The sequence below is a fragment of the Mya arenaria genome, chromosome 8 (assembly GCF_026914265.1).
Source record: "Mya arenaria isolate MELC-2E11 chromosome 8, ASM2691426v1".
In the NCBI taxonomy this organism is placed as follows: Eukaryota; Metazoa; Mollusca; class Bivalvia; order Myida; family Myidae; genus Mya; species Mya arenaria.
In genome coordinates, this window is record NC_069129.1 from 56,468,720 (window position 1) to 56,540,808 (window position 72,089).

At 34.3% G+C, this 72,089-nt stretch overlaps 2 protein-coding genes and 2 long non-coding RNA genes across 5 annotated transcripts in view; all 4 read right to left on the bottom strand.

Annotated features, from left to right (window-relative positions):
* Window positions 1-12,118: 12,118 nt before the first annotated feature.
* On the bottom strand, window positions 12,119-36,593 carry LOC128244611 (uncharacterized). The gene is made up of 7 exons (XR_008262958.1): window positions 36,488-36,593; window positions 29,662-29,789; window positions 20,077-20,193; window positions 18,853-18,971; window positions 14,910-15,049; window positions 14,570-14,669; window positions 12,119-13,482 (listed from the first exon to the last, which is right to left on the bottom strand). It is a non-coding gene; the product is annotated as an uncharacterized LOC128244611 (long non-coding RNA).
* An 883-nt stretch (window positions 36,594-37,476) lies between these two features.
* Window positions 37,477-40,557, bottom strand: LOC128244372 (zinc finger MYM-type protein 1-like). The gene is made up of 2 exons (XM_052962385.1): window positions 40,280-40,557; window positions 37,477-39,535 (listed from the first exon to the last, which is right to left on the bottom strand). Exons 1-2 carry the CDS (start codon window positions 40,555-40,557, stop codon window positions 37,477-37,479), a joined length of 2,337 nt encoding a protein of 778 aa, XP_052818345.1.
* Window positions 40,558-53,785: 13,228 nt separating this feature from the next.
* On the bottom strand, window positions 53,786-56,089 carry LOC128242826 (uncharacterized). The gene is made up of 3 exons (XR_008262722.1): window positions 55,970-56,089; window positions 55,547-55,635; window positions 53,786-53,864 (listed from the first exon to the last, which is right to left on the bottom strand). It is a non-coding gene; the product is annotated as an uncharacterized LOC128242826 (long non-coding RNA).
* A 5,993-nt stretch (window positions 56,090-62,082) lies between these two features.
* The window catches only part of LOC128242520 (uncharacterized), a 10,497-nt gene continuing 490 nt past the window's right edge, over window positions 62,083-72,089 (bottom strand). Inside the window, exons 2-3 of one of the 2 annotated variants that reach the window (XM_052959696.1) lie at window positions 67,697-67,905; window positions 62,083-65,037 (exon numbers count right to left, since the gene is read on the bottom strand). In XM_052959696.1, the coding sequence (XP_052815656.1) occupies window positions 64,122-65,037; window positions 67,697-67,902 (1,122 nt within the window). In that variant the 5' untranslated portion in view covers window positions 67,903-67,905 and the 3' untranslated portion in view covers window positions 62,083-64,121. The remainder of the gene's footprint in view (window positions 65,038-67,696; window positions 67,906-72,089) is intronic. The other variant, XM_052959695.1, reaches the window with a different exon arrangement.

Here is a 72,089-nt window from a genome sequence, read left to right on the forward strand (position 1 = left end):
GGTTCAAATTGGGTGACACGACCAATCTCAGTGACCAGATTTCTACTAGACACAGGGGAATGACACGTCACAAATGTCTACAGTGTCGCTCAACATTCAAGTTCAAATCTGGACTCAGCAGACACGTTAAGGCGAAACACACCTAATCAGGACACATTGAAAGATCACAATGGTCTAGTAAGAAGTGCATTCCAGTATGTTGCCGAGTTAAAATAACGTTTGATGAGTTTTATTTTATTAAGATAATTAGCAAAACGTACTGTTACCAAATGGTGCTCTTTCAAAATGTTCGTTTGTCTTACAGTACTGAAATAATTGCTGTGTAAAATTAGTATGAAAACGGATTGAGCATAAAACATTTTCACATGGTTTAGATATGCATTGTTCATTTTCCCACTGATGTCCTATAAACGCTTAACTGCATGTATCTTATATAATTCAGCAAGCTTTGAAACACAATTATTTTGTAATCACATTTCAGCCTTTAGTCTAGAACATTCTAATGTTCCATGCTCAGCTCTTATCTATATGTTCAAGTCTTAGTCCTAGCCTGTAAGTTTGAAATATAGAGTGCTCTCATTCCTCCTTGCTGTTTCCCATCTAATTCCGAGCCTCCATCTTTACAATGAGTTCCTGTCTGTATTGTTCGAACGACCGCAGTTTTACTGATGTAGATCAGATGATATATGTTCAGACTGAACCAAATAAAAGATTCAGCGTTTCCTGAAAGGTATGAACAATATGTTTTAAATGTGGAAATATATATAAACTAATTGTGATGTGCCTAGTTTATTGTTTTATATCACATCAAATTGGGAACATTCATGAAATTTATAATCACCACAAACGGGCCGCTAACTACAGAGATGTTTTATTCGCCGTCAGTCCAGATTATAATTTATAAGTAAAACTATCTGATTTTTGAAGAAATGTATGTATGATTCTGAGTTGATCTGCATATTTAAAAGTAATCGAACTTATAATGGCAGACTTTCTATTAAATTATCCCATAGACTACCTTTCAACTCCTCATTAAATATGATTGCTAAATATTTAGTGATTTAGGTGTGCGTTATAATGCAAAATTTATTGATACAACTTAAATAAAAACTAAACACTATACATTCTGACTTCACGAATAGAAAATGCTTATATAACTATTAGTTTGTTAACCGCACTCTACTTACAAACATAAACTAAAATGACCGTGTACTTTATCATCCTAAAATGTCCGTGTACTTTATCAATTTGGGTTTAGTTCATTTTTACCTTTGAAATAACTAGAAGTTAAACAATACACGCTTAAAACTATAAAATACATAAAATTTGCTTAAAATAAGATTTGTGTAGGAATTATTTACGGCTAACATGAAGTAAAGCGATAGATTTGTCAAAAGCCGTGTACTTTGCCTTAGATTTCAACTCTGAGAAATCAGTTGGTCAAGATTTTCAGGAAAACTTTCGGATATTAGAGAAAGTTCTTTATTGCCGTGGATAGAGCTCTTAAATGCGGGGTTTATGGTCTTTATTTCACAAAAATTCTCCAAACATTAAGAAAGTTATCTTTAAAAACCTTACCTGAATCGAGACTTGTTGACATTTGTTGCCGTGCACTTTACCAAATAAGTCACGTGGGTTCTCCACATTGAGTCTAGCAGTCTGGCAGTACAGCAGTGTTAATACACTACTATGCGGAAACATTTACTCAGAATCATGAAAGTAAAACAATAATGGAAATAGTTTTTTAATGTATATTACATGTGAACTAATCTATACTGTTTTGGAAAGAATGCCAGTTTTATATAAATAAATAGAAACAATATTTATTTTTTATTACTTCCCTTGTTATTAAATGACATTGCATATCGTACAAATTCGTATTGCAGTTCAAGATCAATTTAATGAATTTGAAAACGTTCTAGGCTTATTTTCTTTCACAAGTTTTTTCTAATTATTATACACTTGGGTGAACATTATATGAAATATATCGGCTTTTGGCAGTGCTTTTTACTGATTATTAATACTACATCTAAGCTCTAAGTTGTGAATTGTAATAATTAAAGCAGATAGTGACAAAAAAAATTAACACGTAAACGTTAAAAATACAGAAAATAAAGTAACATAATAATAGATAAAGTTAGTCTGAAAAAGGACTTCATAGTTGGTGAGTATATCTCATTTTCAAATTGTTGAAATGACGACAACAGATATGAAAACTTCATGTTGATATATTACAGAAAACATACTGTGAATGGAAGTCAACCACGGACTGCAGTGCTTGTTATTGATGGTTATTACATACAGTTTGTTATGTAGCTGTATTTGAATCTCTAAAAAGATTCTTACGTTTTAATATTTAAATGCAACAACCATTCTTGTTTATACTCTGTTGTTTTTTTGTAATACTTGAAAATAACTTTTGAGTACTTTTCAGGTATATAACATGTCACAGCGAACCTTGCACAAAAAGACGCACATATCTTACCTTCTAGAATCTCAACACACGATGTACCAATTTGCATTTGTTCCACGCTTCCCTACTTGTTAAATTAAAAGAAAGGCTATAATAACCGTTTTCCTTAAACTCCCTATAAGTTATTTAAGATATTGAAAATTTGTATATAATTCATTGACTTTAAAAACGGCTTGTTAATACAAAATTCAACTGAAGATGATATACGAGTCCAGCAGTACGGGGCGAAAAGGGCCCCAGGAGCCAAAATGCGGGGTGAGTATGGTCAACTTTGAACGTGTGTCACAGCCTTTAACCATTTTTCCCATAGCAGTATGATATACTGGGTGAAAGCCAGTGATTAGTAGAGCATCGGGATATAAGCACATTAGGAATCAGATGATATACGATTCCAGCAGTACGGGGCGAAAAGGGCCCCAGGAGCCAAAATGCGGGGTGAGTATGGTCAACTTTGAACGTGTGTCATCGGCTGTTTCAGATAGAATGACAGTGTCATCAGCATACAAAAGTATAAATAATTTTAGATAGGCGACCAAATTATTATCTAATGGGTGACTATTAAAACTAACGCCACGCAAAATAGTGCTATTTTGGAAATTGGAGTTTAAACTTGTTTATATATAAAACTCGTCCAGCATGCAGCTCCACAATGATAGTCTCAGTATCATTTCCCGACTCGTCCAGCATTCAGCTCCACATTTTCTCGGAATCATTTGCCCACTCGTCAAGTATTCAGCTATCGCTTTTCGTTTCAAAATGTATTTGTTGTCTTCAGGATTCCGGAAAAAAAGAATTATAAAACCAAGTTTGTTAAATTGAAGTAACGTTTTAAATATTTGCTTAAGCAAATTTATACCATGCTAAAAGCGAGTACTGTAAATTGCGATTTAACTACGTTTTTTGTGATAAAAGTGTTTCATTTCAAGCCTAGCCTTTCTCAATTGTTTTAAGTAATTAAACAACTTACACATTAATATGAAAATAACAGTTCACTCAATCACTTATTTGCGCGCTTCTGGGCTCTTCTATGATAGCTAAGGCCGGAACGTGAAATGTATCCTCTAGCACAGCTACATTTATACATCCTCTCTTCTCGGTGGGATGACACATGAATCGCCAGATCTCGTCGAATGCGGTTTAAAGCACCACAAATGCCACAATTGATCTTGGCTTCTGTGTGTACCATTCTCAGATGGTTTAACAAATTCCCGTTGGTGGCGAACGCTTTATCACAGTCGGTGCACTTGCACTGATTCCCCTCAATATGGGCACATCCCCTAAAATATGATTTAATAACTATTTGAAGAGTATTCTTAACCTGTATTTGCAAATTGAAACATTTAAAATATTTCTTTACATTGAATTTACTATTTCATATGCTGACATTATCATAAAAGTAACGACTCCGAAATACGGCAGTCTGAAACGGATAGTTTACCTGTGGCTTTTCAAGTGGCTTTGGCTAAAGAATATAAGCCCGTAGCATCAGTATGGTGCTGAGCCTCTATGTTTTCTTTAAAGTGACACTCTTGTTCAAAATCAATACATACACATGTAAAACAAACATATATTTTGATTGATACACCTTCAACTACTTACTCAATAATGCATTTATGGAACGTATAAATAACTATTAAAAATGTTATAATTGTGTATTTAATAGTTGAAAACGCAAAACTATTAAATGATTGGTGAATGCAAAATGATTTACTGCGATTTACTATGGTCTCAAAGGTAGCAATACCATGCTTTCTGCACATTTCTTTTAAATTAAACTCGGTATCCTTCAGAAGAACCATTGTTTTCGACATTTGTTCATCCGTTTTGGTATATTTAAACAAGTGTATTAATTGTGTTAAATCTTTTTTGGGAGTAAAATTTAACGCGCCTTTGGTATTGTATGATTTGCCACAATGTCGGCGTAGCATATTATGCAACAAAATAAAACATATTTAGTGCTTGGTTCAAATTATATTTCGTAAGTGCTTGGTTCGAAAAACCGTTGTAGCATTATTTAAGCAACATGCGTACGTTGATACTTAGAGCATATCAACAGGTGTACATGCAATGTTTATAAATCGCTCTGTTAACGAAATTGCGTATATTAAGCACGAAATTAAGAAAAATGGACAGTTCATGCTTGGTTCAAAGATTTCCGAAGCACATTTCGCCTCGATTGAATACTTGTGACACGCATTCCAAGTACTTAAGTACAAGGGTCGCTTAGAAAACCCCCCTGTTGAAATCTAAATTTTACCGAATTGGCTTAAACATTGAAACCTCATTTTTTCTCATACTGATATATTTCTATACAACTGGAAACAACATACAATCATAAACTATAGAAGTAACAAGTAAGTATATATTCTTAGTAATTTGTAACATTCATAGTAAGATAAAAGTAAAATGATGTAGCGGCTAGCAGCCACCAGCTTAGCAGCGAGCTGCTGATGCTGCTGGTTGCTAGCTGCTATAAGACTGTGCTGCTAACTTCACTCACATATTAATAACAAAGCACATATCTTGCTTTTTTTTCCTATGTTAAACTTTCTGTACACTTATAATATATTGCAAATGTACCTTAATATGTTGATTTTAAAAGAAGAAAAATAAGGATATAGCTTAATAACTTAAAGGTAGTTATAATCGCTCATGTAAGTTACGAGAACAAACACTTGTGAACGGTTGTCAGATTTCTGTTTCTTGTCAAAATAATCTCGTGATTGCAAGTTATTATTTGCAATTAATATGGGTTTATATGGAATTTTACCATTTTCAGTTTAAAAGCCTAAAAGCTGGGTTTGAATTCTCTGCATGGTCTGCATCTTGAGCTCATTAGCAAACTATTGTATTGTTATGTTTGTCTGTTAACACAATGTTATATTATTTATAATTATTAAAATATAACTTAACTTCGAATTAATCTGTTATTGATAAAGGAGTAACGTTAAAAAAAATTAATCAACGTTAAGTTTAAGGTGTTCAAGATTTTATTATTGTTTTTATCATGTTGATAAATGTACTACATGTAACATCAGTCTCTTCTGAACAAAGGCCATAAAGCTTATATCATCTTCATTCGTCCGTCGTATGCGCATGTATGCGCCCGTCCGTCCGTCCGTCCGTTTACTTTTCATTAAAACGAACCTAAGGGCAGAAACATTGGCTAGTGGTCCTCTACCAATTTTATTCAATGAGTGACCATGTAGCCAAAACAGACCCCGCCCTAGTTGTTCAGTGACAACGGAATACATAGAAGCATTTTGTGATGAAGTTGAATATCGCTCAGCTATTTGCTGTGATTCTGAATTTTACCAACTATGTATCGACGGAATGGTGGAAACTAACTATGCTAACCCAAAGAATAAGCTTGATGTTGTAATACTTTGCAGGTTTTTAAAAACATAGTTGAACGGTCTGTTATGGATAAAGACTCTGATTATTCGGTTCTTTATGCAATGCTGTAGCCTTCTTAAAACATAAAGACTAGAGCAGCATTTAACAGTTTATATATCAGAGAACATGTATATGCGAATGTGAATTGTTACATAAAAAGACAACACTAAACATTGTAAATTATTTTCACGATTCTTTTAGACGAACATATTGTTATAGCTCATGTGGCAAGTAGACTTATCTACGGTGAGTGATGTTGGATGCTCATATACTGTTATAAGCGAATTACCTGTTCTGTTTTTGAAAACTTTTGATCAAACCTTGAATGACAACATCAGCAAACAGGAATCAAGAAAAGATATGATATTTCGCCTATTTTCTGATTGGTTGATTAAGTCGGGGCCACGATAGAGGTAAGTCGTGACAACGAGATATTAAGTTGTGGGAAAGAGTAAGTAACTCGTCGGAACGAGTCATTGCACACATGTCACCTCTATTTCACCATAGTTTTTTTTGCATTTATTTTAGGCAAACAACAACGAAAATGTTTTATTTGACAAAAATAAAAGTTGAATGAAAACATTTTCCTCTAAATTTCCTTATACTAAGTCAAAAGAGTATTGTTTGTATGTAAAAAATGATTTTATCTACTATTGACAAGGTTGATATAGCCGGTAATTTATATTGAATATAAACTGCAATATTTACATAAATCCATTTCAAATGATACCAAAAAATTATAGATCGGAAACCTCAAGTTAAATATCAATAAAAGGTTATATGAAGTTTAGTGAAAAGTCAAGCTATGGTAAACTTTGGTAATGCGATTGAAAATCACCAAATTTAAAGAACGATAGTGATCGTAAAACATAAAAACTTAACAAAGCAGCTTTAAAGATGAACCGCATGTATCGCACTGTCGTCGTGCTGTACAAAAAGATGGAACGCGATCCTGTGCGAATTTTTAACTTAATGTCTGAAAGTTGGTATGCGTTCCAGCAGCCTAATAGCTGATATGTTCACCAATTCTTCGTTTACCGTTATGAAATTTCTCCATCAAGTGCGTCTTGTTTCACGTATTTTATTTTTAAAGCGCCTATAACGTCAATTTTCGCGGGGAAAACGGCGTCGTATTCGCTGAAAAGGTGCGCCTATATCTAATTCTTGATAAAAACTACTAATTTAATTTTGGATTTTTGTCTAATATATTTATTCGAATTTACATTACAAATCGCCTGATATCAAGAAAATTGTACCATACCGACTTCGTTTTTGGCGCAATATCAATTAATCTCACCCCTACATGTTTTTTTCTTGTTCAATACTTATTGTATTAAAACGTTTTATATGACGTTAATCGAACTATTTTTTATGTTGATAAGATGGCCGGACTAGAAACTTAAGGGAGTTTAGTTTCGTATAAAACTCTTATTATTAACATTTTATAGCAAAAAATAAAATTGTTTATTAAATATGTTAAATTAATAATTCAACATTCTTTTTTTTTGTTAAAGTCCGAATAGTATACATTATTCAATCAGATTTGCACTGATTATAAATTAACACATTAAATAGTTTCTATGATTTCATTTGGTTAAGGGCTGTTATAGCTCACACACGCAAACGTACACGCATGCAAACATAAAAACAGAATTATCATACATAATACGCAATGCTTAATGTTGTTATCGCCGGTGTAACATTCATTTTTGACCCCGTTGAATATTATCTGTTAAACGGATGATGGTTCAATTTTTAACGTTAAAAACTGACCCACTTCCACCAGCCCAAATGTTAATTAATTAACCTTCATTGTATGACAAATGACCCTCGTTGAAAGTTGAGAAAGGGGTTATATTCCATATCAAACTTAATCAATCGCATGGTCATACTTGCTTGAAATTATTAATTGAATATGTTTTTCATTCAACGATTACCGATTGGCTACATCAAACTTAGATCCAAAAACTGACCCCTATAGTAGTATGCAAGGTACGTATCAGATGCGACTCCAAAAATTGACGTTAAAGGGCGTGTTACTTAATGGCATAACCTTTTGACATTTGCCCCTCTCTTAAACCCGAAACTGAAAAAATATATTAAAAAATGCTCTACATTTTACTCCGATATATACATTAACTTGGACGATTTTAGGGGGGGGGGGGGGCATCCATCGCCTGAATTATTAGTGCTTATGACAACGCGGTACATATTTCTGCCGATTATCCTTTTCGGATTGTAAGTTATATGTTCTGCCTATACGCGAGAACACGGCTGAAACCACATGATTCTGACAAAAAACTATCAAAACAATCAGCCAAAGTTGCAGTATGCGTACTTGACTACTTGAAACTAAACCGGTCGATTTCAACTCCTGCAAACTCCTTAATGTGTCCCACAGAGATACGGTCGCAGCTACCGAAACCAGAACTTCATATCGAGGCTTATCAGCAGCTTATGTAGACCAGTTGTTGTAATAGTCAATATAAAACATTATTAAACAGTATAATTAATTCGTGTTGGGATTCTTTTTATGGTATGTATAACTGCCATTGCCGGCATTTCTTGTAGTAAAACAATTCGTTTATTTCAGATGAACTTTTGAGAAGAATTAACGGATTGAAGGTTTGGATCTGGTGCACATGACATGACGCCTTTTTTATGGCTCGGAGAATTTCCATGAATTTTATTTCCAGGCAACACTTTCCAACACGGAGTTACACGATCCAACACGGACGTGTTCTGTTGTCATTGGCAAACCAGTTCATATCCACGGTGAAATATCGCAGATTACGCTATAATACATAGCGTTCTCAAATGTATTTAATGCAAATACATTTACTTGGAAAACGACATCACCCGAACCAGCCACTAAAACCATTTTCCATAACTAAATAAAAAAGCACCTCAGAACGCACCAGGGTTTTCAAAGTTTTCAGAGAGGGCATACCCCAGACCCCCCCCCCCTCCCCCCAGCACAAATATAAATCCATATAAATGAAGGGCTAGCTACGCCCCCGCCCCCGCCTACAATTTTGTTAGTGAAATGTATGCCACAAGCTTTATTCAATATGTTTTTCTAAGCCTAGATCCTTATCTCTGCAGATCTCTGTTGACTCTATGGACATAATTGTGCAGTTTCATTTGTATACGGTCGCGTGGAATTTTGAAATGAAACTACACGTGCATACACGACATAACAGATATTAAAAGGGGGTAATAAAAAACTGTTAACAATGATAGTTGTAAGACTTGATCAGGCTTTCACAATAAAACCAAAAATATTTGCAGTCAAGCATAAAACTTATAATAACTGTTATATATCGACACTGTAGAGAAAAAACAACCTCTTAAGGACATCATTATCCAGTTAACTGAAAGTCTTTATCCAGTATCCGAGGATTGGTCCTTGTAAGGTTAATAAAGTGTATTGTCATTGCGGTCACGAACACACGGCGAAAGATGTTTTTAAAAATGAAAATGAATATTTTGGCATATAATCAATTGCAATATGTACACTGCAATTAAGATAGTGTAATAATGACATTTTTGTAAACAAAATAATTGTATTGGTTGAAATTCATCCGGCATCCGTGGCAAGGACTGATGTCCGTTTTGTATAATTATGTAGAGTGTTCTTATATAAGACAGCTAAACACTATAATCGAGGGAAGTAATACAACAATGTTTAACCGTCTTTTGTAATCTGTTTATGGGACAGAAAAAATAATTTCATGTACAAGATATATACATGAATTGCTTACGTTAATATATATTTGGGACGAAAGAATTAGTTTTCATTTTGAGTTTTATATCAGAGTACACATTTCCACAGCGTAATATTTTCCAATTGCTGTACTGCTATACTGCTAGACTGCTAGCTTCACATCCATTTTAATACGAACGAACATGAATTCGATGGAAGGTAAAAGCTACCTTTTTATAGCTGCACTCTCACAGATTGAACGTTTTGACAACTTTTTTTTATTTTTTGTCTCGGAAAGAGACAATTTTTGAGAAAATCCATGGAAACAAATTAAATAAGACTGCATACAAAAATCAGATCGCAGATTTATTGTATTTAAGTTCAACAATTGATGTTTTATGCATTTTCTTAACCCGTTAGTAACGGTTTAGGCCATAAAATCATCATTTTCGATCGGAAATAAGAAAATCTACGATCTGATTTTTTGTCAGCAATCTTATATCATTGGTTTGCAGATATTTACGCAAAAATTTGCTCTTTCCAAGACAAAAAATAAAAAAGTTGTGAAAACGGTAAATCTGTGAGAGTGCAGCTTTAAGAGTTTAAAAACTCAAATCTAGTTTTTACTTATATTATATTTTTACTCAAACTGTATAGTGTTACATGGAATTTCTTATGTATTTAGTCAAATGAAATGTTTTGCATTTTGAATTATTGCTTCGATGAAAATGATTATGTTCATTGATTGTACTTTTGTTTGTATATGCTATAGGTACGTTTTGTTTGTATATGCTATAGGTACGTTTTGTTTGTATATGCTATAGCATAGGTACGTAAGTTGACCTGAGCGCATTATTGAAATCAATGGTAAATGGATATCAATGGCTATCAAATATCGCGTTGAATATCAAAACGAACAAAAAGTCTATGTAAGACTGCAGGCCGGCATCACATCGCATAAATGATATGATATTGTTGTTAAAACGTGCTTATTTTCGTTAAAAATAGATTTATTTAATTACAAAAGCATAACATTTATTCATGATTAAACTTCGCATACTTATGCACTTGTTCGTATTTGATTAGCGGAGATTCACCATTATGACGTATGCACTGCAGGGAAGCAAATGTACACCTACATGATATATAACAATGTATCGTTTTGTTTAAGTACACACTGTTAAATATTAAGATTTGTATTGTATAGTTTTGACGTCCTCTGAAACTGATTGTAGCCTAAACATACCGTCGGTCTTATGTGGTTAAAATAAAAGTATTTTGTGTTAATTGGGCAAAGCAGTTTTATGAAGTTTGAAAAAACCCATGTTATCCATATTTTTCGCAAATAAAATTGTTAACATTATAGATCAGATATTTATTATAGTCAATGAGCATGCAGTGCCGTAGCTACACTGAGGCACTATCAGCTGCCTCGGGGTTTTCTGGGCATATAACAATTTCATTTAGCTCTAAAAATAACTCTTTTCGACTTTCTTAATTTGCCTCAATGTACACAAACCATCGAGGCGGAATGTCTATATTTGAAAAAAAAGAGAACTGAATATTAGATATAGTAAATAAACTCTACAAACTACGGTACCATTCAGTACCGTTTAATGTTCACTTATTGATTATGTAAAGTGATATGTGAGACGTTTAGAAGTAGGCTTATGGTATTGGTAACAAAGCCTCTTTTAATTGTGACAGTAAATTTCTTCTAAATGCACATTTGTTTTGTCTTAATTTATGTAAACCGTGTAGAATTAACTTCAACTGTATCAAAAGTTATAGCCCTAAAATGTTGAAATGTTGTATTTTTATGTTATACATTTAGCATTTTATTCCACCAAAAATACTCCAGAATGCAGAAAATTGCTTCTTGCAAAAAAACATTTCGGGGGGGGGGGGATGCCCCCGGACCCCCTACACCGTTCTGCCTCGGTGTTATTTTAAGTGAATTAAGGGGATTTTAAAATAACGCATATGTCGCGTGCAACACTCATTTCTGTAGTTTACCATAAGTCATAGTCAAACTAAGGTATGCTTAAGATGTAGGTTAGCCCTGCACCTGGGGATTGGGTTCAGAAAAGTTTACTATATGAAGACGGCATGTCTTTTACAAAACCCATAACCATTGGTCAAGGTCACAATCCCATTTTAATGTCACTGGTCAGAGATCCTTGTACATGTAGTTTGCCTCATCTGCATTGCATCTTACATGCAGGAGCGTAGCTAGCGCTTCATTCATGTGGATTCACAATTGTCCTAGGGGTCCGGCATGATTTTTTGAAGTTTCAAGTATTTTTGCTTGTCCAGATATTTACATCTCAATGCAAAGAGAGATTTGAAAGAACTTGGCATAAATGTTCACAATGAAACACTGCAACTCAAATGCAAATCCCAATTTATATAAGTCAAATGTCAAGGGAACACATTGAGGATGCAATTCATACTTTACTAGGTGTACGTGTAGTTATCTCTGCCAGTGATGTAGCAAGAATACAAACTCTATTTTTCCGAGAAAGAAATTTATTGCACAAGTCTTTGCATTGAAATATAAAAGATAATTAAAAGTATAGTACAGAATATAAAACACATCAGACTCCATTTATGGAGCCTTACATTATCAAAGTACATGTATAGTAAAACATATTTTTGAAGCATTTGTTCCCATTTCTCAAAACCATGATGAAAGATATATCACAACAACATGAATGACTCACAGGCTACCACAAACTGGTCTTAACTTTTATTCTACAATTGTATGATGGCAATAATAATAAGGCCATTTTATTACATATATGTCACTTAAAAAGATGTCTATAATAAGTGATTTTAACAGCATTTGATCCCTTATGATTCAAAATAAAAGATGCAGAGATAAATAGTGTACATGTTTACAAATATATAGAAAATCTAGATGCTTATGATTAAAGTGACACTCTTATTAAAAATCAATACATACACATGTACAACAAACATCAATTTTGACTGATAAGCCTGTAACTACTTAAAGTAAATAATGCATTTATGAATATTATTAATTACTGATAACAAGATTGTAACCAAAACGCAAAACATATTAAATGATTGGTGAATGCTAAAAGATTTACTGTGGTCTACTAATATATTAGTCTCAAAAGGTAAAAATACCGTGTTTTATGCTAATTTCTTTAAAATTAAACTCGGTATCCTTCATAAGAACCATTGTTTTTGACATTTATTCATCCTTTTTGGAATATTTAAATAATATTATTAAATGTGGTAAATCTCATTTGGGAGTTTGAGTGCATCTTTAACAGAAGCCCAAAACACCATTGACATTACTATTCAGAAAAAAAATAAACATTAATTTTGTACATAAGAAATATACAGTCATGTTACAGTTAATTGTATCCACTACCTGAATTATTAACAGTATTTACAAGTTTGAACAGAACCTCTGGCAATGTCAGAGATGGATTTCGGTCTCCAAGCTGGTATATTGGGTTTAAAAGAGGTAGAATTTCTTATTTTTTAAATTTTCACTCAAAAACAATCATGTATTTGATCATATATATTACATCAAGCTTGTGAAAACAAAAGCTTGCTTTAAGTAGAGCCACTGATAAATCAAATCAAACTGCCCCAACAGGTCTAGTGCAGATGACTGCAGAATTGTGTATTCGGCTCACAACAAGATTCTCTTCTTTGTTATATACAATATTATTCCAGTTCACCACTTTAGTAGGAATTTGTAGAAAAGTTTCTAGCTTTAACACTATTTATCCACAAAGTATACACACTTTGTCTGTTGATTTATCACCAAAAAACTAAATCATGATGGTTTCATCTGTAACGTCCATGTGACACAGTCATGGCCGCATCCTAGAGGTCATCTCTGAATCCATCCACCCACAAAGAGGTCCTACAAAATATGATTCAAAACCACATATTAATTGTTTTCAAATATGATATCAATCATGTGTAAATTTGAAAATATAAACAAGAATGCAATGTTCAAATCATCAATTGCTACCTAAGTGGGGGGAAATTGTTTTAAAGAACTACTTGGGCTACAATGACACGGACGCATTAAAGATGCACACTTACTCCAAAATAAGATTTACCAAAATTAATATAATTGTATATTGATGATAATAAAAAGGATGAATAAAAGTATAAAACAATGGTTCTTATGGAAGACAACGAGTTGAGTTTAAAAGAAATGTGCAGAAAAAACAGTATTTCTTACTATGAGACAATAGTACATCACAGTAAATCTTTTAGCACTCACCAATCATTTAATATCTTTGCATGTTCAACTTTTAAATTCACAGTTACAAGCTTGTTATAAGTAATTATTTTTTACCATAAATGCATTATTTAGTAAGTATACACATGTGTATGTATTGATTTTGAATAAGAGTGTCATTTTAATGCAAACCTTTGTTATACAATAAAAACTAATACTATTACTTAAACCTCTAAGTAAGAAATACACTTTTTTCCTTAGTATTTTTCTATGAAAATTCTATCGCAACAGCAATTTCAAGACAGTGATACTCATTGATGAATAGGTCCTCAGACAGCTACATTTTTGAGAAATTGAGATCAAACAAAATTTGATGTTTCTCCAGATAAGATTTATAGATTCAGATGAAATAAGAAAGATGATACAATGTTTGTGACCTTGTTGTTCCTTATCCCTGATTTAGCCCCTTCAATGCATTTAAAATGTGTTAAAAAAACTTGATTTTTATTTTAATCATGCTAAAATCATGCATTTGAATAATGAAAATAATGAAAGTTCCACAGTGCCTCTTAAAATAAATGAAAATCCTGTTGACTTGTCTGATTTAAAAGCATATAACAGGTTTTCTATGTATATTAATTTGGAACATCAATTAATATCTAGTCTCTGATACTGTCAACTTCTTTTTTTAGTTGTAAAAATGAAAAAGGAAAGCTTAGACTTCTAGCAGTGTTTAGGAAATTAATACGCAGAAGCTCACCGTCTGATATTAATCCTGGCTCTAGTTCGGCTGCATGGAGATGTCAACCCAGTACTGGAAACTCAGGCCGAATGTACTGGATCTACGCCATCGGCAGTATCTGCAAGAGGACTGGGTGTAAATCTGGGATACCTCATTTATAAAATACTTATCAATTTGAGAATGTTCTTATCCAAATATTAGTAGTGTACGTACATGAAGCTTAGTTAGAACATCTGAAAAAAATATTTAGTCTGGGATCTTAAATTTTGATGTGGAATGTGTCAGTTGCGCTCAGAACAAGTACAGGCTTTAAATGAGTGCATAAATCATAAGCTTGTAGCCAAAATTTATCCCTTACCTAAAATTTGTAGGGCTATACTGAGGGCTTAGCTGTAAACTGCAGGGACTGTCCATATAAGCCTCTAAAATGAGGGGAAAGGTGGCATAGACGACTGGTGGTACCACTCTGCATTTCGGCAAACGCACAACAAGGAGTGTCTGAAAATGACAAAGAATTACGATGCACTTGTACTGTCAAACATGTATATCTGTCATGTAGCAGTGCTGGTTCAGTGGCGTCAAAACCATTGCAACTGAACAATTCACTACAAATGTCTGGTCAGAAAAAAGATACAAATATATCTGGGAAGCCTAAATTCTCACCCAGTGCGCCACACCCAGTTGCTGAAACCTGAATGTGTGTCATGGAGCTGTGCTGGCTCTCTGGGGGAATCAAAAGTAACAAAAGATGTCACATTGACAGCTGTATGCGCAGCCTGTGTCCGCTACACTCAATGCTGAAAAACGAGTAACCTTTCTCTTTACACAGGTCACCCCAGTTACCATTATTAATTGAATGCATTATGTTTGCTTCAAGTATAAATGCTTTAATGTCTTAATTTGGAAAAGTAATTTATTTTTCGTAACATTACATCGGAATTTTGTAACAATAGAAAGGCAATCTCTATTACATATTGTAAAACTCAAATTTAAGGAAACAAAACATGTATTTATTTCCTTAACAAAAGTCAACAATAAACAACGTTTGCTAATAGATCATATGGACTTCGCTTTTTTTCTTCCATCTTCATATAAGAATCACCTTTTTTTATGCAAGTTTAATAAATTATTATTATTGATAACCATTTTATATAAACTTTTTTATGACCTTTGCATGATAATAGGTCTATGAGATTTATTTATGCATATATTTCATAAAGTTATATCACAGACTGATTACCAAAGTATAAGGGATGATATCTTTACTAAATCACAACATCATTAGAATGCGTTGGATACATGTACGTGCGTTAATTAAGATTTAATTCAATGTGACAAATATATAACACAGGATAACCCATTAAAGTTATTCAACTTATTTCCAATGGGGTTCTTATGACAAATATAATTATTTGCCAAGATCTCAGTTGTAAGCTGTTTAAATAGGTTTTATTATACAAAAAACAACTCACATGTACTCTGACTTAGTTAAAGAATGATTAATTTTTTGAGATCGTAATTCTTTTTCAGTTATACAATGTAATAAAACTGATTGTAAAAACTATATGACACTTCAGCATAAAAATACAACAATCTTAGAACTGATATATGCAAGCTTAAATGAATAACAATTAATAAAATAGAAAATCTAATTCTGCACAATTCATATAAGCAATGAGATGTGATTTCATTTCTTTTCACTAACAGACTTATAATGTCCAAACAAAGTTAAAAGCAATTGTACATATGCCTCCGATTTAAAGATATTGTCAATATCATACACTTTGAATACTGATCGATCATTTCTTGTTTTCAGACTAACGGAAAATATACGTATATAATAATATGGACGGAAACAAGAAGACATTTGGTGGGTTGAAATAGTCGACTTAAAGGTCACTTTGTTACCAAACAATGCAAAAAAGCATAATTTGAGCAGCATTAAAATAAAATGTCAGAATTTTGGATTTCTACAATTGTCTTTACATAACCTCTTAGTTATCAGAAACATATTTTGAGTTAAATGTATAGAAAACAGTGTAATTACACTACTGTTGTTAAGTGCAGATTATCGGAGACAGACATGGCAGAAAGCAACAGGCAACTGATATAAGCCCCACCTAATCTGGACACTGTTTGGTCAGACAGGTAGCGACCGGCTAGTTTGATTGACAGGCTGCTTAATGTAAATTTATATAAAATATAAAACTTGTACAACTTATTTTATGCAATGAACAATAATCATAAACTTCTTTTATTAACGCAGATATTACGACTGTTCAAAATTGAGCAATTATGCAATTTTATGAATAAATCAATTTGTGTATGCCACGTATAAAATTTGTGATGATTGTTTAGTACTCAGTTTTCTTGCCAGTGCATTTGTAATAATTGCTGGGCTACAGCATCACAATTAATCTGCAAATAATGAATTCTCTCATAAATTAGTATGAACAAACGAATTTAAAGGCAGGTATATTTCATTAATATTAACAACACTGTCCATTTGTGCCAGGGCAAACTAGAGGGCTCTTGTTGGAACCCTTAACAGATGTCTCCCAAATGCTTGTCTCATTTTATTCCATGATATTTGACAATGGGAGATATGGAACTGACTATGTGTATGGGTTGATGATGTGAACATTGGACACACTTGTTATGAAAATCAGGTTCAGGAGATAGCGAACATGAATTATATGGCTAGAACCTTTGGCCTTGACCCTGTGCTTAGAATGTGAGTTCTCCACTTCATCTGAACAGAGTGAACATTTGACCTGAGTTTCATAGGAATTCTTTGAGGGGTGCAAAAGAAAAACAATGTAGGCATGAAAATATACCGTACACAAAATCTGTGGCCTGAATGTTTGACCATTATCTGTGACCTTGACTTTCAGCCAGCTAGCTTGGAATGTGGGTTCTGCATGTTCAGTCATGATAAGGTGAACATTTTACAAAAGTTTCATGAACATCCTTTAGGGGGTTTAGGAAATATGGAGTTTGAGCCAGCTAGCTGGAGTTTGTCTGTATATCATTTATGTTTGTAACATTTGATTTGGGTTCTGAACATTCAGTCTCAATGTACTTGATTATTGCTTGGCAACAAATGAAACAAGAGGACCCTGAAGGCTCTGCATCACTCACCTGATCCTATTCAAGTGTAAAATAAGTGTTTTCAGGGCGAGGGCAATTGTGACAGGGGGTTAGATCCTTCCTAGTGACCCAATTTTTTTTAATATCACGGATGATTTTTTAAATATCACAGATGACCCAGTTGCAAACCTTACCTTGCTCTTATAAGAACATTCCGACCAGTTTTCATTTAGATAAAATAGAAAATATGGCCTCAACAGTGTTTTTAACAAGGTTTTTTTTACAATTTGACTTTGTGACCTAGTTTTTGAACTCAGGTTACCCAGTTTCAAACTTGACATAGACTTCATTAACACCAACTTTCTGACATAGTTTCATGGTGATCAAGAGAATGTAACCTCTACAGTGTTTACAAAGTTTTTCTTTAATTTGACCTAGGGGCCTGGTTTTTGACCTCTGATTACCCAGTTTCAAACACTACCTAAAGATCATCAAGAATAACATTCTGATCAAGTTCCATGAACATATGTTCATAAATGTGGCCTCTAGAGTGCGAACATGCTTTTCCTATAATTTGACCTAGTTTTTGACTGCACATGACCCAGATTCGAACTTAACCTAGAGATTATTAATATTAACATTCTGACCAAGTTTCCTGAAGATACATTCATAATTGTGACCTCTTTAGTTTCCAAGCTTTTCCTTTAATTTGACCTGGTGACCTAGTTTTTAACCCCAGATGACCCAATACCGAACTAAGCAAAGATTTTATTGAAGGAAACATTCAAAACCTTAACCAGAATTTCTAAGTCGTATAAAAAAGGCCTATTATTTGCATTAAATGCAAACTATTTTTTTTAACTTGGTTAATTAAGTAGGTCGGATGGTTAAGTACCATTGTATAAAGTCTCAATGCAATACCTCAAGGAGTTGCTGAGATATTACCCTATGTGTGCTTGCATGCAAAACCTTAACCAAGGTGTGACGCTGACGCCGATGCTGATGCTTGGGTGAGGATTATAGCTCTCCATATTCTTCGAATAGTCGAGCTAAAAACAGTATAGTCCCTTATATAAATAAGGAGATATCCCACCAATTTAAGGCACCATCAATTTTATGGGCAATACTCCTTGGGTTCATTCTGAACTATATTTGAGACCTATAATACAAATGCATGTACAAAAACGTTCACTTCATTACAGATAAGGTACCTTGAATAACAAAGTTCCAGAGCTTGTTGTCCAATGTTGTAGTTATTCTGGCAAAACTTCAGACAGGTTGCTGGATATATTCCTATTAACACACTTCAAGATGAAAGAGTTCAATCCGTCTATAAGAAAAAGATACAAATTATATTTGATATGCAGTATTCAAAAAAACGAAAAACATAAATGGGTATCATTTACGAACTTTAAATGCAGCAATGTAAAGAAACCTTGTTGTTGTGTTCAGCTTTCAAAAAATTGCATGTACAAAAAACTTTTGTATTAAAAGCATAAGTTGCTCTAGTCCCTCCAAAAAATCAGATTACAATTAATATATCCTGCTTTTCAGAAAAACATCTTTGCCCAAAAATAAGATTTGTAGGAGCTCATGCATGCACACAAGGAATATATCTTTGGAATTTGCTGTACAATTTTCCAGAAAAGTCAATCTTCTTTTTGAATATATATATATATAGACTAGGCAAAATTTCCGGTTTAGTGAAGATTCCGGTTTAGAGAGGATTTGATGTACGGAGTAAGTTTACTTAATATATTAACTGAGTTAACCTTTAAAGAGAAGTTGACAATTAGACAGAGGTTGAGACATGATTAAAGCACATGCAAAAGTGATAAACATAATTAAACATTTCTGCGTTTTTATAATCATCTTTTTTTCCAAGTATTAAAATCAAAGTCAAGTTTGACTTTGACTTGACTAGTTCTTTATTTTCTGCAACAAACAAATTAATGTTTCAATCAATTTTCTTTTCAAAAGTTTGATTATCGTTTGATTATCCCGCGGCAGTCAATCCACAGAGCAATCATCATTATCGATTATCAAGTTAACCCAACATCACAGGTGCAATATTTAACGACGCACCGGCTGTCAAAACAAAGTGACAAGTGACATGCGATTCACGAATTCCTATTACACAAAATCATTTTGATGTGTTTGAAAAAATATACGTCCGGTTTTGTGAGGTAAAATTACGTTGACAATTAACAAATTTTCTCGATTTTTGTCCGGTATCCGGAATTCCGAGGTTTCGGTTTTGTAGGAATTATTTTACATTAAAAGTAAAAGGGGAAAACCGGGACTCTGAAAAAAGTCTGGTATCCTGAGGATTCAGGTTTTGTGGAGATCCGGTTTAGTGAGTTTCCACTGTATATATATATATATATATATATATATATATATGTTGTTTCTGTACATGTTTGTACCATTCTTACCAGCTATGATTGTTTAAAGTCAGCAGGGCCTCTGCTGCAGGTAGGTAAATGTTGTCATGACTGGTACCAAGATAGTTGACAGCAACAATTAAATACAGCCCTTCCACACTGGTAGTCCTACAAATAAAAAGTACACATTTACCAAAAGGATAGCGCCATGGATATACATGGAGGCACCCTTCTGGTAGTACCAATATTCTGTGAGTTGAACCATCAACTGATATGTTAAACTTCCTTTGGCTTTATTCATTACAAAATGAATTCATTATTCACTATGTGCAATACCCTTTGGGTTCATTCCAACAAGCTGGTCCTATCAACTATTGCAAACAAAATAATTGCCCTGAGATTCGTTATAGAAAAAAACTTCTTTAGTGCCAATCTGGTGTACAGTCCCTTTAATGAAACATACTCACTTTTTATTTCTTTTGCCATGAGTGTTAATGCTAAAATGTCAAAACTATATAAGAAAATAATGTATTATTATTTTATTTTATGTATTATTAGATTTACAATTTCATACTCAAACATCAATATTCTTCGGTTAAGCACTGTCAACTGGCCAAATTTCAACCAGATAGCTGTATAATTCAAAACTCCAAATGTCACTGGTATACGTTTCATTCCCGAAATAAGAAAAAAAACGCTATCAATAGAAAGATAATTATGTTTCAAATATCAGAGGAAGGCTCCTAAAGAGATAACTCGGCTGTGCAGATAACTGCATCCACAAGCTCTCAAAGCAGTCCTCCAAGATGTGGATTAACCAAAAGATCAGCAGCCCCTTAAATAAACAAAGTGATATTCAATCAGTGGCTCTAGCAATTAATATGTGCAATACCCTTTGGGTTCATGGAAATGAGCTGGTCCTGTCAATTATTGCAAACAAAATAATTGCCCTGAGATTCGTTGCAGAAGAAAACTTCTTTAGTGCCAATCTGGTGTACAGTCCCTTTAATGAAACCGACTCACTTTTTAATTCTTTTTCCTTGAGTGTTAATGTTAAAATGTCAAAACTATATAAGAAAATAATGTATTATTAATTTATATTATGTATTATTAGATTTATAATTTCATACTCAAACATCAATATTCTTCGGTTAAGCACTGTCAACTGGCCAAATTTCAACCAGATAGCTGTATAATTCAAAAATCCAAATGTCACTGGTATACGTTTCATTCCCGAAATAAGAAAAAAAGTGCTATCTATAAAAAGATAATTATGTTTCAAATATCAGAGGAAGGGTTCTAAAGAGATAACTCGGCTGTGCAGATAACTGCATCCACAAGCTCTCAAAGGAGTCCTCCAAGATGAGGATTAACCAAAAGATCAGCAGCCCCTTAAATAAATTAAGTGATATTCCATCAGTGGCTCTAGCAATTAATATGTGCAATACCCTTTGGGTTCATGGAAATGAGCTGGTCCTGTCAATTATTGCAAACAAAATAATTGCCCGGAGATTCGTTGCAGAAGAAAACTTCTTTAGTGCCAATCTGGTGTACAGTCCCTTTAATGAAACCGACTTACTTTTTATTTCTTTTGCCATGAGTGTAAATGCTAAAATGTCAAAACTATATAAGAAAATAATGTATTATTATTTTATATTATGTATTATTAGATTTTCAATTTCATACTCAAACATCAATATTCTTCGGTTAAGCACTGTCAACTGGCCAAATTTCAACCAGATAGCTGTTTATTCAAAAATCCAAATGTCACTAGTATAGTCGTTTCATTCCCGAAATAAGAAAAAAAACGTCATCAATAGAAAGATAATTATGATTCAAACATCAGAGGAAGGCTCCTAAAGAGATAACTCGGCTGTGCAGATAACTGCATCCACAAGCTCTCAAAGGAGTCCTCCAAGATGAGGATTTACCAAAAGATCAGCAGCCCCTTAGATAAATTAAGTGATATTCCATCAGTGGCTCTAGCAATTAATATGTGCAATACCCTTTGGGTTCATGGAAATGAGCTGGTCCTATCAATTATTGCAAACAAAATAATTGCCCTGAGATTCGTTGCAGAAGAAAACTTCTTTAGTGCCAATCTGGTGTACAGTCCCTTTAATGAAACCGACTCACTTTTTATTTCTTTTGCCTTGAGTGTAAATGTTAAAATGTCAAAACTATATAAGAAAATAATGTATTATCAATTTATATTATGTATTATTAGATTTACCATAACATACTCAAACATCAATATTCTTCGGTTAAGCACTGTCAACTGGCCAAATTTCAACAAGATAGCTGTATAATTCCAAAATCCAAATGTCACTGCTATACGTAACATTCCCAAATAAGAAAAAAAACTAGAACTGTAAGCCATAGGCTAACGAATACCCCCCACCCCTCCATGTCTAGGTTGTTTGCCCTGGAGTTTGGCCGGACAAAGCTAATTTTGCCTACAAGGGGAGTAACTCCAGTCAGGGTCATGTGACCTGTACCAAATTCACAGAGGCGAAAGTTTACAACATGGCCATTAATTTCTGAAAGTTTGATAAAGATTTGTTGAATAATAACAAAGATGAATCCCGGACAGGGCTTATTTTGCCTACTTTAACACATCAAGGGGAGATAACTCCAGTCAGGGTCATGTGACCTGTACCAAATTCACAGAGGCGAAAGTTTACAACATGGCCATTAATTTCTGAAAGTTTGATAAAGATTTGTTGAATAATAACAAAGATGAATCCCGGACAGGGCTTATTTTGCCTACTTTAACACATCAAGGGGAGATAACTCTGGTCAGGGTCATGTGACCCGTACCAATTTCACAGAGGCGCAAGTTTACATCATGGCCATTAATATCTGAAAGTTTGAAAAAGATTTGTTCAATAACGACAAAGATGAATCCCGGACAAAAAAAAACAGACGGACAGACAGACAGACAGACTGACAGACGGACAACCCGATTCCAGTATACCCCCCCCCCCAACTTTATTTTGGGGGGTATAATGATATCTATAGAAAGATAATTATGTTTCAAACATCAGAGGAAGGCTCCTAAAGAGATAACTCGGCTGTGCAGATAACTGCATCCACAAGCTCTCAAAGGAGTCCTCCAAAATGAGGATTAACCAAAATATCAGCAGCCCCTTAAATAAATTAAGTGATATTCCATCAGTGGCTCTAGCAATTAATATGTGCAATACCCCTTGGGTTCATGGAAATGAGCTGGTCCTGTCAATTATTGCAAACAAAATAATTGCCCTGAGATTCTTTGCAGAAGAAAACTTCTTTAGTGCCAATCTGGTGTACAGTCCCTTTAATGAAACCGACTCAATTTTTAATTCTTTTGCCTTGAGTGTAAATGCTAAAATGTCAAAACTATATAAGAAAATAATGTTTTATTAATTTATATTATGTATTATTAGATTTACCATAACATACTCAAACATCAATATTCTTCGGTTAAGCACTGTCAACTGGCCAAATTTCAACCAGATAGCTGTATAATTCAAAAATCCAAATGTCACTGGTATACGTTACATTCCCGAAATAAGAAAAAAAAAACGCTATCTATAGAAAGATAATTGTGTTTCAAACATCAGAGGAAGGCTCCTAAAGAGATAACTCGGCAGTGCAGATAACTGCATCCACAAGCTCTCAAAGGAGTCCTCCAAGATGAGGATTAACCAAAATATCAGCAGCCCCTTAAATAAACAGTGATATTCCATCAGTGGCTCTAGCAATTAATATGTGCATTACCCTTTGGGTTCACGGAAATGAGCTGGTCCTGTCAATTATTGCAAACAAAATAATTGCCCTGAGATTCGTTGCAGAAGAAAACTTCTTTAGTGTTAATCTGGTGTACAGTCCCTTTCATGAAACCGACTCACTTTTTATTTCTTTTGCCTTGAGTGTAAATGTTAAAATGTCAAAACTATATAAGAAAATAATGTATTATTAATTTATATAATGTATTATTAGATTTACCATAACATAATCAAATATCAATATTCTTCGGTTAAGCACTGTCGACTGGCCAAATTTCAACCAGATAGCTGTATAATTCCAAAATCCAAATGTCACTAGTATACGTTACATTCCCGAAATAAGAAAAAAACCGCTATCTATAGAAAGATAATTATGTTTCAAACATCAGAGGAAGGCTCCTAAAGAGATAGCTCGGCTGTGCAGATAACTGCATCCACAAGCTCTCAAAAGAGTCCTCCAAGATGAGGATTAACCAAAAGATAAGCAGCCCCTTAAATAAACAAAGTGATATTCCATCAGTGGCTCTAGCAATTAATATGTGCAATACCCTTTGGGTTCATGGAAATGAGCTGGTCCTATCAATTATTGCAAACAAAATAATTGCCCTGAGATTCGTTGCAGAAGAAAACTTCTTTAGTGCCAATCTGGTGTACAGTCCCTTTAATGAAACCGACTCACTTTTTATTTCTTTTGCCTTGAGTGTAAATGTTAAAATGTCAAAACTATATAAGAAAATAATGTATTATCAATTTATATAATGTATTATTAGATTTACCATAACATACTCAAACATCAATATTCTTCGGTTAAGCACTGTCAACTGGCCAAATTTCAACCAGATAGCTGTATAATTCCAAAATCCAAATGTCACTGCTATACGTAACATTCCCGAAATAAGAAAAAAAATGATATCTATAGAAAGATAATTATGTTTCAAACATCAGAGGAAGGCTCCTAAAGAGATAACTCGGCTGTGCAGATAACTGCATCCACAAGCTCTCAAAGGAGTCCTCCAAAATGAGGATTAACCAAAATATCAGCAGCCCCTTAAAAAAATTAAGTGATATTCCTTCAGTGGCTCTAGCAATTAATATGTGCAATACCCCTTGGGTTCATGGAAATGAGCTGGTCCTGTCAATTATTGCAAACAAAATAATTGCCCCGAGATTCTTTGCAGAAGAAAACTTCTTTAGTGCCAATCTGGTGTACAGTCCCTTAAATGAAACCGACCCACTTTTTATTTCTTTTGCCATGAGTGTAAATGTTAAAATGTCAAAACTATATAAGAAAATAATGTATTATTATTTTATATTATGTATTATTAGATTTACTATTTCATACTCAAACATCAATATTCTTCGGTTAAGCACTGTCAACTGGCCAAATTTCAACCAGATAGCTGTATAATTCAAAAATCCAAATGTCACTGGTATACGTTTCATTCCCGAAATAAGAAAAAAAAACGCCATCTATAGAAAGATTATTATGATTCAAACATCAGAGGAAGGCTCCTAAAGAAATAACTCGGCTGTGCAGATAACTGCATCCACAAGCTCTCAAAGCAGTCCTCCAAGATGAGGATTAACCAAAAGATCAGCAGCCCCTTTAATAAATAAAGTGATATTCCATCAGTGGCACTAGCAATTGATGTGTGCAATACCCTTTGGGTTCATGGAAATGAGCTGGTCCTGTCAATTATTGCAAACAAAATAATTGCCCTGAGATTCGTTGCAGAAGAAAACTTCTTTAGTGCCAATCTGGTGTACAGTCCCTTTCATGAAACCGACTCACTTTTTATTTCTTTTGCCTCGAGTGTAAATGTTAAAATGTCAAAACTATATAAGAAAATAATGTATTATCAATTTATATAATGTATTATTAGATTTACCATAACATACTCAAATATCAATATTCTTCGGTTAAGCACCGTCAACTGGCCAAATTTCAACCAGATAGCTGTATAATTCCAAAATCCAAATGTCACTGCTATACGTTACATTCCCGAAATAAGAAAAAAAGTGCTATCTATAGAAAGATAATTATGTTTCAAATATCAGAGGAAGGCTCCTAAAGAGATAACTCGGCTGTGCAGATAACTGCATCCACAAGCTCTCAAAGGAGTCCTCCAAGATGAGGATTTAAACCAAAAGATCAGCAGCCCCTTAAATAAATTAAGTGATATTCCATCAGTGGCTCTAGCAATTAATATGTGCAATACCCTTTGGGTTCATGGAAATGAGCTGGTCCTGTCAATTATTGCAAACAAAATAATTGCCCTGAGATTCGTTGCAGAAGAAAACTTCTTTAGTGCCAATCTGGTGTACAGTCCCTTTAATGAAACCGACTCAATTTTTAATTCTTTTGCCTTGAGTGTAAATGTTAAAATGTCAAAACTATATAAGAAAATAATGTATTATTAATTTATATTATGTATTATTAGATTTACCATAACATACTAAAACATCAATATTCTTCGGTTAAGCACTGTCAACTGGCCAAATTTCAACCAGACAGCTGTATAATTCAAAAATCCAAATGTCACTGGTATACGATTCATTCCCGAAATAAGAAAGAAAAAAACGCCATCTATAGAAAGATAATTATGATTCAAACATCAGAGGAAGGCTCCTAAAGAGATAACTCGGCAGTGCAGATAACTGCATCCACAAGCTCTCAAAGGAGTCCTCCAAGATGAGGATTAACCAAAAGATCAGCAGCCCCTTTAATAAACAAAGTGATATTCCATCAGTGGCACTAGCAATTAATATGTGCAATACCCCTTGGGTTCATGGAAATGAGCTGGTCCTGTCAATTATTGCAAACAAAATAATTGCCCTGAGATTCGTTGCAGAAGAAAACTTCTTTAGTGCAAATCTGGTGTACAGTCCCTTTAATGAAACCGACTCACTTTTTATTTCTTTTGCCTTGAGTGTAAATGTTAAAATGTCAAAACTATATAAGAAAATAATGTATTATCAATTTATATTATGTATTATTAGATTTACCATAACATACTCAAATATCAATATTCTTCGGTTAAGCACCGTCAACTGGCCAAATTTCAACCAGATAGCTGTATAATTCCAAAATCCAAATGTCACTGGTATACGTTACATTCCCGAAATAAGTAAAAAGTGCTATCTATAGAAAGATAATTATGTTTCAAATATCAGAGGAAGGCTCCTAAAGAGATAACTCGGCTGTGCAGATTACTGCATCCACAAGCTCTCAAAGGAGTCCTCCAAGATGAGGATTAACCAAAAGATCAGCAGCCCCTTAAATAAATTAAGTGATATTCCATCAGTGGCTCTAGCAATTAATATGTGCAATACCCTTTGGGTTCATGGAAATGAGCTGGTCCTGTCAATTATTGCAAACAAAATAATTGCCCTGAGATTCGTTGCAGAAGAAAACTTCTTTAGTGCCAATCTGGTGTACAGTCCCTTTAATGAAACCGACTCACTTTTTATTTCTTTTGCCATGAGTGTAAATGCTAAAATGTCAAAACTATATAAGAAAATAATGTATTATTATTTTATATTATGTATTATTAGATTTACAATTTCATACTCAAACATCAATATTCTTCGGTTAAGCACTGTCAACTGGCCAAATTTCAACCAGATAGCTGTATAATTCAAAAATCCAAATGTCACTGGTATACGTTTCATTCCCGAAATAAGAAGAAAAAAAACGCCATTTATAGAAAGATAATTATGATTCAAACATCAGAGGAAGGCTCCTAAAGAGATAACTCGGCTGTGCAGATAACTGCATCCACAAGCTCTCAAAGGAGTCCTCCAAGATGAGGATTAACCAAAATATCAGCAGCCCCTTAAATAAACAGTGATATTCCATCAGTGGCTCTAGCAATTAATATGTGCAATACCCCTTGGGTTCATGGAAATGAGCTGGTCCTGTCAATTATTGCAAACAAAATAATTGCCCTGAGATTCGTTGCAGAAGAAAACTTCTTTAGTGCCTATCTGGTGTACAGTCCCTTTAATGAAACCGACTCAATTTTTAATTCTTTTGCCTTGAGTGTAAATTTTAAAATGTCAAAACTATATAAGAAAATAATGTATTATTAATTTATATTATGTATTATTAGATTTACCATAACATACTCAAACATCAATATTCTTCGGTCAAGCACTGTCAACTGGCCAAATTTCAACCAGACAGCTGTATAATTCAAAAATCCAAATGTCACTGGTATACGTTACATTCCCGAAATAAGAAAAAAAAAACGCTATCTATAGAAAGATAATTATGTTTCAAACATCAGAGGAAGGCTCCTAAAGAGATAACTTGGCTGTGCAGATAACTGCAACCACAAGCTCTCAAAGGAGTCCTCCAAGATGAGGATTAACCAAAAGATCAGCAGCCCCTTAAATAAACAAAGTGATATTCCATCAGTGGCTCTAGCAATTAATATGTGCAATACCCTTTGGGTTCATGGAAATGAGCTGGTCCTGTCAATTATTGCAAACAAAATAATTGCCCTGAGATTCGTTGCAGAAGAAAACTTCTTTAGTGCCAATCTGGTGTACAGTCCCTTTAATGAAACCGACTCACTTTTTTTTTCTTTTGCCTTGAGTGTAAATGTTAAAATGTCAAAACTATATAAGAAAATAATGTATTATTAATTTATATTATGTATTATTAGATTTACCATAACATACTCAAACATCAATATTCTTCGGTTAAGCACTGTCAACAGGCCAAATTTCAACCAGATAGCTGTATAATTCAAAAATCCAAATGTCACTGGTATACGATACATTCCCGAAATAAGAAAAAAAATGCTATCTATAGAAAGATAATTATGTTTCAAACATCAGAGGAAGGCTCCTAAAGAGATAACTCGGCTGTGCAGATAACTGCATCCACAAGCTCTCAAAGGAGTCCTCCAAGATGAGGATTAACCAAAATATCAGCAGCCCCTTAAATAAACAGTGATATTCCATCAGTGGCTCTAGCAATTAATATGTGCAATACCCTTTGGGTTCATGGAAATGAGCTGGTCCTGTCAATTATTGCAAACAAAATAATTGCCCTGAGATTCATGCAGAATAAAACTTCTTTAGTGCCAATCTGGTGTACAGTCCCTTTAATGAAACCGACTCAATTTTTAATTCTTTTGCCTTGAGTGTAAATATTAAAATGTCAAAACTATATAAGAAAATAATGTATTATTAATTTATATTATGTATTATTAGATTTACCATAACATACTCAAACATCAATATTCTTCGGTTAAGCACTGTCAACTGGCCAAATTTCAACCAGATAGCTGTATAATTCCAAAATCCAAATGTCACTGGTATACGTTTCATTTCCGAAATAAGAAAAAAAACGCTATCAATAGAAAGATAATTATGTTTCAAATATCAGAGGAAGGCTCCTAAAGAGATAACTCGGCTGTGCAGATAACTGCATCCACAAGCTCTCAAAGCAGTCCTCCAAGATGTGGATTAACCAAAAGATCAGCAGCCCCTTAAATAAACAAAGTGATATTCAATCAGTGGCTCTAGCAATTAATATGTGCAATACCCTTTGGGTTCATGGAAATGAGCTGGTCCTGTCAATTATTGCAAACAAAATAATTGCCCTGAGATTCGTTGCAGAAGAAAACTTCTTTAGTGCCAATCTGGTGTACAGTCCCTTTAATGAAACCGACTCACTTTTTATTTCTTTTGCCATGAGTGTAAATGCTAAAATGTCAAAACTATATAAGAAAATAATGTATTATTATTTTATATTATGTATTATTAGATTTACAATTTCATACTCAAACATCAATATTCTTTGGTTAAAACAAATGCATGTACACAAACATTCACTTCATTACTAATATGGTACCTGAAATAAGAAGGTTCCAGTGCATGTGGTCCAATGTTGTAGTTGTTCTGGCAACACTGGTATTCTGCTAGACAGGTGGCTGGATATATTTCTATTAACACACTTGAAGATGAAAGAGTTCAATCCGGCTATAAGAAAAAGATACAAATTCATATGATATTTGATAAAGAATAGTTCAAAGAACAAAAAACATAAATGGTTATAAATGCCAAGAATACATGATATACATTTATGTGCCACCATGTTGAATTTTTGAACAATACAATTACTACAATTTTGATACAAATAACAGTTCAACTGCAATCATAACCAACTAGAAATAATACCATGACTAACCTCTTAAATGATCTTGAAAGTATTATATCATCATATAAAATTATCAGCTGTGTCTACCACTGAAGTCAGGTGAACAATGACTTTCAAAACTCCCTCCTAAATTGAGCAAACAACTGGTCACACCTGATGACAACAAAAGGCCACACAGGTCAATATACCTTCAATCACCACTTATGACTGGTCACACCTGATGACAACAAAAGGCCACACAGGTCAATATACCTTCAGTCACCACTTATGGTCAAAGGGAGATAATCACAACATGATCTCAAATTAGATCTGGTTAGGCCTTAAAAATGTATGGTTAGAGTCATATCCTTTCCATTTTTTATTAGGCTTTGGAGAATGGTGTTAAAGTTATCTTCTGTATATAAGCATTTAAGGTTTTAAACTTTATATTAGTATGTGCCTAAAAGAACCCTTAATATTTTCATAGAAATTTAAATTTCAAATTGACATAAATTCAAAATTGTGATTTCTCCACCCAAGGAATGCTTGCTTGTTTTGCCTGAATGGTGACTAAGATGTCAGAACTATGACGCAGGTCAGTCAAATAACTTGTTTTTCCTTGCCAAAACATGGTTAAGAATATAACAAGAGCTGTCACACAGACAGCAAGCTCGACTATTCCGCCGCTTTTCAGTGTAAGGATTGAAAAGTTTTGGGGAAACATGCATGGATCACTGTTAGATTAGATTTCAATGCAATACATGATGTGCTGAGATATTAACATAAATGTGGTTACATGCAAAATTTTAACCAGAATTTTTAAGTGTAATAAACAAGGGCCAGTATTTGCAAAATACAGTTATCTAACTTGGTCATTCAAATAGGTTGGGTGGTTGAATACCATTGTATAAAGTCTCAATGTTGCTGAGATATTATCCTATGGGTGCTAACATGCAAGACCTTAACCAGAATATCTAAGTCGCATAATAAAGGGGCAAAAATAATATAATATGAAAGATACAGTCATCTAACTTGATTAAATAAGAAGGTTAAATGTTTGGGAGCCTGTGTGTTAAGTTTCAATGAATACATGATGTATTCACTGAGGTATTGACTTAAAAGTGGTAACATGCAAAACCTTAACCCGAATTTCTAAGTCTAATAATAAAGGGCAATTATTTTGCATTAAATGCAAACTAGAGTTATCTAACCTGATTAATTAAGTTAAGGTTGGATGGTTGAGTACCATTGTATAAAGTCTCAATGCAATACCTCAAGTAGTTGCTGAGATATTAACCTATGTGTACTTACACGCAAAACCTTAACCAGAATTTCTAAGTCGAATAATAAAGGGCAATTATTTGCATTAAATGCAAACTAGAGTTATCTAACTTGGTTAATCAAGTAGGTTGGTTGGTTAAGTACCATTGTATCAAGTCTCAATGCAATACCTCAAGTAGTTGCTGAGATATTAACCTATGTGTGCTTGCACGCAAAACCTTTACCAGAATTTCTAAGTCGAATAATAAAGAGCAATTATTTGCATTAAATGCAAACTAGAGTTATCTAACTTGGTTAATTAAGAAGGTTGGATGGTTAAGTACCATTGTATCAAGTCTCAATGCAATACCTCAAGTAGTTGCTGAGATATTAACCTATGTGTGCTTACACGCAAAACCTTAACCAGAATTTCTAAGTCGAATAATAAAGAGCAATTATTTGCATTAAATGCAAACTAGAGTTATCTAACTTGGTTAATTAAGAAGGTTGGATGGTTAAGTACCACACGCTTGGGTAAGTCAATCAAAGGCCATAATTTGTATTAAGGGCTAAAATGGAGTTATGTAACCTTATTGTAAGATGGTCATCATTAATTGTGTGAAGTATTAAGTCAATTGAATGAAGAGTACAGTTTTTAATTAAAATCCAAACTTGACCTTAAAGCTGCACACCATTTTTAAAACTTTTTTTTTTTTTGTCTTGGAAAGAGCAATTTTTGCGTAAATATCTTCAAACCAATGATATAAGATTGCTGACAAAAAATCAGATCGTAGATTTTCATATTTCTGTTCGAAAATTAATGTTTTATGGCCTAAACCGCAACTAACGGTTTAAGAACAAGAGTTGTAAGACAGCGCGCTCGACTACGCCGCTTTGACTCAGAATACAACAACGATGTAATAATACCAAGTTTGGTCTTTTTATGTCAAACCTAACTAAAATTATTCGATACATAAGGTGACTTTGATGCTGCCCTCCCACCAGCCCGCCCAAACAATGACGCAAGCCATTCAAATAACTTGATTTCCCATTATGAAAATGTGGTTAAGAATATACAAATATGCTTTCAAAGGAAATTGAAAAAAAAATAATCAAGGGCCATAATTTCTATTTAGGCTTAAAATGGAGTTATGTTTCTTGTTGTAAGATGGTCGTTAATAATTTTGAATTTTATTAAATGGATTTAATGAACTGTATAGAAGTTTTTTTATTAAAATCCCAACTTGCCCTTATCTTTTACTTGCCTAAAACTTCAACCGAAGTCAATCAGGGGCCATAACTTGTATTAAGGATATGGAGTTATGTAACCTCATTGGGTGATGGTCCTGAACAATTGTGTGAAGTATTAAGTCAATTGAATGAAGGGTATAGAAGTTATTAAACAATATCCCAACCTGCCCTAAAACTTTAACCTAAGTTCCATAGTAAATCAGGGGCCATAATCTGTATAAAGAATAATATGGAGTCATCTTACCTCATCATGTGATGGCCATGAACAACTGCGTGAAGTATTAAGTCAATTGAATGTAGGGTATTGGACTTATAAGTGAAAATCCCAACTTGCCCTAAAACTTTAACTGGACGCCGACGCTGGGGCGAGTAGTATAGCCCACCTAATCTTCGAATAGTCGAGCTAAAAATGCATAAAACATAAAAAAATTAACTCAAATACAAATATCTGCAATCTAATTTTTTTCAACAGTCTTATTTAACTGGTTTCAATGGATTTTTGCTAAAATCTGCTTGTTCCAAGACAAAAAATAAAAAAATTGTCAAAACGTTCAATCTGTGAGAGTGCAGCTTTAAATGTTAACATGCCCTTAAAATTTAACAGAAGTTCCAAAGTCAATCAGAGGCCATTACTTGTATCAAAGATATAATGGAATTGGATATTATGGAGTTTTGTTACCTCATTGTGTGAATGGTCCTGAACAATTGTGTAGAAGTTATAAATAAAAAATTCAACCTGCCCTAAAAATTTAACCTTTAAATCAATCAGGTGTTTGAAAATTTTCAGCACATACCTAATCTTTTCACCAGGTTAGGATTATTAGCATATATTCTAAAAGTTTCCAGTTGTTTACAAAAATCACATTTTACTCCTGCATGGAAACACAATTAAAGAGTGTGTGGCAAAAAGCACAGCATAAAATACGGGCAACAGTAGGTTATACGTTTTATTCGGTATACAACCTTTTTTGGCGCAGAAGACTTTCTGCGTTTATAATAATATTCATATTTAGTTAAGCAATTTACTTCGTTCACACAGGTGCTAAAAATAGGTCATGTACAAATTGTTAAGTATCAAAAGTGGGTAGTTATTCCGATCGAGATTCCGGGTTAAAGCATATAACATCTATAAAATATCATAAAAACAAGAAATATAACCATTTATGTTATTTTATATAAGTTCCATAAACCAAAAATAAATATCCAACTTCTAATTATGAGTTTGACGGGTTTTCTTCATTTCATTCTGTCAAAACATAACGATTATATACATGAAGGGCACCTGCAAGGCTTCTGGGCACAATTTTAAAACAATCAAAATATTTCAGCCATGGCCGAGTTGTTACGATTGTATTAATGCACCAGTCAATTGTTAACCACACACCCCCCAGGTCCGGGGAATAGCCGGGACTTTGACTTTCGGTCCAGCCAACTCCGGGTAAAATCCCCGCCCTGCAGGGAGGAACTATTGGTTAAACCCCAGCCATTATGCCCCGGGGACGCACCCCAGAGACTCTATAATATAAGGTCCAATCTCTGCTTAATTTGGCGCTAAGACAAAAACCACCACACCCACCCATCCCAGGGGCCACCTGGAAATACGGCTCTTTCCCCGGCTATCCCCGGTATACCCCTGGACCTGGGGGGGGGGGGGGTTACTGGTGCATAACAAGGTCTATCTCGAAGCTTGCCAGAAGTGGCCGAGTTATTACCATTGGATCGAGTTGTTCCTCTTGGCATTAATTGTTGTCTGTGTCAGTCAACTTTCGTTTTATTGGAAAGGTAAACAATGTGTTTTAATGCATTAAATGCTTGTTATGTGCAAAATAACTTTTAACTTACATGGTAAAATATGAATATAGCCTGTGTGTATCATCTATCGGTGTACTAAGACTTCCTTTTTACTGTTAAATCGAAGTTGATATATAAATGTATAATTTTTAATACATATATGTTGAGGATTTAATTACCTTTCAAATTATGTGGCCATAAAATGTATTTCTATAGTATGTGTCCAACACCTGACCTATTTGTTGACATAGGGGTCGGCCATTTTGTTTTGTGATGTATGTATAATCAATCGGTGTATATGACATTTTCACTAGATAACAATACCACACATGGAGGTAACGTGACCGTGAATATGCACGTTGTTAAGAAGCACCTGTCAGTGAGGTCATCAGCATAAATAAATAGATGAAATCGGGAAAATCTTATCTGGGTTTTGCGAGATTCTAGCAATAGCAATGGCTTACATTTAGAAAGTTGAAGTATAATATAGAAAAAAAATGTAATTACGTATATATTTTAATTTCTGGGGAATTCTTACACATAGAAACAACATGATCTTCAAATGTTTGTAGCTGACAGTTCTCTCGAACGAATATAAACAATCCGAAGAGCAGGTACCCGTTCACGTGATCGTTATTCAGCATGTTTCAGATTACATCGATCGACAGTTTACACAGATAGATGATACATTGAGTATAAACCTTATGATCAATTTCGACATGGACCTATAAACCATGGATTGGCAACTGATTCATCTGTGTTAATGCGATAATCTCAAACTCATGCGTGCAGCGGGATTTCATTCCGAGATCTTACCGGGTGGTCATTTTCGAGGCGTCCGACATGGGCCGAATATATACATGTAGGAAAACATTAATTAAAATTGACTCAAATGCGCGGACCTTTCATTTGAGTTGATAATAGTCCAATTGAATCTAATTAAAATCACAGTTATTAATTACAATTAAATATATAACGAACAACCTGGCATTATTAGCAGAGTTGGCGGAAATAACCGAAGATTGTCGTTAATCACCGATCGTAAATTCGGCGGAATTTTCCAATATTTGCCAAACGCGTGCGAAGGATTGTGGGTAAATTATTATTTCTTATCGTTTCACCGATATGGGGCAGTTGCCAATCCATGTTTTATAGGTCCGTGATTTCGACCATAAAATACTTTACTTAATATAATTTCAATATTTTTAAAACACCCCCGCATTTTGCACCAACCCGTTTAGACGTTAGGGATTGGAAGAATCCCTTAATTACTGGTTGAGAAGCAGCTTCCGACGAAAAGCAGTTCCCGACAAATCGCTTTTTCACGTACTTTCTTTTGATCTTCATAAAGAAGGTATTGCAATTCAACTATATGGTTACTAGGCAATCAAAAGTTTAAGTTTTTACCGGGACACGTATATAACTTTTATTATTATTCAATGTTTAATGTTTATTTTTCAATTTGTACACAAACTTGCACGTGGGGGATCGTCACGCGCAGCGCATAGCGCATGCGTGTAAACCTAATTTGCATATCTATGAATAGCTACAAGGTTGTCCTTAATTGACTTATACAAACGATGATCATTGTGTACATATTGGCGAACACTGTTGTCATGCTAGTTTCACACCCACATTCACTAAAATGATTACAAACACAAGTTCTTATTAGAAATGAAACAAAATATCTTTGAAATTTAGTGTCTGCCTGATTTCCAGAATGATGATTGACTGGCGTAAGTTTTTAGGTTTAATTTTTGGTAAATGCTGAAAAATTAAATAATAGTTCTCGTATTATAGTCTTCTATTTAGTATATTGAATAAATAGATAAATAAAACACACACAATAGGCAACTAAAATCTGCCGCGTATTTGATTTGTCGGAAACTGCTTCTCATCAACAGCTAATCCGAACAGTGTAAGTACCCTCTTGGCGCCCCCATTAGATACACTATATGTGACGTCACACATGTGAAAACTAAATCAACAATAGCAGCTTGAGCTGTAGTTATCTAAAATGTGAACAATTTTAGTAGGAATTTTAACACGTATGAATAAATCAATAAACACTTGTAAAAACTGTCGGAAACTGCTTCTCAACCAGTAACACGTCTATTATTTTAGACAACTGGAAGTCCCAGCCAAAATACGTCATTTTATTATTGATTAAATTGTTCATTGTTTAACTGAAAACACAAACAGTACCTCTACATTAAAGTGATATTGTACGTGGACATACTTTATTCCTGTTTAGTGAGCATTGGTCCGCAGACACGGCAAGTCAACAGTTTGAGGAAGAAAACGTAGAAAAGCCAAGATCATGAAGATGTTTACCATTATTCTTTCGCACGCGATTTTGAAAGGCAAAACGTATTATCATAAACCGGTATGTGACTTAACTGGAAATACAGAAATTCATGTAATTACAACAGGAACAGACATCAACTTATTGCTATTTTTTTCATTGTATGAACATTGGAATACACTTTATAATTGGTTAATATTTCAATACGAAAACAATGACTACGACGAAACAGCCTAATATCTCATGTCAACAGGCTAAGCACAAAGTTAAAATAGTTTCACTTGCTTCAAGAAGACCACCGATTGACACGCCGAGAATTACTGTCCACTTCCATCATGGGTGATAGTACAATTTCTTAGGTGTCCGGTGTTGGATGTTCACACGCTGAGAATTACTGTCCATTACCATTTTGGGTGACAGTGCACGGCACGTGTCCGGTGTTGTATGTGTACGTACACGCTGAGAATTACTGACCATTACCATCATGGTTGACAGTGCAAGCTCAGAGTCAAGCTCAGTACGAATGGCAGTGCACATCATCACGAAATACCACTGTAAATATCATAATTGTTTTATTCATTGCACGGCAACTACTTAAATGTTTGGTGCTGGTTGTTCACAAGCCGAGACTATTCCTATTCAAACACAGCAGGGATCCTCACGAAGTACCATTGTGAATAAGTGTTCTTTTCATTCGCCCTCAACCAGGCGCGTAGCTGGATCAAAATCAATGTGGACGCCCATTGAGGCGGCGAAGCCGCCGAAGTGCTAGGGGGGTCTGGGGGCATGCCCCCCCGGAATTTTTTGAAACTGTTGAATGTAAATGGTGACATCTGACGCATTTTGGAAACGTATTATTGCCTTAAAATACTGAAACAAATTTCTCTTTTCACATCTGATTTATTTATTTGTGAACACATTCATTAAACAAAGTCAAGCCTTCGGCTTTTGCTTCCAGCGAATTTAGACACTACCTGGTCAATGTCAATGTTAACATCCCGATATACGTGCATCAGGGCAAGTCCTGTCATGCGCTCTGTCCGCATCGTCGACCTCAGGTAGGTTTTCACCCTGCGCATAACGCTAAAGCTCCGTTCAGCAGTAGCAGATGATGCCGGCATGGTCAGAAGAATGGTGAGTACTGTATAAACTCCCTTGTAAAGATCCGGATTGGTTGATGCTACAGTTTCACCCAATGTGCTTGGTTTGTCATTTTCATCCATCAATTGCCATCTAGCCTTCCACCGCCTAACCTCGTTATGGAATGACTGGTTTCCCTGAGGTAGGTCCACCGAATACCCCGCAAAAATGAGATCCACCATTCCGTCTGTGCAAAGGTTCAACTTGGATGGAATCAAGTACTGTGCACGGAATCTTTCCTCGGCCACAATCAATCTGTCGCTAAGTTCTTGACACAAATGGTCCAAGAAAGGGAAGTAGAGAGCTCGCTGCCAATACTGTTGTGGATCATTGGCCGGTGGGTTTGCCCGGTTTCGTTGGCGTTGAGCAAGACGGGGCATTGAAGGTTCAATCTCAAATTCTGCTGCAATATCTTTAGCGCTCTGAAACAATGCTTCCCAGACATTAGGGTCTGCCCTTTCGTTTTGAAACTGGCGGATGAGGGTTTGACTTTCTCGCGTTGCCTCAAGCAAATCGCAGTCGACTGCCTGAAGAAGATAAGACAACGGAACTGTACTTTGCATAACGTGCTCAGCAACGACCAGTCCGATTATGAAGTCAAACTTCATGATCGACGCCAAGTGTTGGCCTGCCTTGTCATCGCCATCCTCCTGTAGCTGTTCAAGGGCATGAACAACAACGCTGTATGCTGACTTGAACGTTGAGAGGGCATCGGCTCGGCTAGTCCACCTAGTTTCACACAGAGTTCTCAGTTTGGTGCGTTTCTTCAGCTTTTCCTGTGCGTCTTGGTCAGCAGCAAGTTCATCAACAAAGAAGTTTAGTCTTTTGGCCGAATAATCAAATGCAAACCCTACCTCTTGCACAGTTGTCATCACTGACCTTATGCATGGGTCCTTGCTGCTATGCATAACTGCTAGGTTGAGGCAGTGGGCTCTACAGTGTACATACAGCGCAGACGGCACCCGTTGACGAATTCGTGCCTGTACGCCCCTGTGCTTTCCAGACATATTTGCGGCACCATCATAAGCCTGAGACCGCATCTTATCTACTTCGATTCCATGATTTTCAAGAGAGGTCAAGAGTAGTTCTGCAAGTACCTCGCCAGTTGTTCTACTTGCTTGAACAAATCCAAGAAAATCTTCACGGACTCTAAATTGCTGGGAACCGCTTCCACGTTGGACAAATCGCAGACACACGGACACCTGTTCTTTTGTTGACTTGTCGGTCGACTCATCGGCTATAAGAGCGAAACAGACTGCATCATTGCATGCCTGCACAATTTCGATCTGTATCTGCTCAGCACACAAACAGATCAGTTCATTCTGTATGTCGGGCGATGTGTATGTTGCCCTACGATTTTCTGGAACATTTAGATGCTGTGCTAGGATAGGGTCATCTGCTGCCTTTGAATGCAGTATGGCTAAAAAATTGCTTCGTTCTTCTGTATTACCTCTGATAGCGATATTTTGCTTACCACAAAGGACGATTACTTCTATAATTTTCCTGAGAATATGGCGGTTCTGCTCCACTAGGCGTCTGTGACTGTCCGATACAGAACTTGTGATGGGTTCCATCTTACCTGATTGTATATCAAGAAAATGTTCCGCCATAGCTGTAACATTGTGATGGTTTGACTCTGCTAATTCGTGCCTCTTGACGTACTTGGCTAGGTTGGACCAATCCTTCACTGGTGTACTGATGAAAGTTTTCTCCTTCGCATCTTTCCGTCCAAATACGAAACAGGGGGCGCAGAATAAGGCATCTGTAGAAATCGAGTATCTGAGCCAGGGGTGGTCTGTCAACCAGCTTGATGACAGCTTTCTCATTTTCCCATGGATGCTTCTACAAAAGAGAAAACAAAAGATGTATTAGTTGACCTGGTTCTGACTTCTATCAAGGAACAGTTTTCACCAAGAAGTGTCCGGTAAATTGTATTATAAATTTACCAAAGCTCTTTTTTGATGCAACTACCATAACCTATAAATGTTTAAAATTTAATGCAACTAGGGTCTACACTATTTTGTTTACCTAACCCTGTACCTGCTATTCGCGACTATTCATGCTTACTCAAACAGCTTGAATCCAGACCAGACGCCGAGTATCTCATCTGGATCCAAGTTTTTTTTAATACTAGAAAAAGGGTATACCAAATTTGAAGAAAATCGGACGATATTTAAAATTGAAGTAGACGATATTTTTAGCAGACGACAATTTTCGTAGCCGCCCGGCTAAGGGTAAAAAGCATGACTAAACATATATGTTACATACTTAACTAATATCGACGACGTGATCGAGATTTAAAGGTCTGTCAGACTGGGGGCGTATTCATAAAGCTTCTTAGGAAAATCTCAAATTAGAGTGATAAATTCAAAGGCAGATTTCTCGGTTTTTACCCACAACACTTCAATGAAATTGTGTATGCTCAAATGTTAAACAACGTTTTACACAAGCATGCCATGTTGCAATGAAGTATAATTGAAAATAAACTGGAAATTTGCATTTTAAATTTTTACTTGAGTTGGGGATTTTTAAATCTGCGTGTCACTTAATTGTATTTTTTTGCATTCAAAAGACAACACAACCTACCTTGAGGGAAAGTTGAACATATGGCAGTCAGTCCATGTGTCTTTCAATATCGACCATTTCCACTTTGCTTCAAGTTCTCCACTTGCCGCAGTAGCTATATCAGGATATGAAGGACCACTGTGGGTAGACTTAACTGGCTGAGCCTGTCCAGGTTTGGTGCTGTCAGATTCTGTGGCAGATAGATCTAGGTCCATGCTGTTTGCATGCTCCGAAGGTGCCGTGCCGGTTGCTTCTGGGCACGCAGTCGCTGTCGCGGTTTCAAACATCCGCTTGAACATTTTGTCCAGTGTCATAGGTTTTGTTTTTTTCATTTTTTACAACAGCCCGAGGACGACCGCCATGAATTAATAAAATATTAAAAATATATTGACGTCACTTTCATATGTAGTGGATGACATACTAGTTGTGACGTCATAGTATGACACAGTTATCGACCGGGTCACCCAGAGTGGCGTGTAATTGACCTGATGTGCCGTTTTACTTTAAGTATTACACACTTTTTTCGTTTAAATTATTAAAAAAAAATACTTTTATTTATTCAATAAAAGTAAACTCGTGAAAATAATGTGCACGCCCGGGCGTCTTGGCGTAAAGGCAGCTACGCGCCTGTTGACAACGTCCTTTCATTTGTATATGTGTTGTTTTTCATTATTGTAAACCAACATCATGCATTGTCCGACAATTATGTAACCCCTGTTCCTAGTATCCGGATTTTTTTGTACACCGAAAACAAATTATTGTACATACAATGTAGTTAAGCTGTCTGTCCTTTTATATGTAACTGCATGTATGTTTTTGATAAATGAACTGTATGATTATTATAACGAGTGAACTTAAATGTGCAATAACAAATTAACAAGTCCAAGAATAAAACGTTTCATATAAATTGTTCTTTAACATTTCAATGTGCTATATAATGCTTTTCAACTCCTCTCTTCACCTCTTTTTCCCTTCCTTTGGAACACTCAGTTTTTATACGATTTCACATACGCCTAATGGTATTCAAGCTGCGAAGGCAAAGTTACCGTTTCTGAATTTGTTTGTACAAAGTGACAGTCATATATAACTTTAAATAAATCATTACTTATGGTCACTTAGGGTTAGTTTACAGTTACTGGGTAAGAAAATCTGCGGATCTACATCGGTAAATAATAAGTAACAAAAGTTCCAAAACACACTGTCAACTCATCAGAATTAAGCTGTAGTACCATATGATGTTTACATTACGCATTAACCGTGTACAATTGTATCAGAAACATTGCCTGCTAACCGTTTAAACATTTGATTTTGAATGTATTCAACAATAAACATACAGGTATTTTACTTAATCTGTGAAGTCACATTTGGATATAAACGAAACCCTAACCGAGTCGTTTGAAGATAACCACAACGTTTTTAAATAAACACAATATTACTAAATTAGATAACTACATTTACATGAAGTCCCATAAGCCACTATATTACATTATGCATAAACATAAATGAACATGTAAATATAACCAATAACTAAAGTAAATAGAAGTAAAAAGCAAACATTTTTCAGAATACAAATATGATACATGTATATCGATGATATAAAACTGTTTGTGTGTGCTTAATTGTGATTCTATAAAACACACATAAAGGGCTCATCGTAGTATACCCTAGAAGTTTATGGACGTTGTGTATATCTGAAATTAGGTATTGTACATTATAACACACATACAATTAATAAACAAATGTGCATACACAGAACGAAGTGTTTTGCAATATAACTAAAATACGAAGATAATTTTAAAAATATATATGAATTATCAGTGGATCCATATAATCCGAAGTCGGATTTCCATTGAATTTTCATTTCATTTATTTTTTGTTCAAGTATCTATAACTTCGGCGATTTTGAAATTTTTTCATCAGAATTTAAAATTTAAACCTTTTATCATGTGCATTCAAATATGCATACAATAAAACATGTGTGTTATCATTGGATATTGGATGGAATTGGATTCCGGGTTCATCATGTACCAGTATAACAACTATTGAATAGATAAAACGTCTCATTCTACAAACGATACAGAGGTTCCGATTTGTACAGTATAATTCAATATTTACATGTACATGTATTAACTTGTGATATATGTTTGAATTGTTTTGCTATGCTTCACCATATTTCAGGTCCAAGTTGGCCCTTGCTCTGGAGCGCAGACGATGCCGCCGAAACGGGCAGTGCACGCGCCCCACGACACTGCCAGGCGCATAGGGGTCGGGATCCTGATTCGGCAAGTAGGGAGCAGTCATGGGCATGTCTGGCAGTTTTTCGAAATAAACCACGGTATCAAACTACAGTTTAAGGTAAGAAAACATCGAGTTATAAATTGAGTTTCTCTCGATCTGAGTTTAGAACTTACCCTGATGTTTTTATGTCAAGGTCAACAACCTCATGAACACTCATGATTGCAGTAGAAAGATGAAATGTTTGACCTTAAACAGAGATTATCCCATACTGTTTCAAACGCCTAGTTAAAGCATTCAATAAGTGACAACCAACCCCACCCCTAATCAATGTATAATACACAACTTGTGTGTATTGATTTTTGTTTTATTGCTGACTTCTGTATATCAGATCTAAGATCTGAGTGTCCTGCTGTTCAGTTCTTGAAGTTTATAATAGAAATGAACAAATGTTTTTTTTTTTTTTTTTTTTTTTTAAATTTCAAATAGTGATTATTTTTACAATGCTTTAGAATAATGATATATATGATAGCCCGTTTATATAACTGCACATGATGCTTCAAAATGTGGATATTACCATTAAAGTGCATTGAAATATGTCAGTCAAATATATATATAGAATGCCGTCATACAGCCCATGCATCTATATTGTGTAATATTGATTGTGTTTTTGAGCTAACCATGACCAACTATCAAACTAAACCATGTATTTTAGACCAGGAAAAACCTTGACACAGGAAATTACCTAATTTATACAGACACTCGATTTTGACCGTGCAAACTCCGTTTACCTCGAGGACAGAGTTCCTTGGATTGATGCCAAAGATGACCGCTTACAGGAAGTAAAAGGTGATAGTTTGTAAGAAATTAAAATCCTATAAGAAGAGCCGTGAAGAGTTAGAGTAAGTATCAAAAACGTATTAAAATAAATATCTCATTTCAAGTAATACAGCAAAAAGAAAAGCAAGTGAGAAGCCGGTAGTTAAAGATAAACATTCAACCCTGTGAAGAGGCATTCGGAGCTCCTCGGCCATTTTATCGAAAACAACCTCGGATGTATTTGGACGGTTTACATACTCAAAGAGTGGTACGTTTAAGTCCGCGTAGTAATTTTATTTAGCAGTTAAACTTTGTGACATTACTCTTGGGATTCTTAAATATGTTTGCAATAATACAATTCAATGGCAATCAATTTAAACTTAGATCAATAAATACAACTCTAAAACACTACATTTAATTAATGATATAATTCAAAAATTTACGAACTACTTCAACTGATGTACCTGCATACATCCAAGGTTGTTTTTGAAAAAAATGGCCGAGGAGTTCCGAATGGTTAAGAGGAGGATCGCAATACTATATTACAGTTATTTACTTTGAGTAGTCCAGTGTGTGGCATGATATACAGGACATTTGTTGATTTCAGTGTCAGATCGTATTTTATTTCACGAGTAACATTTTAAGACCTGTGTTTACAAGTTGCGAAACTACGAGTGAAATTAAATTTCATTTTATCAAAAGCAAGTAAAACACGATCAAACATTGAATCACTATTGGTAGTTTTTATGCTTGGTTTCGGGTTTTTATTGGTATTTAATTTTTGTGTTTGAAACAACGCTACACACGAGACACCCCTCACGCAACTTTTGACAGCTGATGACTTTGCTGTCAATTCTATGTCCGGCCAGTGGAGAAATTGTTCCAAGATATGTTGCATAATTTGTCAATCACTCGTGTTTTAGGGCTAACAGTTTATGAATATTCACCTGTGAAATTTTATTTTTGCATCTATGTTCCTATTCACAGGAAATGCACAGACGATTTGTTTTATTGAACAGAACATTTAATCGTGTTTTAGGGCTAACAGTTTCTGAATATTCACCTGTGACATTTTATTTTTGCATCTATGTTCCTATTTACTGGGAATGCACGAAAGATTTTTTATTTAACAGAGCATGCCGTCATAAAAAAAAAACCACAGGTCGCCATTAATTGAATGCGAATTTGGAAATGTCGAACGAGTTTATACACAAGACGAATGTTGATGTTAGGCATCAAAGACGCGGCTGAATGGGTTTTATTGAATATTTAGATATATACCTATTGATGTTCATGAAACATTCTGATTAAGTTTCATGAATATTAGACCAAACATAATGCCTCTACTGTGTTCCAGATTGGACCTAGTCACCTAGTTTTTGACCCACGTGAAAAATATCGATACCCAATTGGCTCAATAAAGTCATGTGACAATATATACAATTGTTAACATTCCGAATAAACACGGACATAGCCGAACTATGACGGTTTAATCAACTTTCTAGATCGTAGTTACTCGGTCGTCTCCGGCATGCGTAAATTATTTAGACTGGTACCTTGCATTATTACCGATAAAATGATTGGTGTCGGGTCGATTCGGCCAAGATATCATTTCGGCCTGATCCTTTTCGGCCTACTTTTATTCATTAATGTTTGTTTTAAATCGTGTGAATTACGCTTTGAACTTTCATTTTATATCAGTTAAATTGAAATTGCGTTAATTTCGTTATTGCTACTTTTATTTGTTAGTAAAATCGCGTGAATTAAGCTTTGTCCTTCCATTTGATATCACTTAAATTTAAAATAGTCAATTAATGTCGTGTTAAGGCATTTATATTTGTTATCAAATGCATAATTTTAACTATTATTCACAATATGCCCGTAAATTCTCACATGCTTATTTACTACCACAGCGTGTATATGAATCGTTTTCACAGAAAGTAAATTTCTAAAATAACGAACTCGTAAGACCGGCGACCAGTCAATACAAAAACAGAGATACAATGTAATAACTTTTTTTAATTCCCTGTTTTAAACATTAGGCTTATTCGTTTTATATGACGTTTTGGAAGTTTTACACGCATCAAAACGGTTATTGACGACAAATTTGAAGTAAAGTCGAATAAGAGTTGATATCATTAACAAATCTTTTTTTTTCATAACTAAAATTTATCCGTATACACTTCCCCATTGGCAATTACAAACATGTATCCCTATAGACGCGGCCTCCAGGTAATAAACATTGGTTTAAAACAGTTACTTAAGTTTTGAAGTTTGTTTTAGGATACACTTGTAGACAGTCACAACTCATTGCCAGAGATCAAACTGAATCGCTTGAAGACGGGTCATTTTCCAGACAAAGAGTGAAGTCATAAAGATATGAACATATATTTGCTTAATTGTACAACATTAAATATATGTTTGAGCAACACCTGTTTACTTTTGTTATTTGTTTTGCACGAACGCAAATCTTCGAACACTCAGCTTCAAATAAAAAAAATAGTTTGAATAACATTACTTGAATAAACGATAAGTTATTTGGGTTTCTTTCAAAAATATCTTTATCTGAACACATACATACTTTAGATATCTTTTAATTACTTTCGGCAATATCCACTGGTTCAAAAGTGATCAATTTAGTTTTGATTGAGGGGAAGTAATTTCCCTTATTTTTAAAATAGTTCCAAAAGTTAATATTTTCACTCCTTAGTTTGCATTAAAAATATTAAATTGATATTTTCAAGGTTGTTATTTCACTGATAAAACTATATTTTTGATCGAAAATCATAAAATTAATATTTCTATCAATTATTGATTACTTAAAATTTAAAGATTAAATTGACGAAAAATGATAACTCGTATAAACACACAAAAACATAAATGACCAAGTAATGGCAACAGTACCTACTACCCATTTATTGACAATATACAAGAATCAGAAGGTATCGGGTGTAGTAACTGTAGCGTAATATTTTGTCAATGACAAAGTACTCCAAGTAAAGAGCCATTAACATTTATCTTTTAAACACGTTATCGTATAATGTTCTGAGTTCTTCTCCTTTTTCTTGTTTGTGTTAGTCAACATACGAGTGTATTTACATTTTATTTTACTGCGATACTTGTTTTCCAGGTGTTGATGTCATTGAAGAACAGATCAGACCAAGATTTGTAAAATGTCATCTTCCATATGATTTTCTGCCAAGTCGGTTAAAAGATGGCAAGGGAAGGGTACTTAAACTTATGATACTATTAGTATTCATTCAAATAAATAGTGATGTGAACCATATAACAACTTATCATTACAGGCCAATTTCCGCATTTTCAGATTATATACGTATCCCGAAACGCCAAGGACGTATTTCAATCCTACTACCGCATTATGCTGTGGGATGACCAACTTGACACATCTAAAGAAACCTTAAACACTTTCTTTGAAAACTTCGTGAAAGGCAAAGGTCAATTAAGTTTTAGAAAAGATTACAAAATATCGAACTTAAGTATCATTTTTTAACATTTAAAGCATCGTTACAATTTATCTTGATCAAAACTTGTAATATTAGCTGCCTTTTATGTGAATTGTTATTGCATGTCCGTTTGACATTTTATTCTTGTGCCAAAAACATGATTGCAACACGCTTTGGTCTGGCATTACTGCCGTTGTACTGGCGTTTGATACTTGTGCCACAAACATGATCACACCTACCTTTTGGATTCCTGGCATTTCATCTCTGTGCCAGAAACAAAGTTACAACAGCCGTTTGGATGGCGTTACTGTAACATTACTTGCGTTTCCTCATTATGCCAGAAACAAGATCACCACAGTTTTAATGGCGTTTTAATGTCAGAAATGAGATTACCAAAGGCGTTTGGCATGCGTAAACGTCGTTTTACTGGCTTTTACTCGTTTTGCCTGAAATAATATATCATTAAGAATTTATCTGGCATATGGTCCTCTAGTTGGATAAAAGGTCACGACATGCGTTTTACGTGTATCAGATACATGATCACAACAGACATTTCTATGGATTTTGTCTCTTCTTCCAGAAACATGAACCCAGCAGGCGTTCGGCTAGCGTTTGATACATTTGCCAGACACAAGATTACACCAGCATTTTTCTGATTGATATGTCCGTATGGTCCATAACATAACTCCCCCAAATTATGGGAACTCCTGATAAATTCTTTCATTTTTTGTATATTGCATAATAATGTTTTCGTTTCCCGTTGCAAAATGAATTGAAAATGACATACTGTAATTACTAGCTTCAGAACTATACGGATTATGGACCTACCATGTCATTGGCTACTGGGAAAAACGCGAAGACAACAATACTTAGCTTTTATGATACTTCATATATTGTAATAACTAGTGAATAAAACTAATTGAGGGGACCAAACATTTTTTTATTAAAGTTTAAAATAAAAACAATTAAATTGATGTTCATGCTGAAAATTGGAACATGTTTAGTTTGCGTTTTAAAAAAAAACATATTTTAAATGAATCCTTAAAAGATGTCAGACAATTTTAGATATATTATTGTCATGTATTATGTTTATATAACTTACTGAAAAAATAATTCAAAATACAAAATGTAGCTTCAATTTAAACATGTACTTATCTTTACAATAACAGGATATACCGACGACCATTCGAACAATAGCAACGTTTCTGGAACGAACTATAACGGAAGATTACGTCACAGAAATATGTAAACATTGCAACGTGAGCAATATGAGGAACAATCCGATGGTCAACTTTTCTTACAAGGCAAGGAATATGTCGATTCGCCAAGAAGCGGGAGCATTTATAAATAAAGGTTAATAATTCACATTAGTATGCACTCCATTATTTTTAAATCTTCGTTTGTGACCACATATTCACTTGACGACGCACAATTAAATGTTTGGTGCGCCTATCTTTGTAAAGTCCATATGTCCTTTACTCTTTATTTACATAATATTGTCGCAATGTAAAAGTAAATTAAGTTCTTTTCCAGACGTATAAAAATGAATAGAAAAAAGGATACTCTTACTTTATACATAATTCCTATAGTTATCGAGGATACTTGGAATATTCTTGAACTAAACCTGTTAATCATGTTTCTAAGATTTGTCAATAAAATGAGGAGACAGCTCAGCCTCGTTTTAAACAAAATTGATTCAAGCACTGAACACACCGGATAGATTACTTTTATTTTGTACTGAAACTTAAAACATTGTTTTCAACAGTAAAGAGCAAATATTTATATCACGGTATTTGCCTAACATGATAGTAATTATTTTGTCGTTTTAATAGGAGAATCTGGTGTTTGGCGAAATGCTTTAACTCCGCAGATGAGTGAAAAGATAGATGACATGATGAAACCTCTGGATGGAACAGGGCTTAAGTTTGAATTTTCAAAATACTATGAAAACGTAAGGGACAAACTCAGATATATGACATGACGAAACTTCTGGAAGGAAAGGGACTCCAGTTTGAATCGCAAATTACAATGAAAAATACAGGGACAAATTCAGTACATGATATGATGAAACCTCTGTATGAAATTGGACTCGAGTTAAAAATGTCATGTGAAAATGGAAACTACATCGACTAGCTTAGGAACAAGCTTCCTGTTTTAAATCACAATGTTCAAGGCCTGGCATAGAGTAAAGGGTCTCACTATTATAGTACTTAAATCTAGTGTTTAGTAACATTGCTTGATACATCTTTTATTAGAAGCCGTTATTTTGTTGACTAGTTTTAAAATGTGTTGTTTCATTTAATCATCTTGAATCCATATCATATTATTGTTGATGTTTCACTTTATACATGCGATGCCTTTGTTTCAACTGATGTGCTCAGTTTTTGGCCCTGATAACAATTAAACTTAAAACTTAAATAATATCGGTCGGTTGATGCCACAAGGTTAAAATTATTTGGTCGTTCGGCTGATCCGTGGTCTAATTGTAACAAGCTTGACTTTGATTCCTGGGGTCACAGACTTGATTCCTCTCTTCATTAAAAAAAACTATTTGTCGTCCTTCAGGAATTTGCAACGCGTTCCTTGTGTAACACTGCTTCACACGAATGCACATTAAACTTATGCTTACATTCTGGCAGTGCCCTATAGGCTTATGCTACTGACGCCCCCACTGGAAACAACACACATGGATAGGCTACTTACTTTTAAAACAAATGTTACTAAACTGTAGTTGGTCATATTTGCTCAATCCGCCGGAGAGGGAAATTCAAAATGACATGGTAATTATTTGAAGTAGCATTTGAAAACACTATGTATTTGCAATACCGATGAGTCTGGCAATATCTTTTTGCGAAGATGGTGTCATTAAGTAGCATTTATACACCCTCATATATAGCTTCGGTCACTAGAATTTTATAAAGATTACAGCGCTAATAATTGTCACTGTTCAGAACCGATGTTTGGTATTCTAAGATTATGTGAAAGCACATTGGAGATTGGAGACTTTTGACACCGACGAGACTGGCAGTCCTCCTATGACGACGCAAATGCAATTTTGCATGACTTATGCATTCTTAAGGGCTCAAATAACTTTATAGTAAATAGTTATTTTAAATAAGAAGTTTACCATATGTTTTGATTAAAAGAAATTACTGTTCAGGTTTACATAACGTCATAACAACATTTTGTTGCGCAGTGTGTACAACGTTTATTTACAATATATATGCAAAAAGCTACAGAAAAAGTTTGATAAAGTCAACAATTAAAAGTTTGATTTGACAATTTATTAGAGTAGTGATTTTGTTGGAATTATAATTCAAACCAATTATTTGCCTAAAATATGAGAACACAACCGAAAGCAAAATAGTTTTGACGAAACTTGTTTTAAATTATGATACCTATTTGTTTCATTTTTTAATGTTCAACATCATATTATATTTTAATTATTAAGTTGGGATTAAAATTACTGCATACGATGCCATGTCATTTTACTTGTAAAAAGACTGCTTGTGTTTTCATGGCGTTTGTGAACTGACAGTACATTGGACTGCGAGTTGTTTGTGTTTTGTCTCGTGTGTCTATTGATGTTCGTCTGTTCCATATGGACTTTGACGACGGTTTAAATAATTAGCAAGATAGCACCGATACTTTGCCTTTGATTTATAGTTCATGATTTTTTTATATGTTATACACTCACCGATAAACACTATCATTTGCAATTAAACGTTTTCAACTAAATTAGCATGAATATAATGCAACGTACTCATTGTGATGCACTAATTAAAAGAATCTATTGAATCAAACAGGCAGTACTAACAGTATAAATGTGTTCAAATATTGTTTTTGTTTTGTGTATTTCCCTAGTAGGCTTTTTAACAAGCGTCTTGATTCCATATTTTACGGCTAGGTCACGCCATGAAGTATTTTCGTAACTTTCTTAATCGCTGAAAAATTAAATACAATTTAACTCAAAACATAATAGTCTTCATTGCTAGTATCTGAAATGTCAAGGTGAGCGTCATATATGTCTTTCTAAATCCAACTAAAGTTTGGAGAAAGATTAACGAAACTAGATAAAAAGTATTTGCAATGTTTTCCCTTTGCTTCTAACCAATGAGATACTAAAGTTTAGAGAAAGATTAACGAAACTAGATAAAAAGTATTTGCAATGTTTTCCCTTTGCTTCTAACCAATGAGATCTAATATCAGTTCCGTCTCTTCATTTCGTCTTTTTTTATGTCAAAGCATCATTTATATAAACTACAAGTGGGCCACATTTTGATGTAAAAAGAACACTGCATTTTATTAATATATGTTTTTTCTTGCAACACATCATTTTGTAAATTATCTTTAAAAAACGTTTCACACAGTGATTCGATAATCTTTTTAATTTACTGAGCTGGGTTGCATCAGTTGGGATATCAAGTGGTAACAGTGAATGACAATCAATCACTTCCAATCACTAAATTAAACCGTGCTAAAAGATACTCACAACAATTATTTACTGGCCAGAGGATATACGCGAGTAATGTATGGGATATTTCTAAGAAGCGTAATGAAACATTTCGCTAGCTAAATTTCGTGAAACCTTTCGGATACGAATTTGGCTTGTTTTCGAATATGCCTTCAGTAATATTTTTTTTCGATGTAGTATAATAAGTGTCTTTTCCTGTAGACACATTTATCAAGTTTCATTTCAGCCTACAATTTTAACTAATGAACATTTTATGCCGACGTGAAAATATCAAGCAGCACTCACCGTTTTATATTATATTTTGGCGAGGTCTGGACCTTCCAAAAGTATGATATTGACCGCTGCCGTCATTAAAACTCGATTTCCATTAAAGTACAGTGATACACGGACCGATCAACTTCATATTCATAAAGAAGGGACGCACTTATTTAGGGTATAACAATGTAATGTATTGTGGATGAACGTTTCATAGCTTTTTTCGTTCCTTAACTCTGAAATAGGAACAAAATCTGTTCACAAATTAATACTACCTTCAAATTACAATTGTGGGTCACACAGAAACATTGATATAAATAAAAAGAGGTCACTCAGACATTTCTTTAAAACTTACAAAACAAATCTTTGAAATGAGCAAACAAAGGTATCGTCGTCACGAATTTCCACGTTTGAAATTCGGTGCGCTTGCGTTCATCAAAGATTACTTCAAATTATTATACTAGTGAACATTTTCCATAATGACTTAATTTTTCAGATACATCAATGGATGGCCAAATTAAAGTGTACAAAAATGATTTATTTGTAGAAAAAACTGGTCCCGCCATCGGAAGGCAAAGATAAAACACGCAAAATGACCAGCAGACAAGAGTCTCAAGAGTCTCAAGGGGCGCAGACACATCCAGCAACCCAAGCCCAGTCAATAGAACAGCCTTATATAATGGCAACTCGGGTACACAACATTAACATGCAATTTTACAATATAGATAATAGATGAAATTCACTAGATTAGATAAAGTCAAGTTTTTGACCATTAAGTACACCACAGTGCAGTTTACATATCATAAAATTGGATCTTATACTGTTGAATGATACAGCTGAACAGTTTAAATGAGACTGTTTAAAAACGCACTGGACAGTGAATCCAATACAGCTTTTGAATATTTGTTTAAATATCTTTTTTAATTAATATTCAAAATGTTAAAGGTCAACCGATTTTTCTTTTAGATGTTCTAGCATTTTCTTTCATGTTGAGTCTATGGAAGAAAGAAAAGGAGTTTGCTGTTCCGGAGCCATCCCTATTCGTAGCTGAAGATTATTCTTCGAATCCCCTGTTGTAACACAAGAAGCTGAAATTAGAATATCAAACAGAATCATTTACTTAATATGACCTCATTGAATGGGTGAGACATAAAAGCATTGTGGTATGTAATATGACATCAGGAAGAAGTGAAATACCACAACAAACAGTGCTCACTGAGCTTAAAGAAATTTGCACTGTGCTGTTTATGGAGTTTTGTGCTGTACTTCCATGTTTCTTGTTTGGGATGCAAACGAATATTCGATCATATGTTTGGTATTCGAATGTCAAAATAGGTCTTCGAATATTCGATTTTTGTTGTTGAATAAATAGAATAATACTAATTTTGACCACAACTCTGTTGTTGTATATACACTTCGTTTGTCTTGTTTTCACAACGATTGGCGTCCCCTAATGCCAGAGGTGTGAATGTGATGACAATACACTAAAACACAAGTCATCTGACATCTAGGGACAAATCCGTCGGGTACTATAGAAAGCCCATTGGATTTTTTTCCAATATTTGGCAAAGAGACAAGTGACATCAAAAAATTCAATCATTTTTGCTAAATTGATATCCCTTTGCTTATTAAGAATTTAAGGGATCGGCCTTCACACCAATGTGTTGTCTTTTGTGCAACATTGCTTAAATCGCAAACGAATGGCTTTTTCATAGTTATATTTAGCACAGGTCAATTCCAGAACGAGGCTTCTCGACCTACGGAAAGACCTTCGCTGGGGCATAACGCCATTTGACCACCAATCCATCAAATTTCACATGTTTACATAAATGAACGCAGTGAAATTGAAATAATTTGATTTTGTTAGTTTGTTCATAATCGTTTGCCTTTTTTCTAAAGTTGGGAATTTTAGAGGTCCATTTGTGGAAAATCGTGGTCCGCTGCGCGTACTAGCTACGACAAAGAAGGTTCAAATTCCCCGGCTATTTCTTTAGCGAATAATAATAATAATAGTTTGCTACAACTTCTAAAAGATGTATTTTGTTAATCGAATATTCGAATATTAGTTTTGCCATTTGTTTGCATCCCTAATATTTTGTTTTTTATGTTCTATGTCTTTCGCGTTTACCCAGTGCCAGGGCTTATGTTTAAACTTTTTGCTACTGAGCTTGTTTCTGTAGTTTTTCGCATAAATTTTGTTCATGACACCATTTACAAAATTAACCTTTGGAGGGGTTTTAAACAAAGAAAAAACCCCACAAAAAACGGTAAGTTTTACCTTGGCTTGGCGAGTGGAAACTTTGTAAGAACTAAATGCTGGGAAACAAACATTGACGCGGCTAGTGAAAACAAAGTAGATCTACAAAAAATAAATAAATACAGTACTTTAAAGCTTCACTCTCACAGATTGAATATGATGAGATAGCAGTCATCATTAGGGTCCAAAATTAATCTTTTATGTCTAAAAGCGTTACTCATGCTTTAAGAAAAATGGGTATTGGTATAAAACATCAATTGTTTTAACATAATATGAATAATAATTTTTTGTTAATTATACATTATTTTTTTTTAATTTATTGCAATAAAATCATTATTATAGATGCACTCTTACTCCACAATTAATACAATTGTTTAAATAATCTAAAATGAATGAATAAATGTCAATTACTATGGTTCTGATGAATTTATTAATTTTGAGTGTCACTTTAAACGTAGAACTAATTAGATTCCTACATTAAATTAAGTTAAATATAACAGCATTCCATTTACGCTCAAATATGGCTGAATTACACTAAAACAATGTCATAAATCAAATATAGAATTCAAGGTTTAAAGAATTATATTTTATACTTAACTCAACAACAGCAGTTTCTGATATGAATGTAATGCTTTAGTACAATGGTAACTGTTCTACTAAGCACTTCCTTTATCCGTTCAATCATTGAGGTTACCCCAAATTTGCAATTTCCAAAACAAACAATAAAAAGGTTGGTATATCTGTGAGAGTGCAGCTTTAATTGGCTGCGAACGTAGTATCATACAAGAAAATACATCATTGAGATGATTCTCAACTCTGTTAGATATGGTAGTGAGAGTGGGATACATATTGAAGCAAAGAAAATAGCAAACAGTAATTTCTCAGTTTTTTAAACAAAAAAAAATAGATTATTGATATCGCTGATAAATCTGTACAAATCATTAGAAAACATAGGGTAAGCATTAATTCGCTTTAGCAATACACTTTCAATAAATTTGAAATGGATCTATATATTTTAAGAGCAAGCACTATTGCATCGGATCGATTCAATTGTTAACAGGTTATGTTTGTATGTGGCTGATGAGCATAATAACCATTTCTTCCCACGCATCAAGGTTGATAGTCTTAAAGCTTTTCCCAGTCTGCCTCATATCTGTTTTTTTTTCCAGCTTGGACTTCCTTTTAACATTGCTCTGTATTTGTACAATTGATCATTTATGTGATTGTATGAAGAACAGAACAGAACAGATTTGTATTCACGTAAACTACATAGTTTCTTGTGACATATAAGAACATTTAAACAAATCAAACTATAAGACATAAGGTAATAGCACATAGGATGGATCTTGTAAAGGAATATATGTTTCACTATGTAAAGGATATAAATTATGGCGAAGTAAACAAAACACATAATATATCATAACAAATAAATATGAAGTAACTTATGAGGATATGCTACAGAGCAAAATTAATTCGATGGTACATTATCTGAAAATTTTAAGATATCAAGAATGCATTTATTCACAATTGTACGAGTTGACTTGTTAATAGATGATTTCTTTTCACTTCATTGTTACTTTTGAGAATTACTTTTGTGAAAAAAAGTATTTTTTGTTTATCTTTGGAGATTGTTGAACTTCCGTCCAATTTCCGGTAAATAAGAAACACAGTTAGTCCAATGTAACAAAAATACCGTGATAGTTTTCATCCAAAATGTAACAAGCTAATATCTGTACAGTACATGATGAACTATTAAAAAAATAGAATTCAATACCACATATCACCTGTTTTTTTTATTTAATACCCTCATATCTGTCCATTTCTTTTTTTTTACTTCATCGCTACTCGGCCATACCATCCAATCCTGTTCACCCTGCAATATATGAACGCAATTCAAAAATTGAAAGCGTACATATCTGTCATGAAAACTGTGCGAGTGCGAAATAAATATGTAAATATAGAAGATAATTAAGCCCACGGTTTATTGCCCATGTGTGTTTTTATTTTATTTCAACAACAAAACATTTTCTAAAAAATCAATAACATCATTCAATGAAAGCATTTCAATCAACAGATCGATTTAGACATACCAGTACACGTACACATTTATTACAAATGAAGTAAGTTGTTCAGTACAAATCTAAACACATCCATAACTATGCAGGTGTAAATAAACAGCTTAACAAGAAAGTAAACAATCGAAAAACCTGTCAGCAATTTCTCCCCAGTTCATTTTAGTGGTTTGAACTAGCCCGGCATACTCAAAGATTACATCCTTTTCTTCCAGGGTCCAATTTGGCCCTCTTTTCTTATCCTTTCTAGATAATGTCAGTCTTTACCTTTACGTCAAATGACAGTTTTCAAGCAGACAACACACATAAAATAAAACACCTCCTTTTGAAGAGCTCGCTTTAACTGCACATGCGTACGATGATGGCAAAGTTACGATATACTGATATACTTGCGACACTTTTGATAAGACGCACGTAGCTAAAATCGTAAACCTGTCGTAAGCACTCGCATTTCGATTTTTCATACGATCTTTGATAATACGACCCCAATAACTATTGCCATGGATATAGTGGTTTTGCATATCAGCGTATGCTATTATTCCCTAACACATTAAACTGAAAAATACAACACAAAACATTGAACGTGTTATACGTTTTTCTTTTTATTGCAAGTTTAAAACATCATTGACAAAGAAAGTGTCCAGTTGTTGTCTAACGACTTGATAAGCGCGTCGTCTGTCAGCGCAAACGCCAGCCTCATTGGGGACTCTAATATGCCAGTATGAAGTTGTGTGTGTGTCAAGTCATTGTTCCTGATAGACATAATTGGCATTTTGTGTCGTACACGTTGTAGTTCCAGTTTCCTTTAGCTCCATAAGTGTCTTCACGATTTAAATCATTTGCTAAACTAAAAGTCAGCATTACTGGGGTAGAAATGTTGAAGCCCCGTAACAGTCTGTTTTGTTTTGTAGTTCTCGTCAGCTGAATAACGCTATAGGGTTTTCTGTACAATGGGCTCTTCTCAAGGCGTAAATAACAGTTCCAACACACCGAAATTATACGCTGATTCACGTAAAATATTACCTTTTTCTTACACACAGCAATGTTCGAGACATAGTTCTTGAAATATTTAAGTAAAACTCATAGCTGTTAGCTGACAAAGGGCCATTGGAAAACCAGTCAGTCTTTAGTAATGAGTAGGCAGGGTAAATATCAACTTCACCTTCTGAGTTACTATTGTTTATTTTGTCCAATCTTTTGTAGTAACGTTTCCAGTTGATTCTATGCATTCTTTGTACCGGAGGGTTTATCCAACAATGTGGGCAGACATCTTTGTACTTTAAAAAACACCGATGACAGGCAGAATGTACAGAAGTCCATTCCATATTTCCATATATTGTTGGCAAATGACAATGGAAAAGGAAATGTGTATCAACCGCAACTGTACATTTAACAACCTCCCTATGCTAAGTTTCCTCTACCCGATGTAAATAAGAGACCCGCAGAACAGATTTTAGTGATCTTATTGTTTGTTATTAAAAACAAACATCTCAAAAACTTTGAAATAAGTATCCCTATACAACCCATCGTGTAAAGTTATTCTATATATTCGTTGGGTCCTTGCAATTTCCACGCGCGGTTTGAAAATGAAATCGAATGTAACACATCGTCTTAAATAATGCAAAGATTTCAAAATCATGCCTCTCTATGAGTCCATCTTCAAAACTGTGCTTGTTGAACAAAATTAGTAGGCGATAAGGGCTTGTGTACATTTGGTTTCTGCCTGTTATCATTTCTTATTCATCGAAAAACTGAAATCTGTTAAGAAGTTCTTGCCAGTATCCATCCATGTATTTCCGGATTTCACATCGTCATGCAATATACGCCGTTCATTCATATACTGCAACACAGAACCAATCTATCTTTCCAGTTTTAAGTTTGTCCACAAGTGAAAATATAAGCATATGTACATATTTGTACACATCCATCGGGTAACGAAGCATCACAATTTGAAATTCAACACCTGTTCTAAATACCTTAACTGCGCCCAAAAGTGACACATGTTTATACAAAATGAAGTCAACTTATCATATTCGAACGAAGTAGCACTTGCTTCTTTTATTTTCTTATGAACCAGACTTAAAGTAACGCTGCCGAAAGCTCCTTTACCTCAAACCCTAGCTGCTGTTTGAAGTAAATACATCACCAATAGAAAAAAAAACACTGGAAAGAAATGAAAAAAATATGTTACGAGGTTGTATTTTCTACGGAGGAAGTAGCAAACGAATAAACGGCGTCAAGAAAAATGACCATTTTTACAATACCAACAAAAAATTATTAAACACTTACTATCTCATAACTATGTAAAAGCATAATAAATAACAGCGACACTCTAAACTTTTAAACTGAAGCCTTGCTCTTTTTAAAATTCTTATGATTATTATCACGGAATACTTCCCTGCCACAGTTCGTAAGCCATGATTTCTCTACGGAGCATCGAATTCAGGAGTCCCAATTGAATAATTGTCGAAAAGGTTTTCTCTATCTCAGTTGATGTGAAAATTTCAAATCACATAGTTCTGGGGCCGGTTGCTCAAAACCTCAGTTGAATTTAACGGCTGGTTATAGTTGTAACGGTCCGTTTTATTTTAACTAAAAGTGACATTATGTTGCTCAAAGGAAAGTTAGAATCTAACGGCAGGTTTAACGGTTGAACAAGCCGTTAAATTTAACGAAAAAACAGACATTCGTGTAAACATTAACGAAAGGTTGTCCAAGGTGGCGGCTCTTTTTGTAAATGTTAGGATAGTGAAAGAATTTCGGCACACCCCACACAAACAGGATTTGGAAGACAATTAGATGTATGCAAGGTATAGATTTACAAATTGTGGAATAAGATTTCTAGAGGATTTGCTGATAAAATCGTTGAAAAGGACTACAAGAAGATACAGGGAACTAACCGCGAGACAGATGATCATGATCACGTTGCGTTTCTTCGCTACGGGAGCATTTTTCAACGTCATTGGTGTTAGCATCGGTTACCCCAAATGCACTGTGTCACGTGTTGTAGCCCAAGTGATAGAAGCAATTGGTGGGCATGTACATCGGTTTGTGGTGTGGCCTGATGCCAATTGCTCGAGCATGGAATATGACCGAATTATTTAAGTGTGGACGTAACACGTATCCGAATCCAGGTGCCACGCGATTACTAACCAGCCTCCGTTAATAGGAAAGGCTTTCATAGCATCAACATATAGGCTGTGTGTGACATCAAAGGTATGACATTTTGAGTTTTCTGATTTTGTTTTCAGTATTTCAATCTTTTCTTTCGGACGCTTAACACAATAATTATTTGGTCAAAACAGTCAAAACACGTACGGTTAAATGGTTATATGACAGTAAATTTATTCACCATGTAATCTATGATATTGATGTGTCTATACGGCTAAAAAGTACGTAGCGCTCGATGGATAGGTTTATCCTAAATCATTAATCCGACCGAGGTACCGATTTTATAAATATATGGTATGCAGAATCTATGCATATGTTAATAGGTCAAACCTTTCTCATTTATCATTCTACATGTAGGTGCATTTTCTACATCAATGTATACATTGCAAATAAAATATGTCACAGGATGATGCATTATGCTGTACAAAAAAACAAATGTTTTTTTTTCAGTCATACCATTTACAAATGTTTTAATACATCATCAACAAATATTGGTGATATTACACATAAATATTGGAACATTTTGAATTTTTCTGATAAATAATTCTCTACATGAAATGGCTTCTAGACGCCCTTAAAATACGCAGGATTGTCTCAAAAATAGTACTCTCGATACTAAACCGTGTTCCTCCAATAAATGTTTAAGACGTAAATGTACACATTGTAACACTATCAATGTTAGTTTACAATTTCATAGTAGCCTCACAGGTTTAACATGTAGTTTACACTTTGAGTTTAATTGTTTTTCTAGCGATCTAATATATCTTGTAACATGTAAAAAGGTTATATTCAATATGTTCAAAACTAATCTATTTGTGTCTCGCAGAATGAATTCACATATATTTGATATCAAAAATTGTTTAATCAACCTTTCATCAATTGTCGCTTTCCATTTTGGATCACACCACAACGACTGCTCATTGTCAGATGTTTCTTTTCTTCCAATAGATGTTGTTCATAATAATTAAGACCGCCTATGTAAGGAAACATTCTGGATCCATAAACTTAAAGATGCACTCATTCTCCTAGATAAGATTTACTACAATTAATAATGTTGTTTCAATATTTCAAAGAGGATGAATAAATGTCGAAACAAATGGTTCTTCTGATAGATACCAAGTTAAATTTGAAAGAAATGAGCATAAAACACGGTATTTCTACCTTATAGGAAAATAATAGACCACAGCAAATCTTTTAGTAATCACCAATCATTTGATATGGTTGCGCTTTCATCTATTAAATACACGGATGACGATCTTGTTATCAGTAAATAATATTTTCGATAAATGTTTTTCTTAGTAAGAAGTTACAGGTTTATCAGTAAATATTGATGTTTGTTATACATGTGTATGTATTGATTTTGAATAAGAGTGTCACTTTAAAACGATGTTTCTCAAATGTCTTAATAATAGCTTTTTATAATAAATTGAACAACACTATATAGTTGTCATATTAATCATTACGATTGTTACTGAAAATAGAAACACAACCTGTTAACGAGGCTATAATTTGTTTATTTTAACTAAGAAATTCCCTTTCATGTATCAGACGACCTTTTATATATATACATGAAAAACTGCGTATCAAAATATCATGTTTATCATGAAATGACCTGAGTACTTCCCACCTACAATTCCATCAAATCTGGCACTAGCATGTACACACACAATTATATTTCCCTGCTCTGTGGTTTTCTTCAGTGTGTCTGTACCCCGCCCACTCTCTCTCTGCTGGAGCCTTTCACTTTTAAAACACAAATACGTACTGATCATGAGGTTGAATAAACATGTAATTTTTAAGGATTACTCTAAATTAAAAATAACAGTATACGTATTTTTTTATTTAAACATGTATATTTAAGTCATCATTATAATACCAAAATGAATTTAATGACCTAGATATATCATGCTGGATTTATTTTTAAATATTAACATACAAACTATTTTTATTTTGTGTTTGTATAATATCTGGCTACCTTTTTTATTTCAGCCTTGGTAGTTTTTCTCATGTTTCGACATTTCTCTCCCAGGTTTTACAGCAGAACCTAGGGCAGAACATTTGACTGCTATGTCTTCCTGTTTCCTTTTCTTCTTTTCATTTGAAATTATATCCGTGAATTTTTGTGTCAACATTTCCTTTGTTTCTTAGTCACCCAAACATTCCTCATTGATTAATGTTTCACTAGCAAAGAAATTAGGTTTCTCCTCCTTTTTTTTCAGAGATCAGCAGATGAGATGTCGGCAATCTTGGATGCTGAATGATGGTGACATATGAATTATGGGACAGGAAATTTAATTTAATTGACTGTTCAGCATAAACGCTAGCGTTACTTAACGGCAACAGAAACATAAATTTAACTGACCGTTAAGGTGTGTTATGAATTTAACAGATGACTAAGATAACGTACTGTTAAATTTAATTGAGGTTTTGAGCTACTGGCCCCTTGTATGTATGTGAATAGATCCGTTGGCATTCGTTGGAACACAGCATAGTACTTCGCCGACTCTTCATGGTTATTTTTGATCAATTTAAAAGTCAACTATGCCCGGAATACCTCGTACTCGTTTTGATAAAATGTAACGAGAATCCATCATCATAAGTGGAAAATGATAACGCTTACTCCACCATCACCCTTGTTTCACTACTAGCTGTTTGCCACCAGTTTTACTCTGTGCCTCAAAGAGTTTTTGTAATACCGCAGCTGTCAAGAAACATGCCCTTGACATTCCGTTCGAACAAATAAGGCATATTTTCTCGGTAACGATATAACGAATGATGGAAGAATCGCAAACAGATATTTGTACTTTCAGAGACACATTAGCCATGTATGTACTAACTCGGACAAACAAAAAAATGCATAATCAATACCGATCAAATGAAAATTTTATTTCAAGTTTTATTCCGAAATAAAACCTCATAATAAAATGTTAAATAAGTCAACACTAATTTCGTTAGGCATATGCTCAATAAAACCAACGTTTGCTTGGTATGCAATACCTACAGGACGAGCCATCCACATAATATTCAACACCATCGCCAGTCAATACTCCCGTAAAGGTCATGGATTTGGTTTCGCCGGGCCAGTGTACTCAGGAATTGGTCTGTTTCTTTTGGTTGCGTTTTATTTTACATTGTTTTCATTGTCAAAATGTTCATTTTATTTTCATATGTATTGCAGGTGTTGGCGATTCACTTCGTTGCTACCACTGAGGTGGCGGGCTAAATAACTTTGAAATTGTGATGATCCAGTGTATGACCATGCAGATTGTATCTGACATGCCAGCGTATGATCATTTGTAAAGGCAAAACGTACGTTGACAAAAAAGAAATGGGTAAACAACAAGCAATATCGTAACAGAAATACCAGGAAAAGACAAGCTTTGTTATTGAATTGTATTTTGTGACTTTACTTTGAAATCCATAGTAAAAAACAGTTTCTAACTTAGATACCCATGAATTATCTCGCCAGAAAGCGGCGATGAAAGCAGCGCAGAGTTTGGTTACCATAAGGGTTGGAAACGCATTTCAGCTAATATACACAGACGGAGAGGAAATGTCAAATCGCTCAATTTCGCGCGAGTGACCTGTAATTCATTTTGATGGAGTTGGAGAAAAACTAAAAAAAAGTATGGCGATGAATCATAGCGTGAATGAAAAAAACGCAACGAAAATGTTGATGAGCTTCAGACTTTCCAAGAATAAATAAAAATATCTAAAAACGAAATTGCAAGATTGTCTTGAACGCGTTGCGGATGTGATTTACCTTTCCTGTGGAAATATTATTATATGCACTCATGAGTGCGTCTGCAAATAAAAATTGTCCAGTATGCCGAACAGGCATAGTTAGTTAAATGTCAATATGCTGAGTATTCAGAAACAAATGACGAGGACAACTGGTCGTTAAACTTTGGGCACTTCGCGAGTGTGTTAGTTCCACACATTACCATACTGAGAATAAAATGTCATAATCTTTAAATATATTCTTGTCACCTTAATGAAATCAAATGAAATTAGATTAAGAACAGTTTTGGCAAAATATTTTAGAGAACAATTCCACGTAAATATTCAGTAACAACACAGACAGAAAGTTATTGTTGAAATGAATATATATTTTTAATACATATAAATATACTTTAGCAACCGTATATACTAAATAATGGAATTATAACTAACAGATTAGTTTAACTATATTATTAAAGCTGAAAATTATGAAGTCTATATAACAGTTATCTATTATGTCTCTCACACATGTATGTTAGTCAATAAGTATTCGTAATTCACTAAAAAATAAATATCAAAAACGTAACATGATAAACACGAATCGACTTATCATACTTATACATAAATATGTCAACTAGCTAAAACTGTATTGTGTTCGTATAAACTGAGATCCTCTTTATCAGATATAACTTATTTAATACACCTTTGCATATTTTATCTACGCCTTTAAAATAGGGGTATATATTTACGTCTATTAGCAGAATAAAGACTTCAGACTAGAACAAAATGATATTCTTCTTCTAAGACTTGACAAATATTACATTCCTCTGATCAAAAGATATAGGATCTTACTTCATTCTATTTTTTAATATTGCATAAGGTTTAAGTCATGCACTATTGTTATAAAACAATGCTTTTGTTGTTTTTCATTCAAGTTTTGAATAAAGTTATCATTTAGTCTCTGCTTAACATAAGCTAAAATTTCTTGATAATTGTCACATCTTGAAACTGGTTTGGGTACCTGTCACAGTTAATAAAGTAAGATAGATTTATCATAATTTAACCAATACTTTACAATTCAATGGCACATATATGCCTGGTTATTTACACGTCAAAGCTTTATGTATATAATGATCTTAAACAGGAAGGTTTCAAGCTAATCAAAAGAGGCAAGGCAGGCGACACTAAAAGGCGTTTTGGGTACATTTTGACCACTGTGTTGCAAACATATCTCTTTTACCATGAATAACGAAGAGTAGTTTACGTACTGTGAGCAACTTTAACTATTAGTTATTCAATAGAAAACCACTGAAGATGCATGTAGTTTCTTCAGCATGTGTGATTTTTTTCAGAAATTGTCAAGCATATCTCTTTTACTGGGTAAAGGCCCAGTTATTTATCCTATAATGATATATCCTAGGGCATCCTGGTCACATACATTGGCGCATACTTTAATATGTTTTATCATACATTTCTTGCTGTACAATATCTTCTTTTTGCACTTCCGACACGTAAGTTTAAACTTATTCATATCTCCAGATCTTTCTTGCTTTATTTTTTTACCGATTGTTGCTCCAACTTGTTCAACATGGCTCGTACTTTTTCTTTTCATGTTTACATTTGTTGCTGCTACGGGTCTACTCGGTGTTGTAATTGTAGTGCTATAATCACCATATTCATTTCTTCCTGTCTCAGCAGTTTTGGATTCGTCATGCACATGCACAAACTGCATAGTATCTTCCGACCCCTCTATTAAACCATGCTCTGTCTGAAGTCGAAATTTCTTGTCTGGCTCTTTAAGCTTTGGTGAGATAAATGTTCTGTTCCCCATGTTACATTTTTTCTCTTGCTTGTTCACTGTTTGTTCGCTCTCAGTGCGGAAAGGTTTATCTTGTGTTCCCTTGTACTCTTTCTGTGTTGGCTTCTTGATATGTGTTGGGTAAACGTCTTTAGTTACAGGTTGTTGTTTGCCTGCTTCTGTTTTTTGACTAACATTGCGCTTTACGCTCCCAGTGCAAAGAGACTTATCTTGCATTTCTTTGTCTTCATTCTTTGTTAGCTTCTTGCCTTTTGGAGGGATAACGTCTTCAGTTACGGTTTTGATTTCTTCAATTGTTTGACCGACACTGCGTTTTACGCTCCCAGTTGTGACAGGCTTATCACCTACAGTGTCATTTAGAGTGATATAATACTCGGTTGTTCTATGCGATATGTAGATAATACCAAACACTTTCAACTGATTTTTATAACTGATTAACCTTTTAGCGAACATCCATATTTTCGTCGACAGTTCAGTAGTATCCGCACTAACTCTGAAAATGCAAATACCATTATGTAACCAAGGCAAAGTTATAGTTTATTTAATTTAAAGTGATAACAATATTAATATTTAAATTCTGAATTAAATCATTATAACTAGAGGTTTTAAGTGACAACATACGCAAGGATCATTCGCAAAGAAAGGAGTTAAAAGGAACAAGAGGGCCATATTGGCCCTCAATCGCTCACCTGAGTAAAAGAGTTTAACCTTTGTAATAAAAAAAGCTTGGTATTTGTTGTATTGAAAAACATACTGATCAAACATGTTTCCAGGATAATCACTGACAGGACTTGTCACAGTTGCCCTCACACTGATGGATTTCATTCAGTTGCCTGCACACTGACAGGTCTGGGTGACTGACTGCACACTGACAAAATTTGATTCTCATATTTGCACACTGACAGGATTTTCTTTAGTTTCCTGCACACTGACAGGACTTGATAATTGACTGCACACTGACAGCACTTGGTACAGATACCTGCACACTGACAGGTCTTTTTTCAGTTGCCTGCACACTGACAGGACTTTATTTAATTGCCTGCACACAAACAGGACTTCATTCAATTGCCTGCACACTGACAAAACTATGTTAAATTGCCTGCACACTGAACTATTTTTAGTATAGATACACAAACGACACACAGTGCACCATCTAATAAAATCAATAAACTGCATTAAGCTCTTATAATCAAATATCGGAACACATTCAGCACCTTCCACTAATATCACTGCTTCTTCCATCTATGTCAACATTACCTTCCTTCACATGTTTTAAATAAAAAAAGTCTTTAAATGGATAAAGGCTTATTCACTATCAACACAGAAGATAATATCGTAGCATAGACTAATCTACATGAAGTTCAATGGAAAAGTCTGATTATTAAATTTATTATTAAGTTAAAATGGAATTTCTTCTAAAGAATAAAGTGTATAATAATTATTTCAAGCTATAAACTTAAAAATGAACAATAAGTACCTTTAAGTGACTATGTTGAAGACTTAATAACATTTAAAATCTATTACCTTATTACTTAAAATAAAAGTAGTGGAATACCCAACAAAAAGGGAGACCATGTAGCAAGACTTGCTGCGCTTGTTTCAAACCTTAGATAACTATCAGATTTTAACATTTTGGCCATTTTGTTGTTGTTGTTGTTGTTGTTGTTGATTAATCATGACCGTTGGTGTATTTTTGTAGAAGTTCACCCAATTAATCTTTCTGTAAAGTTTAATTGAATTTGGACTGGTAGTTTTAGAGGAAATGTTTTTTCAAAGCAAAATAGGAAGTTGGCAATTTAGTTGTCTTTGTTGTTGTTGTTGACGACCAATCGTGGCACCTTGTTGTATTTTTGTAGAAGGTCACCCAAGGAAGCCTCCTGCAAGGTTTCATTGAATTTGGACAGGTAGTTTCAGAGGAGATGTTTTTTTAAAGCAAAACAGGAAGTCAGCCATTTTGTTCAACGTTGTTGCTTCTGTTGTTGTTGTTACTGATGTTTCATTGAATTTGGCCAGGTAGTTTCAGAGAAAAAGTTTTTTAAGCAACTGTTGACGGTAGGACTGACTGACGGACGGACGCCGGACAAAGACTGATCACAATAGCTCACCTTGAGCACTTTGTGCTCTGGTGAGCTAAAAAAACGAAATAAGCCTAAACCATATAATTAAATAAATCATATACTCGTAAATCAACGAAACTTTACGATGCAGACATGGTTAAATGACGGCTTAGCTTTTAAAAAGACCTTTGCAAATGAAACGAGTGAAATGATTAAATGAGTGTCATATCCCCACAAAAAATCTGAGTCGACGGGGGGAGAGGACGATGTTCGGGCGATCACGAATGAAAGGGACGACGTATTGTTTAGTACACACGTTTTGCACATTAAAATACAGATTTAGTTTGATGTTCGGGCGATCACGCATGAAAGGGTCGACGTATTGTTTAGTACACACGTTTTGCACATTCAAATACAGATTTAGTTTGACGTTACAAATTGCAAACTCTTAATGAGTTATGTCCTCTTTTCAGCTAAGAAAGTTTAAAGCTGCACTCTCACAGATTGAAGGTTTTGACAACTTTTTTTTTTTTGTCTTGGAACGAGCCAATTTTTGCAAAAATCCATGGAAACCAGTAATATAAGACTGCTGACAAAAATTTAGATCGCAGAATGGATGTTTTATGCATTTTTCCTAAACCGTTAGTAACGGGTTAAGCCATGAAACATTTCGAACGGAAATATGAAAATCTACGATCTGAATTTTGTCAGCAGTTTTATATCAGTGGCTTGCAGATATTCACGCAAAAATTTGCTCTTTCCAAGATTAAACAGTTGTAAAAACGGTATATCTATGAGAGTGCAGATTTAAAGCAAAACTCGGTGTATGGGCGATAACTTATGAAAGGTATAGTGGATTTAGATAATAATGCTTACGCGTGTTTCACATTATAAAATACTTTGGTTCCATTCTACCAAGCTTTGGTGGAGATACGGCCCCTTTTCAAATTTGTTTACAAAACAAAATTTTCCATTACTAGTATCTTATTTTTTATCATTGATTTCCTTTGTATATTCATCGTGTTGGGGTGTTGACAGGTCTGCTTGCAGGTAAAGTGGGTTTTAGTTTTTTCTAATATCAAATAAGTCGCATACCTGTGATTTATTTCGACACTCTGAGATTGACCTGCGCCGACCTCTTCGTTGTTATTTATGTTGATGTCAATTTTCAGCGTCTGTTCTTTTTCCTTGTCCTTTTCCAAACAAACAACACCAAACACCTTTAGCTGTTTCATAGGAAGAACATTACTGCACGCTGTCCTAATGGCTGTTTTGAACGCTGTGTTGTTTGAATCAGACATGACCTGAAGAAAATCGTTATCATTATTCAAAAATTCAAATTCCACAATGTTAACATCTGCAGCACACCAAAAGTAAAACAACAAAGGGTTGAAAAAAAGAGAAGAAATACGAACAAAGGAAATGTTATCCTACTAAAAGTAACAATGACGGCAATTTAAGTTAAGACACAGTTCGACTAACGATGGCGACGGAGGTTAGGTAGAAGTAAGAATTTTGTTCTTCTTTTACACGACATTTGTAGGAATTTACTTTCCTGAAATGACGTCATAAACAAATCGCATTCATGTATAGTCCTGTTTTGTATAAGAGTTTAACTGACCGTTCCAAGGCGGTACCTAACAATCCTTAATAAGCATACCTAGTTCTTATATATATAGTATGTATGCAATGTGCTGATTGTGGAGTTTAATGCTGTTCTTCCATGTTTCTTGTTTGTGATATTTTGCTTATATGTTCTATGTCATTGGCGTTTACCCAGTGCCATCAACCCTGGTTTAAACATTTTGCTACTGAGCTTGTTTCTGTAGTTTTTCGTATAAATATTCATACAACTTGTACGAACATGTTATTTGTGTATATTTTAGATGTTTGTATATTACCTAGTTTCAAAAATGAATTTGCTGTACTACGTGCTGATGCCTTCCGTACAAAAAGGATGTTCGTTCATTTCCTGAAATACTTGAAACGTGAGATATTTTCTTATTCATCCCTTTATCTGAAAATCCTTTCGTTTTGACAAAACGAGTCAAATTTAAATCAAATTACTTAATTGGTAATTTCCCTTTCATTGAAAAATGACCAACCATAGACACCTTAAAATAATAGCATCAGTGAATGTCAGCTCAATATATCTTTCATCCTTTACGTTTAACATTTTGAGAAGCCATTTTATTGCATTGCATGGAGCGCGAATCTCTTAAGATCTCAAAAGTAAGGTTATTTCAACAAGATCGAGATACAAATTAAAAGGTAAAACAATTGCCAAACAATGTCATATAGTTAAAAGGATGTTCAACTTAAATCTGACAGTGCTTTAATAAGTGTTATTTGCAGAAAAATGCTTTACTTGTGTGTTTTTTTATATTTAAATTATTTCATGCCCTATGCGATTTTAGGTTTTGGGAGTTATCATTTTAAAAATGATCTTAACAATGGCACCAGAAAACATCATACTTTTTTGATTTTAGAAAAATATTCGACGGCCATTTAGAAAATATGTTAGAATGTTTCCGAAAAAATCCAATTGACAATAAAAATCATTTAAATTTAAATAAAATGCTATGTATAAAAGGTAGACCTCAACACACGGTACTTTGATCAGAAAACGGCGTTAGCATGTTTTGTATTTTCATAGAATATGGGAATTATATTAATAGGGATATAATAAAAGGACTCGTTGCGCTCGTCTATCCCATCTTAATCATAATGAGCTTACATAATAAGGTACATACCATTATAATACATATTAAATAACAATCTCATTAAATTCAGATTCTCAATTAACGCTACGTGACATCACGCTGTGGGAATCTGAGGACATTCCGTTCGGGTTCATCTGATATTGGCCGTTAATAAGCCAATCAAATAACTCGTTACAAGTTACCAAACGTCAGAATTTGGTCATGACATTAAAACTCTATATTCACAGACTTTAAAAAAAAATACACAATATTATTCAATATATTGATCGTTTGATAATGATATCACAAGGTTAAACGGTTAAGCATCGAATTGCTACATTTGTTTGGAATAATTACTTGATCTGCAGTTGAAATAAATTTTGGTTTGATGCCGATGGTAGCAGTTCAAAACGTCCAGGATGAAACGTTATATGGTGAAAACGTCAAGAATTTAGTCAAAAGTCCCAAAACAAGGGTCAAACCCCAGCTTTTTTATTATACGTATTTATGATTGAAATACAACATTTTTGGCATTTCTCCTAATGTGTTACTGCAATAAGTATGTTTGCTCTAAACGCAACTTCTAAGACATTTGGCATAAAGAGATATGATTATTACTATATTGTTATATAACAAACATTTTCTTTTATTTTTTTGGTATTTCATTTCATTTATTAAGAAAGTATCATTAGTTCAAAGAGCCGACACAATTGATGAACCTTAATCTGTGAATACATATTAAATCTTAAACAAAAGTAGTATATTGTAAATACAAAGAATTGTTTTTTTTGGTGAAAATTATATTGCTGAATGTGTAAACTTGTGCGCGACAATGTCGAATTTCCCGTGCATTGCATAAGGAAAAACTTGCGTCGTGCTCAGCATGGGATCCGATACCAGAGCTGTGAAGAATGGCAGCACGTGCAATTCAGGTTATGTGAGCGTATTTAATTTGTCATATACATAGGATATACCGTCGATCCCATACAACACGTTTCAAAAATGTTATAAATTTCTATAATTAATGGTGAATATGCCAAAACATGTCCAGTTTCCAATCACTCTGATTCGTAAAAGTCATTCCAGATAACGTTTTCAAGCCTTCTTATTAATAACTTAAAGAGCGTTTCCTTTCCATAAACCGAATGTCACTGATTTTTGCAAAACACATTGCTTTAAACATTTTTTTGAAGTTTGCTCTTAAATCATGTATTTATAATTTTTTAATCTTTTGTAACGAAGTAAATGAATGTTAATGGTTTAGTAGAAATATCACAATAAAATAAATACAAGTTTAAGCGATTATTTGCAAACAAGTCTAGCATTGGGGATTATGTTTGTATCTACCTCACTACCGTTAAATCATGGAACAGGCGCTGTTATTTAGCTTATGTCATTGTTTTTCAAGGCCACTTCTGTGGAGTGTCACTTAGGACACCCGTTTTGACAAACGGACACGTTGCCTTTGGTAGCTATTGTAATACGAAAACCCAAATGTACAAAAGGATAAAAACGATTAACTTCTGAACTGGAAATATTAATTTATTGCTTATCTCCTCAGACGCGGAGTTACGCCGCAGTGTCATACAATCGGACGAATCCCGACCCTACCATTTATATCAAACTCCGCAGTTAACGATCAACCCGGCAAAATCTGGCGGGTTTTCAGCGTGGAAAACAGTTTTATCCTCAGAGAAAACCCGCGTCCATCGACTTTCTATTCACGGAGTGAACGAGGAAAGTGGGCCTAACTCGTTAAGTGTACTATAACACTCCAACAAAGTAAAGTATGAACCAAAGCCTCCCCAACTCCCTGGCACAGACTACGGTATACATGCTTATGAACATTTAAGTGTGTATAAAGAGTAACATTAAGGACCCGTTTATATCAACACCATACGGCTTCCGCACCTTTATTTATTCACTTCCATACTGTTACTTTGTTATTGTTTTGTACAGGCCGGGAGATGATGACTGAATAGCTAGCCAAAATTTAATTCCTCACTTCACCTTACCGCACCTCACTCACTCACTCATTCATTCTTTTTCAATCATTCACTTAGTGTTTTACATTAAAATTTATCAAGGCAATTGGGATAGAAATGCGACAGGTAAACACTAAAATTTTACCTCTCACAATGTTTCAAACAGTTTTCAGACATATCAATTTTCAGCCGCTTATTTAAGTAATTTTGTCATTTCCATTTATGGTATACTTAGATTTGCGTGGTTGAATGTGTCCTATTACTATAAATTTAAGAAAAAGAACACTTAAAATCAAGACAAAAACTCAATATTTCGATTTTTTCTTTCATCATCACCTACCACCCCACACCATCCCATTGCCTCCAAAAAACTCATATCATTGTTCCTCCTCCGGTTCGTCCAACCCCATAGAGCAGCTAGATCTTACTCTTAATTAATCTTGTATTTAAACAAACTGCAAACGACGAATTAAGTTTGTATCACACTTGTCTTTAAGAAAAAATGGTTAAAACAAGATGGTTAACACAAACATGCATTACATATATAGATGTAGAGAAATGATAGGGCACTTCCACCGAGGACGTACGCGATTCAAGATTGCAAATACTTGTCACAAAAATAACTAAATAAAAATGGTAGTTCAAGTGTATCTTCCCAGTGATTATTTCTAAAGCGTTTCACTTAACTGGATAGCACAACTGCATTGATCTTCTAAACGTTAACCAGTACTACTTTTATAGACCCTATACTGTCATCAATGATTGCGTCCTCCTATTTAAACCGAATACTGAAACCTTCGG

Bases quoted from the DNA above. Each gene is read 5' to 3' on its own strand.
- LOC128244372 (XM_052962385.1), bottom strand. From the start codon at position 40,557: ATGTTCAAGCGGATGTTTGAAACCGCGACAGCGACTGCGTGCCCAGAA. The intron at 39,536-40,279 runs GTAGGTTGTGTT...TCTCTTTTGTAG, and splicing joins ATGTTCAACTTTCCCTCAAG to AAGCATCCATGGGAAAATGA.